Below are 72,089 nucleotides of genomic sequence, written 5' to 3'. Positions count from 1 at the left end.
CAAAGGTTTCACTTGACAGAAAAAAGGGGGACTGCATTCCCCCAATCATCCGCCCTTTTTTTTGTGATAGCCTTTATGCACATATGCATTGTCAAGTAAGAGGCAATGCAAAGAAAAGAAGCTCTACACTGTTTTCAACAAGTAACAAACGAGAGCATCTCTCCAAATGCAATCGCCGATTCTTGCATCTTGATGGCACTTCAAATGATGTTTGTGTGTGCATGACCTTTAACATTGGCGTACACGCAACATTAGTGCATATGACACATGCAAGAAATGTCTTTCTCTTCTTATAGGAAACTAAAGATAGAGTGCTAGTATCGACACACTTGGGAGCCTTAAGTTCTCTCCAATTTATTATAGTAATGGGATACGCATGCATCAATGTAAACAGTAAACCCAGATCTATTTTTGTATATACAACATCCGATGTGCACTTTTTCCACATCTTGCATGTGTCAAATTTGAGCAGCGCCAAATTTAAAAATGGCCATCCCACATAGCACTTCAAATACGAGCTTTCAATATTCTATTGTTGTTGCTATGATGGTCCATGATCAGCAAGTACCTGTGCCTTATAAAAGTAGTAATTTGAAAGGTTTTTATTGCCTGCAAGGCCGCCAACCATTGATAATTATTGACAAATATAACATTAATCCACTGCAATGCAGCCTGTTGTCAAAAAGAGCCACAATATTGCATCGTATAATGATGATCACGAGTTGCAATTATTGTTGCATGATGATGGTGATAAGGAGGGATTGCAATGATCTTGTGCTCTGAGTTTTGGGCTCCCTGGCCTCTTGATCTTAATCCTCATCCGATTGCTAAAGTGAGTCTATACTTCTCAATCACTTAGAAATTCAAGTACGTCGTAGAACTCAGCACACATGATCGTGTCTGCATGTATATTAATATGGTTTGCACGTGGTGCCCCAAGCGAAGGCGTTTCTACTAATATAAAACAAAACTAGTGCGGCCGATCGCCTTCGGCAGCCTCTCTCTCTTTTTCTCTCCCCCTCTTTATCGCGTGCACATGGGCTTCTGTCAGTTTTGGAGTTTAGCTTTCATGTTGCAGATTTCGACACTTGTAAAGGGCTCCCCCTTCCGTCATATTATGTTAGTTTAGATACTTCAGCGAACAAATGTAAAGGTTTGGGAAAAAAAAGGGGGGGGGGGGGGGGGGGGGGGGGGGGGGGGGGGGGGGGGTTGGAGCCTCCCCATCATCAGTGCGCACGACAATCCCCCTTGGAGCCTCCCCATCATCCGTGCGCACGACAATCCCCCTTGGAGCCTCCCCATCATCTGTGCGCACAACAATCCCCCCTCCCCCTTCCTTTATTGGCACTGCCGTAAGGCAGGGTCTATAGGGAGGAAATTTGATAGCATGGCCATAGGAGATTGGGCCAATGAGGAGTGGCCGTGTAAGGGTGTGTTTTTTGGGTGGAGGGCATGGATGTGATTTCTATTTTTGTTGGGTGTATTGGGTGCTATTTGGGCGTGGCAATTAAATTAGTTCCATGTCACACTAGGGCGGACGGACGAGCTCAAGGTGACATGTAGCCAATGGGGAAAGGCACCTTCCTGTCATCACAGGTTCATGCTTTTGAGGCTGAGCTGGCAGTCCAGCGCATGGGCAGTGAAGCATGAAGAACATCCAAGGGGGTAACCTGGTAATGTCGCCCAAGCCGTGCACACACCATTCAGGTTGGTATTCTGGACTGCAACAGCTGCGGAGGAGGCTTCAGTGCTACCATCTCATGTGACTGGGAAGACGGACGGACACACAAGCCTGCTTCTCATGTGCCACCTTAGACATGACCACCAGACTAGTGTGACATGGGCCTTAGCAAGGGCAGCTTTGCACTCATAAATATTTCTCGAAAAATAGGGAAAAAGATCCACTTCTACGCAGCTGCTTGCCGCTTCTCCTCTCTCCCGCTTGTGCTGAGCACATAGGGTAGAGGCGCCACTTGTGGTACGGCCCCCAGGAACAGGACAAGTAAGGCCCTTTTATATTATGTTTGATGACCAGCAAAGGCACGAAAAAGAGAAGCCCAAACGGCTAGCTGATTTGAAATAATGCCATTCCATTGGCCAGTGCATGGGCTCAAGCCTCCGTGGGTGCATTTTACCTCTTTTGGCCCTGGTTGGTGTTCTTATTCATGCCAATTTTTGATACATTGGATTCCGAAAATCGCGCCGCGACTACCAGTTCTTAAACCCGACCAATCCCAAATTATTTCTCTTGAAAGCTTATGTAAAGGCGATTAAAATGAGCTAGGGTAGAGAGAGATTCCAGGTCGGAGGAGAGAGATTCAAGCTCCCCAAGTTACCCGTCCCCCTACTGGCTCCTCTACCCTAAGCACACCCGGTGGCTGGGCAGTCACCCACACACCCTCTACAGGGGCCTCGGCTGATGTGGCCACTCCTTTTTGGGTGACGGTTGCTGCTCCAGCGACCAGAAAAATCAAGCCTGTGATTTCGCAGCCAGCCAGCCAGCCAGCAGATTTCGTCCTCTTGCTCAACACAAAGCTGCCGACTGTGTTTATGTGCTCGGCTTCTTGGGTGGCCGGAGGCAAATGTGGGAGTGACTGTGCTTATGTGCTCAAGCTTGTACGCTAACCACCTGCCATACCAATTTTCTTGAGCGACCTTATGTGCTCAAGCTAAGATCTCCCTCTCTCGTGCCATTTTCCTCCTGTTGTTTTTTTTTGGGTTGCTCTTTTGGACATCGGCTACTCTGCTTCTCATCATCATCATCATCTGCTCAAGTTTGCAAGCAGCTACCCAATATAGATTACTGCATCTCCTGGCCCCCATCATGTCCTCTTCTCATTCTTTCACACTCCATTGCGCTCGAATGCTCTGTTTTCAGATGGCTCACTATCGCCATTGAAACTCCATCAACATACTCAGTTGCTCTGTTTTTTATGCTCCGGTATCTCCATTACATTTGTACCCGTTTGAAAGCACTGTGTGTATAGTTGCCTCTTTTAGCTATTTGCATATGTAGGGTTAGCTGTGTATGTACGTGTACATCTGTTGTAGATTTAGTCGGTTTAGCTCTTGGGAGCCGTGTTTGTAAATACTGTGCCACTCATGTCTTTCTCTTTAGACCTTCACGGAGAAGCTCTGGTTTCCTCCATTGATTTACTTCTCAAGGTTTTCCTTACCCTCGCCCCGTCATTTTTTTCCATTTTTGGCATGTTTGCAAGTCTCCGATCATTTCAAGGAAGCTGTCCAATCAGGTAAACTGCCACCACACCTTTGCAAACCTTTTTTGCTTCTGTCGATCAGAAACTCAATTTCGTTTATCGTCTTTTGGCCTGGGGTTTAATATCAGCATGAGAAGCAGCAACTGTCTATTGGTTGTTCATTATTTCTGCAGATTGAGTAGTAGCAACAATTTGATTGCAAGTGCAACTCAGCTTCATCTATTTTTTTCTGTTCGGATGTATTCACATTCTCTTGACTTGTTCTGTGTTTGTGTGCCTTTTGTTTTGTTTTGTTTTTTTGGGTATCTCTGTTTTTGCAGCATCTGCAAGAGCAGGGCAGCAGATCTCAAGGTGGAGGGCTGATACTTTGCTTTGCAGGGCTGTGTTCACTATGTTTAAAGAGCTTGCACCATTAATTAGATTAATATGTAGTGGGTTTGTTTCTTTATTTCTCCCCTTCTTTATGATTTTCTCATTTTTTGGTTTCCTTTTCCTGGTAGTCCCAGCATTGGTTTTCTTTCATGGAAGAAGAATACAATGAAGAGCTAGAGAAACTGTTGGGGGAGATCCCCAGAGCAACATCGGCACCCCCTCATCTTGAAGAGCAAAGGACAGCTGTTAAAGACCATCATCAGCCCTCATCAAAGCAGGTATCTCAAGTGGATACCCCCTCTGATGAAATGGAAACAGTAAGACATCACCTTTTGCTCTGCACAGCTTATTCAGAGCCCCTACATATGTCACTGCGGATGGGAACTCCTGCATATGATGATTTGCCACCATCATCCAATTCGCTATTCCCCTTTTATGGAGGACTGTCTGCTTCTGGATACAATGCTATGGCTTTTGATAAGCATGTTAATTCCCAATCAAAGCATTCTTTCAATCTTGGTTCTACCTTTATTGGTAGTCTATCGCAGACCTCATCCGGTTATGTAAATTATCCAACTATAGCTCATGTGACGACCTCCTCCAATTTGCAGGGTGAGTCTCTAAAGTTACGCAGACCATGGTAAGGTTACGGATAGTGCTTTATCAAGTGATGAATGTGTTGATGCCACCTCTATACTAGATGCTACACCCTTACTTTCAACATCCTGCTTACCCCCCTCTGCGGTCGTTGAACCCATTTGCGCAAAATGGAGATAATTGCATTGAAAAGGAGCTCCAAAATAATTTAGATAAGTTAGTACTAGATGATTGGCGATTAAGAGATGCGCTTTGTTCACTGTGTGCAGAGCCCCTTGGAATTTCACAGTGCAAAGCAGCTGTCGTCGGAACAGAGCTTTGCCATGCCAGAACCATGTGTATCTAATTTGACAGGTGCAGCATCAATGCACCTTGGGCATCAGAGTTCTTTGGAAAATGGAGCCTTTTTGCCACTTTCTCCAGCAAGTTTTGTCCCTCCTTACTTATTAAACTTGGAAGTTTTATGCACACCGAATGCATGAGGCTGCTGCGCAGCAATAGATAGAGGAACGGGTGCTTTGCCGGCAGCAAGCAAAGGAAGAGTTTCTGCTGAGGCAGCAAAGGCTGCAAGAGCAACAAGCACGGTTTATGCTAGCTTGCAAAGTCAGTGTGGAATTGCATATTGTCGAATGCAACAGTCGTTCAGTACAAGCTCCTAATTTTGTGTTTGATGTTGTTCAACAACAGCTCACCTCAAAGGAAACTCTTGCTGATGCCATTACACCAGAGAGGAACATATTAACCGCGGGGATCTGGGCATTTTTTGTAATGCTATCAAGTGAGGTTCTTGAGAATCCAGGAGTTGTCGATATTTTCTTCAAGGATTCTGCACTAGAGGGGATCTGTGCCCATTTCCTCATTCTCCTATGCCAAACAACAGGATTCCAACAAGTCATCCATGGTTGTTGTCTGAAACTATGAAACTGCTGCGACACCTAAAGGGCCTCGAAATGGGTTGTTTACGCCTATGGGGGTAATGCCACATTGCCGCCCTTGAAGAAAACTTATGTGGCCAATAGTCATGCATCCAGTCACCCTCTTTCCAATGATGCCCATCTGTCTTCTTCAAATCACTTGAGTGATGGACCATGTAGCCTTGCAAAGTGTAAATAGTCAACATCTTGTGTAAATTTTTCAACAAGTCATGCACGGTTGTACGATGCTATTATGGAGCAATGGAACACAGGCTTACTCATCTCAAGCAGAAGTCTATGGGGGCTTGCTTTTTCCAATGTCTCTGGTGCGCGGGGATAGTTGTCAGCCATGTGTTTGAATCGTTTTCTATGTACATGGGGAAAATTTTGACAACTGGTCTTGTGTTTTCGTGAGGCTAATGAAAACATTGGCACTTAATTTTCTTGAAAGTTTGCCAACACCTTCTCTCTCACCCTTTCTATAAATAAAAGGACTGCTTTCTCTTCTCATCCTCTACATTGTGCGTTTGGGATATCATTTCTTACTTTAAAAAAGCCATTTTGACCGGATACCATGAATTACAGGAGAATGTGTAATATAGACTAATGTTTCATTGTAATGGCAAAAGCGAAGCATTCAAGTGGAGAAAAAAAGGATGCACAATGTCGTAGAGGCTTTAATGAACTAGAGAGACTTACTCAGATACATTGAGTGTTCATAAATTTTCTTGGCGGTTCCAAATGGAAGAGGGCAACGAAAGTTAACTTCATAAATGTAGGAATGTTAATGAGAACTAAAGTGGTAACGGGAACGAGCAAAGCTATGGAATATTAATGGGAGATTGGAATGGTAAGGGGGGGGGGGGGGTCTGTTTACCATTTAGAGGAGATTGGGAACATTGGGGAGCTAGTCTTCAATGCCTTGAGGACTACCCAAAAAAGCTACAAGGTTAAACCAGCAAGTCACTTGACATGGTGGTAAAAAATTTCAACTATATCACAAACTATGTGAAGACAACAAACTTGGACTGAAAGAGAACATTGGAGGCAAGCCACATTTGGGTGGAGTTTACCTCTCAAAGATAATGGCCCCTCCAATGGGTGCCCCTTGCGATACTTCTTTGTTTAATTAAACCAAGCTGTAGGTTACAATTTCTAGTGTGAGCCCGCTTACATAATCTTAGTGCTAGTGGCATCTGGCCTTATAGACACTTGGCCTTAAAAGCAGCTCATTTATTGGCTATTTTTACAAGTGCTCGGAAGCATACACAATGTCAATTGATATCAGTAATTGGTGACCAATGGGAAAGATGCCACTTTACACAATGTCGTACACTTGCCACGTTAGCTTTTATGCCAACAATTGTCACAAATAGGAGCATATACCAATAATAAAAAAAGATGAAAATCAATAGACTTTCAACCAAAAGAGAGCAGGGAGAAGGTCGACATAGTATTGTGACAAGAAGTGTTGAGAGTTCAACATCTAGTGGATTCGTCTAGTTGATCCCTCTCCTAGGGACGGGTGTTAGGGAGTGAGGGCTATTTTGTGGCTGTACCCGGCAGAGTGAGGTAGATTTCTCATGTCAGGCTGTGTCTAGCCATGTTTAGCTTGGGTTTTAACTTGGTTCCATGGTCTTTTGTGGTCCTCCAAGCTGGGAATATTATTCCCTAGCCTTATCATATTTTTCCCTCATGGGCCTCCGATGCTCCTTTCTTGACTCTCCCAACATATCATAGATAAACTACCAATAACTACATACATAAATTCACTTGACCACAGATAGATAGATTAGAAAAAAGTGAAAGACAGTTGAAACAATGACTACGACTTATAATACTATATACTATCAGTACAAAAAAAAGACCATTTTTTAATACTACTTAAAACAATATAGAACAAAAAAAATGATCCTTCTTTGCTCTAAGAGATTGTATTCTTGGATTTTTTCAAAGTGTCTTTGATTAATTTGCGAACACAATTTGCTTCCTTGACATATATATCAGTATTACGAACTTACATTATTGAAGATTACAATATATCATTTAATAAACACACAAACTATTGCTCAAGACAAAGAAAATTTGTTTTACGACCATTGAAAGTAATAATTTTAATTTATACTATATATCTCACATTTTTGCCCGATCGTGTCATAATTATTAATCTATTGTGTTCAACTTCCTCTAAAATAATATCGCACCAATACAAATTTATTTGGTATGAACATATACAAAAGTTTTTGAAAAACAATGAGCAAGTCTTTCAAATATAAGACAAATAACAACAATACTCTTTTGAGCTACTACACAATAAACTTTTTTAAGTAAATACACAATCACTATTTTAAATTTTAAAAAAAAACTTTGGAATGAACTAGAAAAAACCAAACAACTTCAAACAAAGTGCAACAAAACCATGAGGAATGCTCCGTTTCTCTAATTGTATCGATAAGCAATCTTTCCATGACAAAAAAAACTCAAAAAACGTACATATTGCCTCATTCATTGTACAATATGTATAAATACTACTCGTACCCCATCCTTACTTATAGACTTTGGGCTTTGCATGGCTCTATCCATATGAATATCATAGTTGAGAAGAATCCATCTGCAAGATTTTTAAAATAGCAAAAACATGATAGTATCATAGCATTGAGACATTTGAAATCCAAATGAAGATTCTCAAAATGTACGTGTGAATATGGTCATACAAGTGGACTCACCATTTAAATGAAGATAGGCATCTTGGTAATGTAGCAGCTATGAAGAGACAATGAAACGTAAGTATCAAAGAGAAGTCCCTCCTCTTTTATAAGCATTCTCTCATACTTAAAGATGTTTGCTACAATTCTCATGTAGAGTCTAGTAACAAAATCCATTTGTTTCGTGGTGCAAAGCTCAACTCTCAAAACATAGTTATAAACGTCTATTAAATCACTATCCAAGTAAAGACTTCATGGAATAGCCACAAGTGTTGACATTTAGCATGACACCTCCCAACAAAAATCCATCTGCCATTTGAGATTGTAAACAACCAAATATGGAGTAATAAAGATTTCACAAAGCTGCCACGACCAAAGAGTCTCCCTCAAGAGATTATTGATCTTGCCGTTGGGCCCATCCACAAAATCAAACTATCATTTGGAGATACAAAGCCTTGAAGATTGGTGCCCCAAAAAAACTTAGCTACTATAGCTCACTTTTTGTTGTACAAAAACATAGAAATCATTAGATTCATGAGTTTCAATAATGTATATGCAGAAAAGGCCCCGTACCTGAAAGATGTATCACTTTTGGTCTTTATTTCCCACTGAAGAGAACAAGCCACAAAGTGCTTATGTATACATATCTAGTTTCCAAGTTTCCTGTTGTTCTAGTGAAACTGGATTTTAAATACGCTATTTTCGTCAATGATTTGCTACAATGCTTTTTGACAATGTCCTTTTTGTTCATATCATTTGAGAAATAATTATTGGCAAGGTACAGTAATTGATTATGTAATTTGTATTTTGAACTCTTTTGATGGAAACTTTATGTAACTAGTAAGATAGTTTGATGTTACAATTTGACTATGTCGGAGGCTGTGCACGCCTAATTTTCCACAATATTGGAGGTACAAGTATCTTACGTCATATATTTTATGAAGTACAGCCTTCATATTAACCACTCCCAGATACACCAATTGATCCCCTGCTTGTAATAATATACTCAAGCCTGTAGTTGTCCTTCTCTAATATCTCCTTAGCATTCATAAATATTGGTTCATATCTTTGAATATTTTCTCTCTTAGGGCATACTTTTCAATAAGTTACTAGTGTAAATCACATTAACTGTTCAAGAATACTCATCAAAACTTTGTTCTATGCCATGCATGCTTTGAATTATCACATTGTGATGATATCTCAAAAGCAATATATCCATCATGCTATAATCGAAGATCACAGACTTGGATTACTTCTCAAACTTGACTAAATACAACGGTAACTGGTATGCATTGACAAGCATTCAATGCTATCAATAACACTTGCCTAGTGTTGTGTGCTATCTCAGAGGTTCTTTTTAATAAATATTAAGCTGTCAATTCAAGCGAGACCTATTCTTGCTTAGAATATATACCTGCCAATATTCTTGACCTGTTCACTTCATAAGAATTTAGTATTTTTCGAGACCTATTTACTTAGAATATATATCTGCCAATATTCGTGAACTATTCTCTTTCATAAACCAAAATTTAATATTTTCTTAGATCACAATTTATATCATTTGCTACTATGAGCCGTCGAGCACAGTTCAATATCATTTTGATCCAACAATTTCAAATTTTACTTTAAGGCAGTGCCCTTGTCTACAGTAGACGACCTTGTTTTTTAGATGCGCGAACGATGATGAGGGCGTGCAGGGCTGGCACTTCATTAGGGCTGGCACCCAATGAAGTGCGTCCAGCCTAGTGAAGTGCGTGATGAAGGCGCGCCGCTCCTATACGGTTAGACCGCTGATTTGCTGCTCGCGAGCTTTGACCATGGCCAGCAACAGCTTGAGTCCTTGCCCACAGCACCCTCGTTCTCTAGTAGTGCCACTAGCTCCTCTTCCTGCTGCGCCTTGAAGTCGTCTATAAGCTCCAACCAGTAGCCACTGAGTAAGAAGTCAAGCTCGACATGGAGCTTGTCAGCCCAGAGTTGGCACCCTCTGATAAGGAGGTGGACGAGGGCGGCCTAGTCATTGGTGGGGTTGGCACGGGGGCAATCTAGGAGGAAGTCAGAGAGGATGTATCGGAAGGTGACACCCATGGGAGACTTGGGCCCCATCCTTGCCCATCGTTCCAGCAGATCCAGAGACCATTGGCAGTTGAGTAGTAGGAAGCTACCCACGTTCAGTCCAAGCCAGCTGCGCTTCTCGAAGATGAGGCTCTCCCACCCATGCACCACCAAATTATAGTGCCCATAGTGCTCAAGCGGGATCTTGAACTCCATGTCCATGATGATGCCGTCTGCGTCCACCCACCATATCCACTCCACCTTGGGATGCGCCATCAGGGTGGCACTCACCACTGGCAGCTTTGCCTAGAACGAGGGCATGTGCAGATCCAGTAGCGCCATGAATTTTGTTGTAATCCACCTTATTCTTGAAGCAGCGTAGTAGCAGGTGGTCACATTCCGCGTTTGGGCAGGGCGATGGTTGTGTTCCCGTGAGGATAAACACCTGCTCTTGCTTCACCTCCAGATGCTCTGCAACCCATTTGAGGCGTTTGCAATCCCAGTGCCTAATCAATTTCTCGAGGTTGTATTCAGGGATTAGCGCCTCATCCTCCTCCTCCTCCTCCTCCTGTCAGCACCATCTCCTCTTCACGATCGGCTTGTGAATCCTTTGTGCTGCTTTCTTCTTTACTAACAACGATGTCCGTGAATGCAGAGGTTTTTTCCAATTCAGCTTATGTGTGGGGCTTTTCTATCATGGATGGATGGATTGATCTAGCCATTGGCGTAGCTACGGCACATTTTCCAAAATGCCCTGCTTCTGTTGTCTCTTAGGGACCACCAACTTGCATGTCACCCACTATCGTAAGCAGTGAAAAGAAGAACTCCGCAATCATTCCTTATAATTAGGCCTAAGAATCTTAATTTAAAGCATTATGGAGCCGATTAGGGGTTAGCAAAAATTGCCATGGAGGAGGAATTGACGATGGAGGTACTCTTGTAGCCATATTCATTCGTTGGATTAAATTGAAGCTTGCAAGTAATCATGTCCCCTACTCTCGTGTCTTAACCTAGAGTAGACATCATCCCATCAGCTCTCAAGGCAGGTGGTCATCCTAATCACCCTCCCCCTCCCCTATCAAGTGCCTAAAATCTTGCAGCTACCTGCTAACGCTTACTTCTCCAGTGAAAATTTTCCATCATCAACCTATCGACATGGCAAGCTCATTGAAGACACACACACACCTAATCATCATCCGCCTCACCTTATAACAAGTGGCTGAAAGCTTATAGCTCAAGGGCCAAGGCTTGGTTGAATGCAGTGCGTAGTTGGCAAGGTGGTGTGGATGTGGTAGCACACATTAAATCAAGGCGATCGTGGCACATAAAATGCCTTGAGACATAAATAGGTCTTCAAGCCATGGATGCTTGGAAATGCCACCACTTGGATCCTCAAGGCTTCCTTTTTCTAGAATATAATATAGTATAACATATATATTTCAAAGATAGTTGCATTGGCTGTTGGCAAGTCCAGTATGCAATCATTTTTATGTTGGATCATGCCTATGATTGCAATTTATAATGGTTTTATGGACAATTTTATAAGCTACTCCAACATTGTTATTGTGTATTCCTCTCAATAAGATTGGCAAGCATGCACTGTTTTGTTGCTTTAATGACCCATCTTTCAATGCTCATCATGTCATTGCTGCAAGATTATTAAACTCTCACCAATCTACGTGCTATAGGAAAAACCTTTTCTCTATGCAATTGACTACCCGCTTTTTGACAATACGTGGCATTAGGCAAGATGTTGATATGGACGCAATGATTCAAGATGATATAGCTAGTTGGGGGATGTCAAAGAGTGTTGTGCAATGACTCATATGCCTTGGACAATATGTGGCATTAGGCAAGATGTTGATATGGATGCAAGGATTCAAGATGATATAGTTAGTTAGGGGATATTAAAGAGTGATGTGCAAAGCCTTGGACGACTCATATGCCAAATGTGGTGTACATCAAAAAGCGCAAAAATTGGTTGATGAGGTTCATGTCTAGGATGCAGTCTCTTAACACACATTGATTGCAAGATGTCATAAAATCTAATATCTAACCAACCCAAATGATTTTGTCATATTAAACTGATCATTTATTTAATACGGGATAATAAACGGGAACAAGGATTAGAATATAGACATGTGCTTATGGATCTATCTCAACACGGGGCCAATGGTAAAGGGATCCAAATGAGAGATGGTCTGTCAAAGAGCAAGGCTAGCTAATGGACCTTACAAGACCTTAGGGTTAGCTTCATTAAAGACCTCCAATAGTTAGTGTTAAAAGTCCTCTGACCCTAGGCAAGCTAGGACTGAGCTTGAGGTGGAAACCCGACCTAAGCTTGAGATGCTTGTCGTGCTTGCTAACTAAAGTGCTTGAGGTGCTTGTCGTGCTTGATGACTAAGGTGCTTGAGGTGCTTGTCATGCTTGATGAGGAAGGTGCTTGAGAAGCTTCCCATGCATGGGGGGTAAGGTGCTTGAGTTAAAAAGAGACCCTACAAAGGAGGGGGAATGCCCTGAAGTTAGGGGAATCTTTGACTAGCCAACCTCCCACTAACCCAAAGGGCACCCCCTTTTTCTCAAGGGGCACATGGACACATGTCAGACTCTCTCTATGCTTAGTCACATGGTGTGATTGAATGCTATTGGCTAAGCTAAAGAGGGGTCCAATGAGCTTCTAGTTCCATTCACAAAATATCTAGATATTTGCAGGCTCTCTCTCTCAAAGGGGTTAAGAGGACACTTGTCCAAATACTACCCATGTACTTGAAATGCAAGGTGCATACGATTGGCTAGGGGGAGAGGTGTCCAATGAGCTTGAGGCATGAGCAAAAAGGAGGGCTCGCCCAAAGCAAGCAAGGGGTAAGCTTGGGGGGGAGGGAGGGTATACACCTCGTGAAAGTAGAGGAACTCCACCTCCTTTTCCAAGCTTGTTGTGAAGTGAGAGCCTACACCAACACTCTTGGCTATGGAATGCAAATCCAACCAAGAGCCATGCTTCAATGCTTAAGCTTGCCATCTTCTCCATCTTCATTACTATGCTATTATGTATGCTAGCAAAAAGAGTGATGATAAGTGAGGAACTATTTCTTTCTCCTATGGAATGTTTTCTTCTTCCTCTTCCCTACCCTCATTCCCCGCTAGCTCTCTCTACCTTCGAAGGTGTTTGAAGCCTTGGGACTGAGGCTTGGGATAGTTAATGCTTTCTACAAATTTTATGTTATGCTTGTGATGCATGAAGCTTTCCATCTTCATTGCATCACCTAGGTCACAAGGAACACAAAGATTGTATTGTACCAAGTCTCTCTTGATGGGAGAAACTATAATACAAATGCCTATTGGAGGAGGGACCGACTCCGTATGAATCCAGTCCTCAACTGTTGTCATGTTCTCTAAACTCTCTCTCTTGCAAAAGTAATGTTCATGCCGAGTTAACCAAGTACCTATGTATGCAGATGTAGAGCATATGAGGAGATTAGAGGCAGAATCCAGATATCAAACCTTGTTCGAAGAGCAGCTCACTCTACATCAAATTCTTGAGTCCAGAGACCCAACGACAGCTGGGCCGTTTCCTTTTAGTGACACAACAACACTGGGACACTCCTTTATACACTATCTACTACGAGAGATGAGTGACAGACACAACTCACAAACTTCTTTCAACGGACCACCACACCATCACCCCCGACCACACAAAGAGGGGTCACTCTACAGCAGGCTGAGGAGATCCGAGCTCACAGACGCCATGGACGAATGACACCACGACTACATCAGAGAGAGAGAGAGAGAGAGAGAGAGAGAGAGAGAGAGAGAGAGAGAGATCCAGGAGCGCTACTACAGATCCCTGGAGGAGAGGCGCATCCGGGCCTTTGCAATTTTGACCGCCATCTTGCACGGATTGTTCACACCGGCTCATTCTAAATATCGGACTCTCAAGGATGTGGCATCCTTGAGAGCTTGCCATGTGGCCGCAGGGACAACCTGCTTAGTAGGTGAACCGGTCAAGAGTTGGTTCATTCGCGGTGAGGTTCATTCACCAAAAGTGTTTAAACACAGATTGTGAATGAGCACGGTATGAGTGAGCACGGGGCTGGTCTACACAGCCTGAAGTTTGAACCCGGGTGGGCTCGCCCGCAAGCACAGTTCATTCCAGCAGGGTATAACACGCAGCACTGAACAACATCCACGAGATATCATACTTACTCAACTGATTTCGGGGGGGGGGGGCTTTTACTGGGTGCACTCGGTTGCCAGTTTTGCCACGTCCGCTCAGAGTCCGAGATTTAGGCTGGGCCGTTCACACCTTAACCACCCATGCATCAGCATTGGATGGCACTAGAGTTATGATGACATTCTTTTTCATGATTTCACTTCCCTCAGCATATAGGATTACATCTTCCCCCTAGACTAGAGCTCCACACACCCTCCCCCCCCCCAACTCCATGTATCACTCCCCTCATCCCCCAGCCATTTGCGGTTAAATTTCGAGCGCTAGTGCCCTACGTGGCACTAGCAGGCGCCGTTGATCTTAAAAATGCAGAGCTTTTTAATGGCAATGGTTGCTGCCACATAGGTAGCAGCGCTCGAAATTTATCATCGCTCCCCCCCCCCCCCCCCCCCCCCCCCGCCATCACATGAGATACTCTCTTTACTTTTGTATCTTTTATCCTTCCTCGTGTACTTTGATTCGTCTCATAGGCCGATTTCGACATCTAGTAGACGTTAAAAAATCTCTCTCTCTCTCTCTCTCTCTCTCTCTCTCTCTCTCTCACACACACACACACACACACACAGATTATGCCCTGAGTACTCGACAAGAAAGGACAGCCTCACAAAGTGAAAAATATACAAAGACGTATATTAAGCTATATACCTTGTACTGATTCACATGAAAGGAAGAGTTCTATATGTACATCAAGAACAGCAAGCCACCTAGCTGTATTAGAATCAGGCCCTAATCTTTGAGCCTGGGTATGTGAAAAGCTGCTTGGCATTTCTGTAAGCAGCTGAAGCCACTGTGTCCTCCTCTATGCCCTTCATTGATGCGACATAAGTCAAAACCTGCACGAAAGAAAAAAACAGGCCAAACATAAGCATTTTATGGTGAGCCAGAGCATTTCAGTACACAAAACCAATTGAGCAAGACACTACTTTGCTAGCAGCTTCAATAGGATGAGTTGCAAAAGAGATTGCCAAAGTCGTCAAAGATTGGCAGTGGCCTAGGTGCTTGTTACTTGAGGGTGGTGAACCGTTGGATGGTGTTTACAACCCCTCTCTGATCGATTATTTGCCCCTCTCATAAAGAGTCCTCAATTCATCTCTCCCTACCATACATGGAGGTGACATACAACAGAGTATTTTTCATTAGCTTAACATGACACTGTTTTGTATGTGGCAGAGCAGGGCATATGACAGCTGGATGCACCAGGCGGACAGCGCATTGAGAGCCAAGACGACACACAGTGGATCAAGAGAGACAAGAGGTATCATCAGGATCAAGGACAGAGGCAGAGAAATCTAGGAGGGGAGAAGCAAAGAAGAGGAAAAGAAGGCAATAGAGACAGATATAGGTGGCTCCGGCCAGACAGCTTTATAGACCCAAGGATCCACATCTACGACATTAAAATTCTCTTCTTCTCGGGTGTGTGTGTGGGTGTGTGTGTGTGCGCTAATAAAAAGAGGAAAATGGTATAACCTTTCTATCACCCAAGAGTGGTAGATTGGTTATGCCATTTCCCTCTTGAATAACAGGTCTTGAGTTCAACTCTTGTAACAGACTTGGACACTCCAAGTCAAGAATCAACCGCGACAGCACCAAATAACCACTTCAAAACAAGTCACAGATCACAATAGATGCACACTGGCCCGGCGGAATTCCGTGCCTAGAGATATTGGCCCCAAAGATTGGCGCCCCTTTCGGTATTTCTTTTTATATTAATCAGATCAAAGTACAAGAGAGTGGCTAGGGTTTCACTCTCAGACTCTGCGTCCAGATGCTGTGAGAAGTGAAGCCCTCACCACTAATTTAAAGGTTACAAGGGATGCCCAAAAGCAGAGCCCCAAAAGCTTCAAATCAAAAGCAATTGCTCTCTCTCTCCCACAAAGAGTCAAAACTTGAAAGCAAAAGCGTTCTCTCTCTCTTTCTCATATTGTAGAGAAAAAGCAAAATTTGAGTCGCTCATCGTTTTCCAAAAAAAAAAAAAAAAAAATTAACAACCTCCGCGATTTTCGGAAATTAGGGTTTTTGGCAAAAATTAGGGTTTGCATGAATTTTAGGGCTTCTGGCAAAAATTAGGGTTTTTGTTGTCCGTAGCCACGTCATCACTTTGTGACATACCCCCCTCTTGAAAGCATTGTAATCGACCGCAATTACGCCTGCAAAACCGACAAAAGCCATAAACCGTCTTAGCAGACACTGACTATTAGTACCTACGTACTAGGAACACACATCTAGCACATGTACAAAATCGACAGTCACATCACACGACATCACAGGACATCACCAGACATCACAAGACATCACATGACATTCAACATTCATTCAGATCTTAGACCATGATTTATCGGCAATGTAGCTAGCAATCACATCTAGGTCCAATCGGGACCTCAACGATGTCCGATTGACTAACCCCTATTGCAACCATATCAATCAGACCAAAATGCTGCAGTCATTTCGTCTATCAGTTCGTGCACTCACAAGAAGTCAAGAACAAATCAGTATCATTATCAGGAATTCCATTTCATGAAGTCATCCAGCAGAAAACTGTCAGCTCTCAGTATCCCTGAAGCTCAAAGAGACATCAGTGACTTTAGTATCAAAATCGAGGCATCTGTTGACAAGGGAGCGGAGCGACTCCCCTCTTGTGCATCCCACTGCACCAGATCTCCGGCCAAGCTGAATTATGGGTTCAGTTTGGAGTAGACTATGCTAAACCAAAACATCGAGGTAAAGTTTCACAATCCGAGGGGTATCTACTATGTCCTCCTCCTCCATCCACTTCGCATCAAGTGCAGGAAAGTTCTTGAACTTAACCAAGAACCGCCTTCGGACTTCACCTTTCTTCGTATTCTATGTGCCAAAATCTGTTCAAGAACAAGGGTCTCCTCGTTTTCTTCCACTGCGGGTTGCTCATCAGGCTCCCCATCATCAGGCACATCACCCTTAACAGGTTTCAAGAGACTCACATGCAATGCATTGTGAATCCTCCAAGTATCTGACAGTTTCAATCGGAAGGAGACATCATTTATCTTGTCAGTGATCTGGAAAGGTCCATAGTATCGCATAAAAAGCTTTGGAAAAAGCCTCTCCTTTCCCTTTTTCTTTCGTAGGCATGCCTTCTCAAAACGTAAGAGCACCCAATCATCCTCCTTCAATTTCAAGTCGCAACGATGGCGATCCGCTGCCTTTTTCTGTCATCTTCGTGCTCCGGAAGGATGGAACCTTCGCAGCACTTTCAACAATCTCACATGGCGTCTTCCCCGTCGAAGAGTGTATCGTGTTATTGTAGGCAAATTCCACCAAAGGTAAGTTCTTTTTCCATTGAGTCTTCTGATCCGAGATACAAGACTTCAATAAATCTAAAATCACTGAATTGGCAATCTCAAATTTCCCGTCAGTCTGCAAGTGGAACGATGACGAGAACTGCAACTGCGTGACAATGTTCTCCCAAATTGCCTTCCAAAACAAACTCGTAAATCTGGGGTCTCTGTCGGAGACAATCGTCTTAGACGCGCCATGTAATTGGAAAATCATCGTGATCATTCTGTGTTCTCGCGAGATCAAAAATGAAATCCATTTCAATACTTTTCCAAGGGTGGGTGGGTATCGGTAAAGGCTTTAACAATCCCTGTGCCTTATGCCTGTCAAAATTGACCTTCTGGCATACTAAGCAACTGCGCACAAACTCTTCCACATCCTTTTTGAGTCTCGGCCCAAAGAAGTATCTCTCTACCCCCTTCATGGTGGTAGCAACGCCGCGGTGACTCGTAAAAGGTGGACAGTGGCATTCAGGTATAACCTTTTCCCTCAACGGTTGTGTAACGCACAACAGTCTTTTTCATCAAGTAGCCTTCCCGATGGGAGTATCCAGCTACTGTCTCCCCATCCCGTATCCGTGTGAAAATATCTGCGAAATCTGTATCTGTGGCATACTGATCGACCATATGAGGTATCGCGGAAATAGCCAAATCCAACAGCTTCCGAGACAAAGCATCTGCCACCACATTCTTCTGTCCCTGCTCATGGACAATCTGGAAGTGAAACTGTGACAAGATGTTCGCCCACCACATCTGCTTTTCCGAAAGCTGCTTCTGTGACAAGAAGTAGCGCAAACTCTGATGGTCTGTAAAGACAGTAAAATCCGTTCCGAGTAGGTAGTACCGCCACTGAGTAAGAGCATGGATCACTGCCAAAAGCTCTTTCTCATATATCTGTGCTGTCATCTCCGCCCTAGAGAACAATCGGCTCTCATAAGCAATGACATGGCCTTCTTGCATCAAGACCGCACCCAGACTCCGACCACAAGCATCACAAAATACTTCAAATGACTTCTGCAAGTCCGGCAAAGTCAAATCTGGTCCTGTAGTCAATTTCTCTTTCAATGTCCGAAAGGCAGTCACCTCTGTGGGTCCCCACGAGAAAGGTACTCCTTTTTGTGTCAAGATATGCAAAGGGGAAGCAACCTCTGCAAACTTTCGTATGAACCGCCTGTAGTACGAACACAATCCCAAGAAGCTTCTAACTTCATGCACATTCCTCAAATCGGGCCAATCACGGATAGTCTCTATCTTGGCCGGGTCCATTTGCACTCCTGCTGCTGACACACTGTGTCCCAAAAAGTGTATCTCTGGTAGAAAAAATTCACTTTTCTTTGCATTAATCACTGACTTGTGATCTCGTAATGCCTAAAAGACTTGAAGCAGATGATCTCTGTGTTATGCCTCATTCTTGAAGAAAACAATGATGTCGTCAAAGAAAGTGCCAACAAATAGCCTGTACTCTCAAAAAATCATGTCCAACATCCGGTTAAATGTCGCAGGAGCATTGGTTAATCCAAAAGGCATCACCAAAAAACTCAAATAACCCAAAAGTAGTCCGAAAAGCTGTCTTGTAGACATCTCCCGGCGCTATCCTGATCTGATGATATCCACTCTTCAAGTCAATCCTGCTAAAGCACGAGGATCCCTGTAACCTGTCGAGTATATCATCGATCCTAGGAGTCGGAAATCTGTTCTTGATGGTGATTTCGTTGAGTGTGCTATAATCGATGCACATTCTCCAAGATCCGTCTTTCTTCAAAACCAACAACACTGGAGAGCAATACGATGAAGTACTAGGCTCGACAAGACCCTTTTCCAAGAGGTCTTTCACTGGGTTCATAATCTTTTCATTCTGTACTCGGCTCACACGGTAAGGTGGCCGATTCGGTGGCGTGCTTCCAAGTATCAGATCAATGGTTTGATCTTCAAGCCCTCTGAAAAGCAATCGGCATGAGTGTGGAGAAAAATCTTGGCGTTCTTTTGATCAAGTCAAAACATATTCAACCTTTATCCATCGTTCAGTTCTCTCCCAAAAGAATGAGTAAGAAACTGAAGTTCATCGAGTACAATCTCTAAGCCCTTCATTTATCAAAGTCGCTTTCTCGGCTCGGTAGTCAACCACGGCGTAGTTCTTGTGGTACCAAGGGATCCTGAGTAGAACGTCACTCGCGTGCCTTGAACACCCTTGTCATTGCAAACGAAGTTTGCAATGCTCGGTGTAATGGCAACATCCCATCCGGGTGCTAGTCGAACTACCTCCGTCTGTGGCGTCAGTCTGTCGGGCGTAATTCCAAATCGAGCCGCCAATTCCAAGTGAAAAGAAGTTGGCCTTGGCTCCTTCAAAAGAGCTTCCTCATCCTTCACTTTGCCCCAAAAAGCGGCAAAGTTTGTACCTTCATTCATTTGATTCGGTGCAAGTCCCACGCCATGTGGTACCAGTTCTGCTTTTCTATCTGCCTTTTCTGCCACGTTCCTCAGCTGCTCTCGAACTCTCAAGCATGTCGTCGTCTTTATCATTCTGTTCTTTCTGTGCCTTTCTAGGACACTTCGCGGAGATATGTCCATGTTCCCCGCATCCAAAGCACTTCCCCTCTCTGATGAAGCGAGCTCTCTCCTCAGGAGTAAGCTTGGGTCGTGTATCTTTTTTCTCTGGGTTGCTCTTTTTCTTTCTACTGTCATTCTTGGAGTCTGTTCGGCTCGTTGTGTCATGTCCTCATCTGTGGGGTAGGTCAGACTGCCAAAGTGAATAGCAAAGCCGCAATTCGCATGACTCATCAACTCCTGAATAGAAGCTGACTTCTGTTCCAAGCAGTCATCTCGGATCTCTGTAGGTAGACCCAAGGTAAACCGCTCAATCTGTTCTCTGAATGAGATCTTCTTGAATGAAGAGGCGGGTAGAAAAGAGCTCCAGAATCTTTCACAATAAGCATTGATTGTATCTTTCTTGGTCATCCAAAGATGGTTCCAAGCAGCTCGTATATCTCGTTCATATTCTTGCGTCAACCAAGAAGAAATAAAAAGCTTCTTAAATTTCATCCATTTAACTGGTGCAGTCTTGTTTAAAAGAAGCGTGGACCACCAAGTACGAGCATTCCTCTTAAAGTAAGAGGCAGCTCTCCGAATCTTGGAGTGCTCTGAATAGCGTCCTCCCGCGAAAGCGATGTCAAACTGCTGTATAAAAGACAAAGCCTTCGAAGCATCTGAGTATCCTGAAAAAGTATCAAACTTGATCGAGTGGCCACCTTCCTTAAACTCTCGGACTTTCTTGCTTTTATCTTCGAGAAAGTCATACTGGTTAGCTTTATAAAAATTCTTCTTGTTCGCATAAAACTTTCCGTCATCGGAATCTGAGCTGTCTGTAGACGATTCCTCAGTAGAACTGTCGGTCTCTGCGCGAGATGTAGCCTTCTTTGCCTTTTTCTTGCCCTTTCCGAAGCTTTGTGTCTTGCTTCGCTTTTTGCTTTTTCTGTCTTCTTCGCTGGAGTCTGAAGAGCTAGAAGAACTGGAAAGTCAGTGCTTTTCTTCTACTTTTTGCCGTGCTTTTTGGCTTTCTTTTGCGCGTCAAAAAGCTGAGCAATCCGTGCATCAACCACGTTCTCCAGTTCGTTCTCCGTATATTTTCTTGGAGGCAGAAGGTTTCTTGAGAGCGGGTTTCGGGAGTGGTGTTGTGGTTTTCTGCCACTCTGTCTGTACCTCTTCCAAAGAGGTCTGGGTCATATATTTTGCCATCTTCGGGTCCTTGGCAAAATTGAGCATCATCTTTGTTGCATCGCCGATCAACTGGCGACGCTCCATCTCTCGCCGCTCCGCCTGAGTAGGCCAAGGCGGGCCATACTCTCTGCCGGAATCTTCGTTGTGATCCCTACCCGCATCTTCAGATGCAGAGGGAGTCGACTGATCCTTGCGTGAAGCCATAGGTGCCGCGGAAAAAAAAATTGGGGATCGGATTTCCCGTAGAAGAGAAATCGGCTGTGCTCTAATACCACTGTAACAGACTTGGACACTCCAAGTCAAGAATCAACCGCGACAGCACCAAATAACCACTTCAAAACAAGTCACGGATCACAATAGATGTACACTGGCCTGGCGGAGTTCCGTGCCTAGAGATATTGGCCCCAAAGATTGGCGCCCCTTTCGGTATTTCTTTTTATATTAATCAGATCAAAGTACAAGAGAGTGACTAGGGTTTCACTCTCAGACTCTGCGTCCAGATGCTGTGAGAAGTGAAGCCCTCACCACTAATTTAAAGGTTACAAGGGATGCCCAAAAGCAGAGCCCCAAAAGCTTCAAATCAAAAGCAATTGCTCTCTCTCTCTCTCACAGAGAGTCAAAACTTGAAAGCAAAAGCATTCTCTCTCTCTCTTTCTCATATTGTAGAGAAAAAGCAAAATTTGCGTCGCTCATCATTTTCAAAAAAAAAAAAAAAATTTAGTCTCCGCGATTTTCGGAAATTAGGGTTTTTGGCAAAAAATTAGGGTTTGCAGGAATTTTAGGGTTTCTGGCAGAAATTAGGGTTTCTGCTGTCCGTAGCCACGTCATCACTTTGTGACAACTCTCCTCGTGGGCTAGATCTTTAAGGTCTGTTGGGATAGTTTCCTACAATGTTAAAACTCTCTTCTTCTTCTTCTTCTTCTACAGGCTTACTCTTCTTCGGTAGAGATTCCCCAAGACCCATCTCTACAGCCTTGTTCTTCTTCGGCAAAGATACCAATGTTTCTCCTAAACCCATTAGAGTTTCTGGGGATTCATCCATACCTTAACGCAGTGATGATGTTCCTCTTCTTGTGCCTGTCATATTATGAGGAGAATTTTCCCCTTCTTGGACCGCAGAACAATGTACATGTAAGAACATCCAAGAGACGTTTTTTGAAAACCAAGATATAGCCTTGGGTCATTTATTGTAAAATTTATGGACATTTTTGGATCACATCTCTGTAGTGATAGGCTTTGTACATTTTTATTGAGGGGCTTTGTGTTGTAGCTCTCACATGGGGAGAGGGAAGGAAACACAATGTCACTTGCTTTTTTCTAGAAACAAATTGATATTATGACATTCTAACCCAACAACCCACAGTTTTTTAATATAACCTTACATAATCGTTTCATCACCCTAATTCGTCGTCGTTAGAAACGTCTGGTGTTTTGATTTTCGTGTCGTTTTGACAGGTTATCATGTGACACATAGGATGTCATACATCAGATCAGGCGCTAAGTAGCTCCCAAGCTGTCATGATCAATCTGCAGCCTGCTACCTCAATGGTGCCTCTGCAAGCTTTAGAGTCTACTAAAGACGGTGGGTGTGGTCATCTAGCTGAATGCCCGCTGGCTTCTGGTGGTAGTAGATGTAACCATCATAGTTACAGGGAATGGCCATTTTCAGGTCCCCGATCCCCGTTCCCATCCCAATTTCCCGTTTCGGCTCCCCGTTCCGTGTTTCAAACGTGAGTATCCGAAACAAGGAATGGCATTTCATGCATGTTGTCGTTCCCCGTTCCCCGATCCGATTTCCCGTTCCGGGTAACCATGGTAACCATAATGCGATGCCAAGTTCTCCAGCTTCTTCCAACCAGCTGGTGATTCATACTAAGATGCAGAGTCTCTAGGTCATTTTGGCCTTTTGAAGAAGTTTAATATGACATTTCATTTCATTTCTCTATGGCCGACTGAAGTGCTCCTCTGCCATGACAACCGGGTGACACAGTGAGACTGACAGTGCTCAAATAGCAGGCCGAGATGCTCTCTACAAATCCTTCGTCTATGTCTGGTCCTATACAGTTTGTTTTTTGAGAAAAGCTCATTCTATGTATGCTCTACCTATCTCAGCCTCAACTACTTGATTCATCTCTACATGTGGAAATCATCTTGTCAGTGCTGCTCATCATACTGGGAGGGATCCTGTCCATGCTTAGATAACTGTGACAGCCACTGTAACACCTCGTCATACCATGACCAACAGCCAGAGACATTGAAATAATTCCTAGCCTACAGTCAATGCATGGGCCCTCAAGGAAAACATGGTGTTGAAATGTACCAGTGACTGAATTGGTCAATGAACCTGATCACTGAATGACACTTCAAACCAAAACCCCAGTTCAATACACTTGTATAATCCAAACAAAGTCAGTTAGGTTCAAACAAATAATAGTATGAAGTTCATTTGTCCTCTGCTAACATATTTGAAACTTGATTTGTAGTTTGCAGCAAAACATTAACAAACTTTTTGTTTTGAAAATCTGTTTTGATTAATTTACAAGTGAGAAACCTCGAAAACCCAACGAAAAGATCAGATACAAAGGGAGGAACACAGAAGTGTTCCATGATGTGAAAGCTCTAAAAGCAAACATAGAAGAGTTGTAAGATGTCCAGGGATATGTTCCCAATATCAAAGGCAAAATGTAAAGATTGCCTACGCGAAATCTTGAATGAAGGAAAAGGATTTGCCTCTTGCTAATGGAGCATGCGAAAATTGTGTTTGCACCACAAAGACCATAGTGACCAAAATCTAACCCATGTGAAGAAGATCGCAAATTGTCGAAGGTAAGTTGGGAGAATGCAAAAAACCGAAAATCGTTTGTGGAAAACTGTTGAGGGAAATTGGAGGCGCATACATGTAGAAATGCGGTTAAGGAAAGTCTTGGTGCTGCAAAAATCCCAAAGCAGATGTGTGACACTCTTATCACCAGCTAAACATCTAACACAACGAGTGTCACAAACTGTTGACGCGTCAAAGCCTAAAGAATGGAGCCAACTTGCACATGCTGGCCTAGGGGCCTAAACCCTAAGAAGAACAAGTAACAGAAGAAGTCCTACCAACTTATGGGGACCCCGTCCGACGGGGCCCCAAGTGACATAAAGGAAATAAAGCAGGACCCACACACACACAAATTGCGTAGCTGCTGATGACGTGACAGATTTTTGAAAAATACGCTGGCAAACTGTATGGATTTTCGCGTTTTGCGCTGGCTAACGTGGCATGCTGTACGGATTTTCGTAAATTACGCTGGCAGCTTTTTGGCATTGCTTTTGGACGAGAAGCTTTTGAGTTTGAAGGCTTTTCATGTAAACTGTTTTTCATAGGCCAAGGGCCTTTAAATATGTGCTAAGGGCTCATTCTCTGGCATGCTTTCTAGAGAAGGTGCAGAGTCTGGAGTACCGGCTTGTACTGTGTTGATGCAATATAAAGAACTATTGAAAGGGGCGCCAAGGTTTGGGGCCAATACTCTCTGGGGTGGAATTCTGCCACTCCGTGTCGCGTGTTGTCTCTCTCTTTCAGTTCAGTTGTTATTGAAGTGCTAAAAGTATGTTCCGTCTGTTCTTTTCTATTGGCACGTGGTGCCCGTCTTGTGACAACGAGAAGAGCTGCTGGGATGCGCTACAAGGAGAGTTACAACAAGAACTCCCAGCAAACAGCGCCAAAGAAACAGACGCTCGTTAAGAGGCAAGTGGCACTTCCAAATTGCAATAAGAGCCTTTTTCTCCACCATTGATCGGATTTATGCATTACAATGATCAGCCAACCAAGACTCCTGCAGAAAAGAAGCATAAATGTAGGTTATCGCAGGCACAAATGGCATCAAGAGGAGTGTCCCACAAAGTCCAATCCGGTATACGGCATCCCTTGGCCATTGGCGGAATGGGGAAGAAAACAGCCACCATATGCTCCAACGCACTCCAAATAATAATGCACCCCCAGCCCAAAGCGTGCAGCTACGTGAGAAAAAGGAAGCATATTCCCAGATCCAACACATCATCCACTGTACGTATGCCTCAAAAAGAAAGGAAGTATGCCTGGCGAGGCGACCGGTCAACAAGACTAAGAGAGAATGCCCTACTCTAGTGAATGCTTTCCAAGCACAGCGAGTTCCCATCTGGTTGTTGTCTTCCATGCCATGAAAGATGATCCGTAACGGCTTTGCAAGCAAAGAGCAAACTAGAGGTGACCGAGCAACCAGGAATGTGGCTGACCATCTTGCCAAACACAATCTCCCAAAGGGAAGTCTGCCAGTGACCAAAGGCAAAAGTGGTGGCATGTTGACATAGTGCAACAATCATAATTGTCCATGGTTGATATTGTTGTGCAAGAGTAGGCAATAACATGGCCTTCCTTGCTGAAGCGTGGCGGCGAAGGTCCAAAATATTCAACCCCCCATAACGCTTCAGAGTGCAAAGTTTCTCCATTGATAACAAACGGAGGCCTTTCTTGTGAGAACTAGCACGCCACAAATGAGATACAATATCAAATATAAGCGACGAGAGGCAAGAACTAGGCCAATGCAATAGCGGCAAGTAAAACTAAACATAAGCGATCATGATGCTCTGCACAATACGGAGTCGAACATGTAACGGCCATGTAGACAGTTTCCAATAACGCAATCGGACATTGAAGCGTTGCATGGCCCAATCCACTTGCTGAGTATTGGTTACCTACCAGCCAATAGGTACCCCACGTCTCTGGCAACCACATGCGGATCAAGAATATCCTCGGGCCACAAAAGATGATTCCAGTCACATGCATAAAGAGGCATGAGTTTGGATTTTCAGAAATTAACCTTAAGGCCTAGTGCTAGACCGAATGTATCCAATGCCTGCATAATCACTCGCACATCATCCTGCTTATTGTGGGGCATGAAAAACGACTCATCGGCATGAGCTTGCCCGATAAAGTCATCCCCAGAGGGTAATTTCAACCCATGAAGACGACCGAGCGAAGTCAAGCGGTCCAAATGCACCAATGGGTGAATGGCAATGGCATACAACAAGGGCACTGAGTGGGCAACCCTGCCTAATAGAGCATCTGAGAGACCAAGGTTCAATCATCTCACCATCAAGAAGGTCCGAAGACGTACTGTGAGCATACAGGAAATATACATCATTGGCTAACTTAGGACCGAATCCAAGGGCCGCATTGTAACGGCAATGAAATCCCACTGTACCGTATCAAAGGCCTTTTTGATGTCTACCTACATTACAAGTACATCCTCTTGGGTATATTTGGCATATTCCATTCCAATCAATACATTAGTCAACTTATCCAAAATTTGGTGACAAAAAATGCAGCCGTACTCCGCCAAATGGATACCCGCAATAAGAGGTTCCTTGATACGATATACAATCATTTTAGCACAAAGTGCTTGTTTAGGCAACAATTTCAGCAAATCCTCTCTTCACGATAACTGCAAATTCTGTTTAGACCAGGCAGCATTCATCATGTAGAGCAAAGGATTTTTTAATGGCTCTCAAAAGGAGATGAAAAATTCCACAGTGAGCCCATCCCAACCAAGGGAACGCCATCAGCCAAGAGCAAGTAATGATAAGTGCAATTCATTTTCTATAAAATCCGCCTCCATTGCTAGAGCATGTTGAGGCGAGATAATCAAATGCTTCATAGATAACAAAAGTTGGCGTGCATGAAGAACTTCAGCAGATGCCAGAGGAGGAGCAGCAAAGACATTCCCAAAATATGAAAACAAAAAAAAAAAAGACAAAACAAAACGTTAATAAACAGTAGAGCGTACAGTCTTAATGTTTGCAGGATGGTTTAAAGCTTGAGAGGAGATGTCCTCGACTTTGCCTGCATCACTTAATTGAGCTGGTGCATTTGCATCTCCAGGAACCCACATCAAAGAAGAAGGCTCCACTTTTGGAACTGCATCAGGAGCATCTGTTTCAATCAAAATTCGATCCAAAGGAACCTGAAGTAAGAGATTGACTAGGATCAGAAATGGATTACATCATTTTAAACAATTGGAAACCAAATGGAGGTTGATGTGAATGATCACCTCTTGCAACATCTTCTTAGCCTTCTTTGCACTCAAAGCTGTAAGAAAACCTGAAAATGAAAAGAAAGCTCCTTGCTTTGCCAAAGGTTGCACCATCTCTGCAGAACCTAAGAAAGAGTGCAATATTGCGCCATGTGGAAATGGCCCCAGTTCTCTGAAATTCCCCAAAAAGAAGCTCAGATATGTTCACTTCAGACGCTGAGTTGCCATAGTCCACAATGCCTAACTCTACAGTAATGCACATTCCAAACAAAGATTCTCACTTAAGGGTCTCTTGAAGCTCCCCAAAGGCCCGAACACAATGAAGAGAGATGGGCCGTTGAAGCTCCTTTGCAAGCATTAATTGCTGCTTCAAGACATCCACCTACATCGGAGACTCAAAATTTAATTATGAATTTAGTAAAGAGTACAAAATAATTAAATGCACAAAAGCCATAATAAAGAGGCTTCAACCAAGTTACTAAATACCTGCACTGCAATGCTGATTTCCTTTCCACGTGCACCCTTGTCCAAACCAGCCTACCAACAAATAAGATGGCAAAGAATCAAATCAACGACATCTAATTGGATAGCAAAAGAAAATTTTGACAAACATAACACAATTTTCTATCTGAAGACGAGTTGGATAAAGTGCAGAAACTGCTTGCTTGAAGCACTGCCCCAAAGTGTTAAATGCCTACACCTGTAACTGTTATCACTCATCCACGTACACCACATAAGACCATAGTTGTTTCTTTCCATCTAAGGTGGAATCACTGCTCATTGTCAACCTCTAGGAGTCACAGGAAAAGTATAAACAAGCTTTATTTGCAGGGGGTCAAGTTTGGCAATTTTCGTGGTCCTCAGAACAAGTACAAGGATTTTTTACCTTCAGAAAGCAGTTTGATAAAGCTTTTTCAAAGAGTGATTTTACAGAAGCTTCCAAGGTCAAAAAGGCACTGCATCTAGTATGAATGACCCTAGACTCACTCTGGAGCACAAAATTCCACACCACATTCTTTGGGTAAAACACAAAATTGTCATCATGAAAAATGTGACTCAACCCGTTGTGATTCGAGGCACTGAGATTGTGCCATACTTTGCATGTAATCTTTTGTTTGCAGGTTAAATGGATGTTCACAACCATACCCCCCCTTAACGCACTGGGTTAGATATTGGGCCTTTTGGTCTGTTTGGACTCCAAGGAAATCAATCTTCTTGCAAACCAGGAGTTTCCAGCTGCATACCCACATTAGGCACTCGCTGCTGCAACCAATATTCAGTAATTGCAAGCTCTTGATCTGGATGTGGCTCAATTGGAAGTCTTGTAGCGGTGTTTTTGAGCTTCTAAAATTGAATCTCTCTATTAAGTTTTATCACTTTCGTGCACAATTATTAACTTTCGTGCACCAGCAATAAAATAAATAGAGCTAACGTAGAACCAATTTTGAAGAAAATTGCAAGCCTGCTATTCAAAGCTGAAGATGCATGCATATAACAGATAATGGTAAAAATTTCAGCCCTTTATAAAAGATGTAAACTAGGTGCCATTGATTGCCAATAAATAGCTACAAACTTTCAACGCACCTCTCCTACAGCAGCAGTGGGCACCCCTTCAAGCATGGACCGCAACCTTTCAAACCACTGATTTGATCGTCTTTCCACATACCTACACAAACAATTTGATTTGTAATGCATAATCAATGAAAGAGTCATATGGACAATATGTAGCGGGAGGGCACCACGTGCCAACCGAAAAGAACAGACTGGACCAGACTTTTAGCACTTCAAAACAATTGAATTGAAAGAGAGAGAATCCCCCAGACTGCAATGGCCCCAAACTGTGGCGCTCCTTCGGTATTTCTTTGTATTGCTCCAACAAGGTACAACACTGGCTTTCCTTTGCTTCTCCGCGAGTAGAATGCCAAAGAGAGAGCATACAAGGCTTATTTGAAGGCCCTAGGCCCATCCAAAAGAAACTACATGAAAAACATGACTTCTAAAAGCTCTAGGTCCAAAAGCTGCCGCCCATGGGGCTGTCCATACAGCCCTGCCACATCAGCATGCGATTCCACAAAATGAGGGCTGGTGTGTACAGTGCCGCCACGTCGTCATCTCCACGCGATTTCGATTGCTGGCTGATTTTAATGGTTTTAGGCCCCTCAGCCGGCGCATGTTAAGTTGGGCAAGGTTAGGATTTTAATCCTAACCCTTTACACCCCTCGGCCATCTTCGATGAGTTGTTAGATCTTCTTCTACTTCTTCTTCAGTTAGGATGTAGGCCCCTCATCCAGGATCTCCAGGTTGGCTAGGGTTAGGATTAGGGAGTCCTAACCACCCTTGGTCTTCAGTGGTTGACAGATCAACAGTTTGTGGCATACTCCCCTCTTGAGAGAAGAGTAATCATCCGCAATTGTAACATGAGAGGCACCAGGTGCCAACGAAAAAGAACAAATTGAACAGACTTTAGACGCTTCAAAATAACTGAGCTGAAAGAGATGCATGACACACGAGACGCGGAGTGGTGGAGTTCCACCCCGAGAGAGCACTGGCCCCAAACCCTGGTGCCCCTTTCGATATTTCTTTATACTTCTTCAACTCACTACATGCCGGTACTCTGTCCTCTATGTCACAACCTTGGACAGCCCAAAACAAGAATACGACACACAAGAGAATCACTTAAAATACTTCACAACTTTAGAACTTAAGTCGACACGGTCCGGCGTAGGTATTGGCCCCAAAACCTAGCGCCCCTTTCGGTATTTCTTTATTATATTAATGCTTGAGAAAAGTACAACTCCCAAAGGGGTCCTCTGCTCTCAAACTCTACGTCCAGTTGCTCTGAAGAGTGAGGCCCCTTGGGTCCTTTTTATTCTTACAAGGGATGGCCCAAAAGCAAAGCCCCAAAAGCAAAGCCCCAAAAGCAGTCAAACTCAAAAGCAAGGAGTCCCAAAAGCAACTGGTCAAAAATCTACCAACCAAAAGCAGCCAGCATAATATGCGAAAAAATCCGTACACTCTGCTACATCATCACGCTATCAACGCTTTTTGCGGAGGGCCGTACAGGCTGCCACGTCAGCATGTTGTCAACGCGAATTGCGGAAGGCCACGTCAGTATCTGTATTGCCACGTTAGCCCCTCTATCCGCAGGTGGTCATGCCACATCATCATTTTGTGAAATACCCCCCACTTGAAAGAATTGAAATTGCCCTAATTACGCCTGCAAAATTAGACATGAGCCATAAACCAGTTCAGTAGACACTAACTCTAAGTACCGACCCACTAGACGACACAAATGCAGCACTTGTACAAACAGATTCATATCACATTTAGATCACATCACATAAAATCTAGGACCATGATTACTGGCAATATATTTAGCAATCGCATCTAGATCCGCACCAAGACCTCACTGACATCGATTTAACTAATCCTATATTTCAATCACGTCCATGGATTCCGTTTTGATCTAGGACCATGATTCTTGGCATCGTATTTAGCAATCGCATCTAGATCTATCCTAGATCTCACTGATGTCGGATTGATCTCTGATACCACTGTCACAATCTTGGACACCCAAAGACAAGAATACGACCCACGAGAGAATCACTTAAGATACTTCACAACGTTAAAACTTGAGTCGACACGCCCGGCGTAGTTCCATGCCCAGAGGTATTGGCCCCAAAACCTGGCGTCCCTTTCGATATTTTCTTTGTTATATTAATGCTTGAGCAAAGTACAACTCTCGAAGGGGTCCTCTGCTCTCAGACTCTACGTCCAGATGCTCTGAAGAGTGAGGCCCCTTAACTCCCTTTTATTCTTACAAGGGATGCCCCAAAAGTAGAGCCCCAAAAGCAGTCAAACTCAAAAGCAAGGGGTCTCAAAAGCAACAAGTCAAAAATCTGCCAGCCAAAAGCAGCCAGCATAATATGCGAAAAAGTCCATACGATCTGCCACGTCATCATGTTGTCAGTGCTTTTTACGAAGGGCCGTACAGGCTGCCACATCAGCATGTTGTCAGTGCGAATTGCGGAAGGCCACGTCAGCCCCTTTGTCCGCAAGTCATGCCACGTCATCATTTTGTGACACACTGCACTCCCACGCGGAGACGTGCCAAAGACTAAGCCCATGGCACATAATTAAAGGCCCTCGGCCTATTCAAAAGAATTACATGAAAAGCATCCAGTTCTAAAAGCGCCTGGCCTCCCAAAAGCAGCAAGCACAATTTCAAGGAATTCCATACAGCCTGCCACATCAACAACCAGCAGCATAAATCACGAAAGTCCGTACATATTGCCACGTGGCATGTCAGAGCAAAATGCGGGTGTCCGTATAGCTGCCACGTCAGCACTTTTTACGCACCTTCTTCTGTGTGTTAGTGAGTGAGTCCTTTATTTTATTATGGGCCCCATCGACGGACGGGAACCTCATAAGTTGGTTAGGGGTTAGGATTTTTAATCCTAAACTATCTTTAACAGTTGGGTCACTTGGCCAATCTTTATAATTGGAAAAGACTTCTTCTGTTGTTGCTTCATAGGGTTTAGGCGCCTTCGCCAGAATCTCCACGTCCGCTTAGGTCTTCAGTGGCTTGACACATCGACAGTTTGTGACATCCCCCCCCCTTCTTGAAAGAAGAGTAATCATCCACGATTACCATATATCTGCAAAACAACTCAAGTTACCTCAAAAGTTTCCGAGGGTCATTCCAAGGGACATTCCGAGGGACAATCAGTATCACACCCAGACCGCACTGATCTATAACGGGTGACTCATTCCATATTGGAGCGCTTGATATTCGGACGTAGCAAATATAGCCATCACACCTACACCGCACTATTCTGTAACGAGTGTCTTGATGCACTAAAATTACATACCTAAGGAATCTCACTAAATTAGGAATATCTAGTGGTTGGCACATCCCAATGCAGCACGAATGCTCACATATGCATGTTACAAGACATAGAAACATATAGTCGCCGACGAACACTCCCCTGCAAATAACCTAAAGAGGTCCGGGCCATGAGATATAGAGGCCTTTTACAACCAAACACTCCCTAGCCTTTTACAACCAAACACTCCCTAGATAGCAACATGTGTCGTTTGGAGGTGCTAAGAGTAACCACTGCTCAGACTTCTTAATACTGCCCTTGTAAATAACCATCCCGGTTCGGGCCATGAGCTATTTAACGACTCCCTCATCACTCCTCCTGCAAATAACCTAAAGAGGTCCGGGCCATGAGATATAGAGGCCTTTCACAACCAAACACTCCCCAGAGAGCAACTTGTGTCGCTTGGAGGTGCTGAGAGTAACCACTGCTCAAACTTCTTAATACTCCCCCTGTAAATAACCATCCAGGTCCGGTCAATAAGTAGCAACAGCAATACTTCCCCCCCCCCCCCCCTCAAATAACCAGAAGGGTCCGGGCGATGAATAACAACAGCACAAACAATACACCAACGTAACCACAAAACACGTTTCAACAGGCTTGAAACACAAAACGGGTGAAACGGCCGAAACATTTCACCCTGCAAGTGAAACGCCTAGAGTAAAACGCCTGAAAAAAAAATCCTCCTTAGAGAATTTTGCCATTAAAAAGTTATTTATTTATTATGTATATGCTATTTCAAGGTTAGCATAGCATGTGTCTCTACTTAGCTACTATTCTTGGTCCTTTTCATCCTCGCTCGCTCTCTTTCGTGCACACATCACATGCATTCATGTATACACTTGTCATATAGAAGGTAATTGGTGAACAAAATGGAACTCTCTCTCTCTCTCTCTCTCTCTCTCTCTCTCTCTCTCTCTAACAGGTCTTGAAGTCAACTCTCCTCGTTGGCTAGATCTTTAAGGTCTCTTGGGATAGTTTCATATGACGTTAAAACTCTCTTCTTCTTCTTCTTCTTCTTCTCTCATCACAGTGACAAGAGACTCAAAGAGCTGTGTTGAATTGTAATTGACATTCATGTACGATTATATCATATATCATTATTAAGATTGATCATTGGGAAAAAATGTGTGCACATATACACTGCACTGTGAACACCTATTCTATCTATACATAACTATATACACAAAACTTGCATTTCGATCAAACGTTTCAGTGAGGCCTTAGCCTAATGTGAAACGTTTCAGGGTGAAACACCCACGCTTCGGGGTGAAACGTTTCGCAATTACGCTGCAATACTCCCCCCATAAATAACCACAAGGGTTTGGGCCATGAGTAAAAACAACACTTTTCAAACATTCCCCCACAAATAACCACGAGGGTCCAAGCCATAAGTATGGGCAAGCATTTTCAAACATTAATTTTCTTCAGTACTCCTCCTGGGAGTAAATCACCAATCAATGAAACCACTATTAAAACCAGAGCAAACAATTCAAATTGGCGCCAACACAAGTTTAAAACAAATTCCATCCATTTCAAACAATATCAAAGCTCAAAAGTATCTAACTACAAAAGAAAAATCATTCGGGTTTTTGCTTGGACAGTCGAACTTTCGAGGATGATTGGCTTGTCCTTCTACATCAAGGTAATCGTACGGTTCCGAATCTAGAGTGTCGCTTCATTCTTGTCATGACAAGGCATCCCCAAGAGAACGTCACAATTGCCCAACTTCATAATGTGGAAATCGGCTTTTCCGTGATATCCTTGGATGGTCACTAGAGGAGCACCAATGAACAGTACCACTTTCGAAGTTCACCCTATGGCTAGCTTGGCTTCGAGTTCGCCACCCTATGGATCATATCAAAGTCCATCTGCTTCAGGAATTCTGGATGGAAAAAGTTTTCCATAGCTCCTGGGTCGAAGAAAATTAGGGCTTTGAAGCCGTTGACTTTACCATATGCTCGACACAATTCAATTGTACTTCAAGGCTTATGCCATAGATATCAGGTAATGTTACAGGCTTGGACACTCCAAGCGAGAAATCAATAGCAACAAACAGACAGAAACTGCAAAATTATTGAACTTTATGAGAGAGATAGAGTCAACACGGCACAGCAGAATTCGACCCCCAGATGCACTGGCCCCAAAGACTAGCCCCCCTTTCAATATTTCTTTATTATTACGAGTCACAACAGTACAATTCCCAAGAGTCCTTTGCTCTCAGATTCTGCGTCCAAATGCTCTGCAAAGTGAGGCCCCAAGGGTTCTTTTGAACTTACAAGGGATGCCTAAAAGCAGAGCCCCAAATGCACTAAACCCCAAAAGCTAGCGCCCAAAAATTGCCCAAAACTGTGAACGTAATTTACAAAAATCAGTACAACCTGCCCCGTCAACATTGCACCACCGATTGCAAAATTCTGTACAATATTGCCACGTCCACAGTCCGTACAATATGCCGCGTCCGCACGTCACCGCGTTTTACGAAAGTCCTCAGACAAGATTTGGGATTTTTAGAGTTCGGCCCCTCTGTCGGTGCTCAAAAGTTCTTTAAGTTGGTTGGTTCCGGCTTCTCTGGTCCACTCTTACATTTCTCTTTTAGTTAGGTATGCCATGTCATCACTTTGTGACATTCCCCCCTCTTGAAAGAATTGTAAATGCCTTTGATTACGCCTGCAAAAACAACCAAAAGACAGAAACTTTCTTCAGTAGACACTCACTCTATGTACTCATGCACTAGATTCAACCAATCCAACACTTCTACGAAGACAACAGACATTGATTAATCACAATTATGTCAAAGGTCTCAGATACAAATCGTGATCATTGTAACCATTTAGCAATCACATCCATACCGCATTCATCTTTCCACGGATGTCTTGATCTACTAAATCTTGTTACTATCAGATTCATATCCTTTTATTTCACATTTTAGCCAAGCAAACCATGGCCATGACCATCTCCACAAGACTGTACATTCACATAGCATGCAATTCACAAAATCAGACACTTAGTTCACACGGAACACTTGTGTTTCAATTATTCAATCTAGCGATCTCATTCCGTCCAGAACTCTTGATGCACCTAGATGACTGTGCGACCATCTAATCCTTCAGGAACTCTTGATACACTCACAACAATATCCAGTCATCTCATCCAGATAGACATCTTAATGCACTAGAATCTCATTCAGTTCACATTCACTTCACTTAGCCATCACACTAAATCTTGCTGATCTTTAAAAAATGTCTAGATGCACTAAGTTCAATTCATTCATCAGACAAAATGCTGCACTTTCTCCACATGTCTCTAACAATACACACATGAAAAAGCACATGTTTTCAATTCAATCAAGGAAATTTCCAATTCAGTTCATAAAGTCATTCCACAATATATTGTCAGCCCGTCAGTACCCTAAAATCTCAAAGAGAAATTAGTGACTTTATTAAATCTAGGTAATCTATGACAAGGGAATGGAGTGGCTCCCCTCTTGTGCAGTCCGCACTGCACCTAATTCAACCTGCTCGTAGCCCAAAAGCTTCAAGGTACAGCTCTCTCTGAAGAGAATTTGCGAGGTTCTCCTCCTCCATCCACTTTGCATCGAGGGCGAAAGAGTACCCTTGACCAAATTATCCAATGGACCTAACTTACCCTTTTGTTCTTTTCTTGTGCCTTGTGACCTGTTGGTAGCCCTGCTGGCCTCCGAGTTCTTGGCACCTCAATCTCGATCTGCGGAATTTTCTGATCTACCAACTGATTCCCTTTCCTTTCTTTCCTTGTGCCTTGAGACCTATGGGTAGCCTCGCTAGCCTCCCCTGTCCTCTGGCACGTCAGTCTCAATCGTAGAAACCCTGAGATGCACTATCATCTAATCCCTAGTCTTCTTTGGAATCCTCTGATGAGCTTGCACCCCGTTCCCTTAGTTCGTCGAAACCCTCGGATGCGCTACCATCTGATTCTCTTACTGCTCTAGAATCCTGTGATGTGCTATCATCGAGTTCCCCTAATTCATTTTCTTCACTAGAAGACTTTTGCCCTGCTACGATCGATACTATCCTATCCGTAGGATAAGTCAAAGAGTCGGCATGCATTCCAAATCCTTGCTTAGCATGTCCCATAGGTTTTTGAATAGAGTCAGACTTCTGTTCCAGACAAAACTCTCGAATCTCTTTTAGCAAACCACAGCAAGACTGCTCAATTTGGTCCCTCAAAGTAATCTTCCGAAACGAAGACACTGGCAGGTAAGTATCCCAAAACCTCTGGCAGTAGTCATCCAATGTATCTTTCTTAAAATTCTTAAATGATGCCAAGCCATGATAACATCTCTTTTATATTCATCTGATATCCAAGTTGACATGAAAATTTTCTTAAATTTTACCCACATCGCAGGTGCTTCTCTGCATAGCAGCAAGAGTAGACCAATAGCATGTGATTCCGCAAAACACAAGCTGGTCCGTACAGTGCAGCCACCTCATCATCTCCACACAATTTGGGGTTGCTGTCACAAAGTGATGACATGTCTGCCCGAGAGGAAAGCCTGACTGCTGCTGGAAACCCTAACCCTAAACCTGCAAACCCTAATTTCTGCCAAAAACTCTAACCCTAAAATCTGCCCTAACCCTAAAAAGCAGCAGCTGAATTTCTGTGAAACGCGCTAGCATGCTGACGTGGCAGTACGGCAGTCCCGTAAGTTGCGGAATTCTAGGATTTGTGGCAGCTTTGCTTTTCTCAACGCAAGAGAGAGAAAGAGAATAGTTTTTGCTTTATTTTAAAAACTCATGAGAGTTTGAGAGAGAGAGAAGAGCCTTTGCTTTATGGTTGTCAAGGCTTTTGATCTGAAGCTTTTGGGGATCTACTTTTGGCATCCCTTGTAAACATTTAAATAAGTGGTGAGGGCTTACACTCTGCAGAGCATCTGGACGCAGAGTCTGAGAGTGAAACCCTAACCGCTTTGTTGTACTTTGAACATTGATTAATACATAAAGAAATACCAATAGGGGCGCCAGTCTTTGGGGCCAATATCTCTAGGCACGGAACTCTGTCGGGCCAGTGCAAATCTATTGTGAATTGTGAACTATGTTGAAGTGGTTATTTGGTGTTGTCGTGATTGAATCTTGACTTGGAGTGTCCAAGTCTGTTACAGTGGTATCAAAGCACGGTCGATTTCTCTTCTACGGGAAATCCGATCCCCAATTTTTTTTCCGCGACACCTTTGGCTTCACGCAAGGATCAGTCGACTCCCTCTGCATCCGGAGATGCGGGCACAACGAAGATTCCGGCAGAGTATGGCCCGCCTCAGCCTACTCAAGCAAAGCAACGAGAGATGAAGCGTCGTCAATTGATCGGCGATGCAACAAAGATGATGCTGAGTTTTGCGAAGGACCCGAAATTGGCAAAATATATGAGCGAGACTTCTTTTCAGGAAGTGCATGCGCAGTGGCAGAAAACCACAACACCACCCCCAAAACCGGCTCTCAAGAAACCTTCTAATCACAAGCAATATTCAAAGAAGGAATTAAAAGAGGTGGTTGATGCACGGATTGCTCAGCTTTTTGACGCGCAGAAGAAAGCCAAAAAGCACGGCAAAAATCAAAAGAAAGGCACTGACTTCCCGGGTTATTTGGGTCGTCAGTCGACTTTTGACAAAGCAAAGAAACAGAAGAAGCGTGTTCGATTTGAAGAAGTACCCAGTTCTTCTTCTTCTTCTTCTGACAATTCTTCTAGCTCTTCAGATTCGAGCCAAGAAGACAGTGTCACAAAACAGGAGCGTACACGAGCACTTAGAAATCTGATAAAATAAAATACTTTGCAAAAGGTGAGAGAAGGGAGAAGATTGACACAGTATTGGGGACCAAAAGATGGGCTGGTCCCCCCCCCCCCCCCGTTAAGAGTATTCTTTTATTCAGGGAGAATTCTTATACAAGCACGAGAACCCGAGGAAACCCCTCCGTTCTGTAATCTTAGACCCGAAGGTCGTGCTTTCCCGTAAAGGGCTTGGGCACAAGGCCGTTCCTTCCCGTAAGGGACTTAGGTGCGAGGCCGTACTTTCCTGTAAGGGACTTAGGCGTAAAGCCGTACTTTCCCGTAAGACAGGAGGTTCCTGCAAAACAAACCACACAAAGCAACAATTCTCAATGCGTATCAACACTGTATACCTGTCGCTCCTTACTCGGAAAAGCGACCTCCGTACTCAGTCGTCACACGAACACTTGCAGTTTCCGTCGCCAGTCTCTGCTCCAGAATCCCAGCGCTAGTGCTTTCTGCTGCTTCCGGCCTCTTCAGAAACTGAACGCTGGCTGTCCTTTTATAGGCCCTGGCATCCGACGGGAATAGGGGCCCAAAAAGCAGAGCCTGGCGCTCCTAGAGAGAGGAGAGAGAGAAATCGTTGTAGCTGGCGCTTTCTAGAGAGAGGAGAGAGAAATCGCAGATTTCAGCCCCCTGCGTAGATTTTAGCGCTGGCTTTTTTTTAATAAGAGCCTTGCTTGCTTTATTTTATTAATAAAGGCCTGGTCACTTATAAGTGACCGGCCACTTTAATAAAATAAAGTGTGAACCTGTTCAAACTTTAAAAACTCGCTTAGTTAATGAAAACAATGCTACACAAACACATTCCAGGCGTCCCCGGGTGCAGGACACAACACATATGCAATGCAGACATAGACTCCTCGCGGGAAAACATCTGTCCTCCCGCGACTGTTCCTGCTTTTCTTAAAAAGTTTCATTGAACCCATCTTTATTCTTATGCTTGCGTTCTTACGCGTATTTTTCTTACTCAGTTTGGATTTCCTCCTTAGCCTACAGGATGCCCCCTTACTGATGCACACGTCACCCATCATGTGACGCATCAGGGGCACTCGTAACCCGGCCCTTTCCACCGAACTTACGGAAACTCCTTGGCGATGTTTACCATCACCCATCAAATGACACATCAGAGTTTGTCCGTTCTTGATGGCAGTTCCTGTAGCTACAATCTTTTAACAGTTCTTAGTGCACATAATAAAATATCCTAAAAAAGAGATTAATCATTAAAAATAAGAAAATAGTCCAATTAGCAACAGACAGAAAAGACAAAAAGCGAAGCAAGAAACAACGCTTCGGAAAGGGCAAGAAAAAGGCAAAGAAGTCTAAATCTCGCCCACTGAGTGACAGTTCTTCAGAGGACTCGTCTACAAAGAGTTCAGACTCCGATGATGGAAAATTTTATGCGAACAAGAAGAATTTTTATAAAGCCAACCAGTATGACTTTCTGGAAGATAAAAGCAAGAAAGTCGAGAGTTTAAGGAAGGTGGACAGTCGATCAAATTTGACAATTTTTCAGGATACAAAGATGCTTCGAAGGCTTTGTCTTTTATACATCAGTTTGACATCGCTTTCGCGGGAGGACGCTACTCAGAGCACTCCAAGATTCGGAGAGCTGCCTCTTACTTTAAGGGGAATGCTCGAACTTAGTGGTCCACGCTTCTTTTAAACAAGACTGCGCCAGTTAAATGGCTAAGATTTAAGAAGCTTTTTATTTCTTCTTGGTTGACGCAAGTGTAGGAACGCGATATACGAGCTACTTGGAACCATCTTCGGATGACCAAGAGAGATACAGTGGATGCTTACTGTGAGAGATTCTCGAGCTCTTTTCTACCCGCCTCTTCATTCAAGAAGATCTCGTTCAGAGAACAGATTGAACGGTTCACCTTGGGTCTACATACAGAGATCCGAGATCACTGCTTAGAACAGAAGTCAGCTTCTATTCAGGAGTTGATGAGTCATGCGAAGCGGGGCTTTGCCATTCACTCTAGCAGTCTGACCTACCCCACCAATGAGGTCATGACACAACGAGCCGAACAGACTTCAGGGAATGAAAGTAGAAAGAGAAAGAGCAACCCAGAGAAGAAGGATGCACGACCCAAGCTTACTCCTCAGGAGCGAGCTCGCTTCATCAGGGAGGGGAAGTGTTTTAAATGCGGAGAACATGGACATATCTCCGTGAAGTGCCCTAAAAAGGCACAGAAAGAACAGAATGATAAGGACGACGACAGGCCTGAGAATTCGAGAGCAGCTGAGGAACGTGGAAGAAAAGGCAGGATGAAAACAGGACTGGTTCCAAATTATGTGGGTACCGATCCCAACACCATGGACAAGAGTACAGAACTTTGCCGAGCTTGGGGCAAAGTGAAAGATCAAGAGGCCCTGATCTTCTTTGATGGAGGAGCCAAGGCCAACTTCATTTCACCGGAATTGGCGGCGCGGCTCGAGATCACTCTCGATCGGATGGGACCACTTGCGGAGGTAGTTCTAGCGGCACCCGGCAGGGACGTAGCCATTACACCTGTCATTGGCAAACTTCGGTTGCATTGTCAGGGGTATTTGGGGCATGAGGACTTTTTCATAATGCCTTTGGAGGGTTGTGATGTTCTCTTAGGGATTCCCTCGTACCACAAGAACAACGCCGTGGTCGATTATCGGGCGAGGAAAGCGACATTGACTACAGAGAAGGGCAGAACCATTGTACTTATATTAAACAGAAGGGCGAGTCTATCCCTATTGTATCGTATTGTATCGGCTTCGGCCATTTCTAAATTAATGAAATCCAGTCTGTTTGTTTCCTCGATCTTTATGAAAGAATTGAGCGATAAGGATAGGACAAATATGTCTAAACTTGATAAAGAACACCAAGATTTTCTCCACTCTCACGTCGATTGCTTCTCAAAGGGCCTACCAGGCGAGTTACCACCTGCTCGTCCTGAAGATAATACCATTGATCTGATACCTAGAAGCACACCACAGAACCGGCCACCTTATCGTGTGAGCCGAGCACAGAATGAAGAGATTATGAACCAAGTGAAAGACCTCTTCGAAAAGGGTCTTGTCCAGCCTAGTACTTCACCGTATTGCCCTCCAGTGTTGTTGGTTTTGAAGAAAGACGGATCTTGGAGAATGTGCATCGATTATAGAGCTCTCAACAAAATCACCATCAAGAACAGATTTCCGATTCCTAGGATCGATAATATACTCGACAGATTACAGGGATCCTCGTGCTTTAGCAGGATTGATCTGAAGAGTGGATATCATCAGATCAGACTCGCGCCGGGAGACGTCTACAAGACAGCTTTTCGGACTACTTTTGGGTTATTTGAGTTTTTGGTGATGCCTTTTGGCTTAACCAATGCTCCTGCGACATTTAACCGGATGATGGACAGGATTTTTTGAGAGTACACGCTATTTGTTGGCACTTTCTTTGATGATATCATTGTTTTCTTCAAGTATGAGGCAGAACACAAAGATCATCTGCTTCAGGTCTTTCAGGCATTACGAGATCACAAGTTAGGGATTAATGCAAAGAAAAGTGAATTTTCCTACCAGAGATACACTTTTTAGGACACATTGTCTCAGCAAGCAGCAATGCAAATGGATCCGGCCAAGATAGAGACTATCCGTGATTGGCCCGATTTGAAGAATGTCCATGAAGTTAGAAGCTTCTTGGGACTATGTTCGTACTACAGGCGGTTCATTCGAAAGTTTGCAGAGGTTGCTTCCCCTTTGCATATCTTGACACAAAAAGGAGTCCCTTTCTCGTGGGGACCCACAGAGGTGACTGCCTTTCAGACATTGAAAGAGAAATTGACTACGGGACCAGTTTTGACTTTGCCGGACTTGCAGAAGTCATTTGAAGTATATTGCGATGCTTGTGGTCGTAGTCTGCGTTCGGTCTTAATGCAAGAAGGCCATCTCATTGCTTACGAGAGCCAATTGTTCTCAAGGCCGGAGATGAGAGCACAGATTTATGAGAAAGAGCTTTTGTCGGTTATCCATGCTCTTACTCAGTGGCGACATTATCTACTCGGAGCGGATTTTTGTCTTTACAGACCATCAGAGTTTGTGCTACTTCTTGTCACATAAGCAGCTATCGGAAAAGCAGATGCGGTGGACGAACATCTTGTCACAGTTTCACTTCCAGATTGTCCATGTTCAGGGACAGAAGAATGTGGTGGCAGATGCTTTGTCCCGAAACCCGTTGGTTCTGGCTATGTCCACGATACATCATAGGAGCTTCGAGGATATGGTCGACCAGTATGCCACAGATACAGATTTTGCAGACGTTTTCACACAGATACAGGATGGGGAGACAGTAGCGGGATATTCCATTCGGGATGGCTACTTGATGAGAAAAACCATGTTGTGCGTTACACAGCCGTTGAGGGAAAAGGTTATGACTGAATGCCACTGTCCACCTTTTATGGGTCACCGCGGCATTGCTACCACCATGAAAGAGGTAGAGAGATACTTCTCAAAAAGGATGTGGAAGAGTTTGTGTGCAGTTGCTTAGTGTGCCAGAAGGTCAAGTTTGACAGGCATAAAGCACAGGGATTGTTACAGCCTTTACCCATACCCACCCGCCGCTGGGAAAGTATTGCAATGGATTTCATTTTTGATCTCCCGAGAACACAGAGTGGTCACGATGGTATCTGGACTGTTATTGACAGATTTAGCAAGCATGCTCATTTCATTCCAGTGAAGAAAACAGTCGAGCCGGATCACTTAGCGAGACTATTTGTTGCCCAGATCTTCAAATTACATGGCATGCCTGAGACGATTGTCTCCGACAGGGACCCTAGATTTACGAGTTTGTTTTGAAAGGCAATTTGGGAGAACATTGGCACGCAGTTGCAGTTCTCGTCATCGTTCCACCCGCAGACTGATGGGCAATCTGAGATTGCAAATTCAATGGTTCTAGATTTATTGAAGGCTTATATATCAAATCAAAAGACTCAATGGGAAAAGTACTTACCTTTGGTGAAATTTGCCTACAATAACACGATACACTCTTCAACAGGGAAGGCGCCATTTGAGATTGTTGAAGGTGCTGCGAAGGTTCCACCCTTCCTAAGCACAAAAGATAAGATTTTTGAAGCGGATGAATACACGCAAGACTTAGATACGGCTTTTGCCAAGGTTCGCGAGACTTTGCAAAAGTCTCAAGAACGACAGAAAAAGGCAACGGATCGCCATCGTCGCGACTTGAAATTGAAGGAGGATGATTGGGTGCTCTTACATTTTGAGAAGGCATGCCTGAGAAAGAAAAAGGGAAAGGAGAGGCTTTTTCCAAAGCTTAGTATGCAATACTACGGCCCTTTCCAGATCACTGAAAAGATAAATGATGTCTCCTTCCGACTGAAACTACCAGATACTTGGAGGATTCACATGTGAATCTTTTGAAACCTTTTAAAGGTGATGTGCCTGATGATGGGGAGCCTAATGAGCAACCCAAAGTGGAAGAAAACGAGGAGATCCTTGTTCCTGAACAGATTTTGGCACGTAAGGATACGAAGAATAAAGGTAAAGCCCGAAGGCAGTTCTTGGTTAAGTTCAAGAACTATCCTGTATTGGATGCGAAGTCGATGGAGGAGGACCTGGCAGATACTCCTCAAATTGTGAAACTTTACCTCGATGCTTTTGGTTTAGCATATATGGTCTACTCCAAATGGAACCCAGAATTCAGCTTGGCCGGAGATATGGTGCAGTGGGATGCACAAGAGGGGAGTCACTCCGCTCCTTTGTCAACAAATGCCTTGATTTAGCTACTAGAGTCACTGATGTCTCTTTGAGCTTCAGGGATACTAAAAGCTGACGGTATTCTGCTGTATGACTTTATGAAATGGAATTCTTGATTATGGTACTGATTTGTTCTTGACTTCTCTTAAGTGCAGGAACTGATAGACGAAATGACTGCAGCATTTTGGTCTAATTGATCTCAAATAGGCATGGTTGCAATAGGGGCTAGTCAATCGGACATCGATGAGGTCCCGATCGGATCTAGATGCGATTGCTAGCTACATTGCCGATAGATCATGGTCTAAGATCCAAATGAATGTTGAATGTCATGTGATGTCCTGTGATGTCTAGTGATGTCTTGTGATGTCGTGTGATGTGACTGTCGATTTGGTACATGTGCTAGATGTGTGTTCCTAGTACGTAGGTACTAACAGTCAGTGTCTGCTAAGACGGTTTATGGCCTCTGTCTGTTTTGCAGGCATAATCAAGGGCGATTACAATGCTTTCAAGAGGGGGGTATGTCACAAAGTGATGACATGTCTGCTCGAGAGGAAAGCTTGACTGCTGCTGGAAACCCTAACCCTAAAACCTGCAAACCCTAATTTCTGCCAAAAACCTTAACCCTAAAATCTCCCTAACCCTAACCCCAAAAAGCAGCAGCTAAATTTCCGTGAAACGCGCTGGCATGCTGACGTGGCAGTACGGCAGTCCCGTAAGTTGCGGAATTCCAGGATTGCGGCAGCTTTGCTTTTCTCAACGCAGGAGAGAGAAAGAGAATAGTTTTTGCTTTATTTTAAAAACTCATGAGAGTTTGAGAGAGAGAGAGAGAAGAGCCTTTGCTTTATGGTTGTCAAGGCTTTTGATCTGAAGCTTTTGGGGCTCTACTTTTGGCATCTCTTGTAAACATTTAAATAAGTGGTGAGGGCTTACACTCTGCAGAGCATCTGGACGCAGAGTCTGAGAGTGAAACCCTAACCGCTCTCTTGTACTTTGACATTGATTAATACATAAAGAAATACCGAAAGGGGCGCAAATCTTTGGGGCCAATATCTCTAGGCACGGAACTCTGCCGGGCCAGTGCAAATCTATTGTGAACTGTGAACTGTTTTGAAGTGGTTATTTGGTGCTGTTGTGATTGATTCTTGACTTGGAGTGTCCAAGTCTGTTACAGTTGCCGGCTGATTTTAATGGTTTTCGGCCATCTTCGATAAGTTGGTAGGTCTTCTTTTGCTTCTTCTTTGAATAGGGTTTAGGCCCTTGGTCGGGATTTGCAAGTTGGCAAGGGTTAGGATCAGGGAGTTCTAAACCCCCTTGGTCTTCAGTGGTTTACACGTCAGCAATTTATGACACAACATGTCTCATATATATGCATATATACACATTATTTTTCTCCCTTCCCTTAGGGTAAGATTAACCTCAATAATGTAACTTACTTGCAAATTAGAGTGGACTTTAACCAAAATTACCACAAGCATATCAGGGTTTCAATACATTCACTTAACCTATGCTGTTTGCTTTGCTTGAGTCTACATGGATCATTTTCCTGGTTCACACATGTGACTATCACTCTTTATTTCACAAACAAAGTATAGCCCTTTAAGCAAAAGAGCTCTCAGCTTTTAACCAAAAAAACCCCCCTTTCATGCAGTCTTTTTCTGGCAATAAACATACATGGGCCACAACACACTGCACAAACGCATTCAAGCCCTTTTCATTTGACGAGGGCTAGTCAAACGCACAAACATAAACATACAAATTGCCTTCAAAAGCAGGAATGTTGTAAGAGTACATCAAAATATACCAGAAGGTATGTAGAAAAATAATGAAAATCATACCTACAAAAATCCAACATAATGTGAAAACCAAGGACGTGTGCTGCCTATCAGTCACCAGGATTTTGGCTAGAGGTGCATTTTGTAGCCAACCAAGTCCTCCGAGGAGGCACTTCAATGAGCCCAACGAGTAGCCGCATTAGTTGTCAGACCAGTCCAAGGACAATTCCAGTCATAAATCTATCCTTAGGCATTCTTCTCCTTCAGGCCAAGAGGTGCCTACATCTAGGAGAGCAGAAACGTTCTAAAAGAGCAACGGTCGGCTGGTCTGCAAGTACATCACACAGTCGAAATTAACATTGAAGGTACATCCTTGCATGATCATCAAACTATCTCTTGAGCAATTCGTTCAAGCAATGAAGCCGCAAATACCACATGGGTGCAGTGTGCACATAGGCCTTCTACTATCGTGGAGAGGGGAACGTGAAATGAAAAAGACCTTTTAAGATGCTAATGGATTACATTTTTGTAGCCACTCACTATAGTAAATTGCTTGAGACAAATTTAGGTGCATACGACTAATACTTCAAAACAACTTCAGCTCATGCACTTGCATCCTCATTGACTACAAAGTTAGCAGTTTGAACACATGCAATAAGATATTTTCTAAAAACCATAGATGAAATGTACCTTGTGTGAACTCAGATGTGCACATTTCAACATGTATGGCGACATCACATAAGAATTCAGACTACTATGTACTTCTGAAATCGCCCGCAATGTTGTAAACAACTGACATATCACTAAAATTTTCACAAAATGTGCTCCAAAAGTAAAAATGAAGGCTTACCATGGATGAAGTCCAAAGCAAGGGATTATTTCATTGTGTTGTTCACTCAGTTTCTTCACTTCCTCCCAGTCATCCTACAGCAATGTGAGGAGAAAAAAAAAGTAATCATTCAGCATTTTCACTTCTTCCCAACCATCCTAGCACAATACAAGCAAAAAAGATGTTCTCAATGTAGTCAACAAGTGAAAAATAGAAAAGGTCATCATAATAACCACATCACTAAAACTGGAAGGGATCTATATAGACCCTTCATGTAATTAGGACAAGATACCGGCCTTTAAATCACAGCCACTTTGTAAATCTGAGAATGTTCAAGCATAGATACATGATCATTTTAAGAAAAGACTGTTTTTTTCCCAAGAAACATTGAGGCTAGACTGTAGGAGACCATACCGGGATTTTGTTGTAACCACTTTGCGAATCTTAGAATAAATTCGAGGGAGAGGGGGGGGAAGAGAGAGAGAGATGTCATGCCATGTTGAGGGGGCGCAGGAGTCTACGGTCGACTACTGGCACTCACGTCGCCTGCTTGCCTCCTTCGCAAACTGTTCGCAAACTGCCTAAGCTGGATAGCCTGCGCGCGCTGCTGCCTTGGCCCGCCCTCCTCGTGCCCTGCCCTTACCTTCTGCACCTGCCCTACCATCAGCCTCGCCCTTCTCATGCCCTGCCCTTGCCATCTGCCCTGCCATGCGGCCTAGTTCCTCACCTCTTCCGAGACCTGGCTTTCCCCTTTCCCTTGCGGATGCCCCCTCAACTGTCCCAGAAAGAATCCTTCGCAGAGCCTGGCTTTGCGACGTCCTCGACCTGCAGCGCTGCCACTGGCCTCTCCACAAATTCGCCTTCCGTCTTCATGCCTGATTCTCAAGCTACCGCCCAGCCTCCTTCAACACGGCGCCAATCAACACAATTGTTTCTGCCTAGAGAAGGCTCCTTCCGTTCTCTTGCTCCCACGCCAGCTTCCACTCCTGGTGCTGCAGACTCTTTAGCACTTGTTCGGGTGTTTCTCCATATGTTAGTTACGCTGGTTCGTCGGTACCCTGCCAGTTTCTGGTTTGGTCTTGCTTTTTATTTCTTGTTTGTTTTTACTTTTGTGTTTGTGTTGGCGTGTGTATGTTTGTCCCTCTCATGGTTTGCTTCTGGGTGTGAGTGGGTTTGCGTGTGTGCGGGTGCGCATGGAAGCTTGCCTTTAAAGTTTAAAGTCTCTGTGTATGTGTGTTTGTCCTTACGGTTTGCTTTCAAGTGTGCACGCGTGCACGCGCGCACGAGTGTGTGTGTGGAAGCTTGTCCTTAAGGTTCAAGATTTCGCTTAGGCAATCTTTACATTTTGCCTTTGATATTGAGGACATATCCCTGGATATCGTACAGCTCTTCTATGTTTCCTTTTAGAGCTTTCACATCTCGAAACACGAAAGTGTTTCCCTTAGTATCTGATCTTTCTAGTGGGTTTTCCTCATTTTGAGGTTTCACACTTGTAAATTAATCAAAGCTGATTTACAAAAAAAAAGGTATGTGTGAGAGTGTGTGCATGGAAGCTTGTCCTTAGGTTTGTTTTCGGTTTTTTGTTTCTGTCGTTTTTGCTTGTTTTGTTTTGCTTTCTTTCCCTTCTTATGGTTGGCTTGGGTTGTTTGTTTGGGGTTTTGGATTTGGTTCTTGCTTGTTAGCGGTTTGTTTGATCAGGGTTGGCCAGCTGCGCTCCTCTCAGCTCTCTCTACCAAGCTTCTTCAGCTTGGTCTGATGTTGTGTCAAAGCCTCCTACACTGCCTCCAAGAAGTTCCCTCTCCAACTATGGTCTTCAGGAGCCACCTTAAGCAAGTGAATTGCTCGCTCTTCTGGATAAATCTCCTTGTTAGCTCATGTGGAGCGCTTTGTTACCCACATGTCATAGCGCTATCAAAACAAAGCTCCAAGTCTTCATGACCGTAAATAAACAAAGACCGCTCCACAAGAATGGTCCCCGGGTGACAAGATCTTCGCCTAAAGAGGTAATGACCGATACGACCATTGACCAGCCTGTGCCACCATAACTCTCAATTGGCCGATATGTGCCTTCGTTAAGCTCTCCGACCAATTGAGTTAGAAAAGCATCTTTGACCTACTAAACGCCACATTGTATACATATCCAAATTGGACTTGTTGAACACTTCATCCAGTATAGCTTCAATCACCCAACCATCTGCTTCCAACTCTCCATGCACCAGCTTCTAACATGTCCATGGGCGGACCAAGTTTGGCTGCACCAACGTGCGAATAGAAAAGAGCAGACTGGACAGACTTTTAGCACTTCAATAACAACGAAAACTGAAAGAGAGAGACATCACGCGACACGGAGTGGCAGAATTACACCCCAAAGAGTATTGGCCCCAAACCTTGGCACCCCTTTCGGTATTTCTTTATTTTGCATCATCAAAGTACAAGCCGATACTCCATCCTCTGCACCTTCGTCCAGAAGCATGCCAGAGAATGAGCCCATAGCCTCATATTTAAAGGCCTTAGGCCCCAAAAGCAGTTTACATGAAAAGCCTTCAAACTCAAAAGCATCTGGTCCAAAAGCAATGCCCAAAAGCTATCAGCGTGATTTACGAAAATCTGTACAACTGCCATGTCAGCAGTGGAAATCCGTACAACTGCCACGTAAGCATGTCAGCGCAAAACACGGCATTTCGTACAGTTATCTGTTGACTCTACTTCTTCACTAGCACGTCAACAGTTTGTAACAGGGAGAGAGCTTGAAAGTTGAGAGAGGGAGAGAGCTTGAGAGAGAGGGAGAGCTTTTAGCCTTGTAGAGTATAGACTTGAAAGCTTGAAAGTCGAGATTGGAGAGGGTAGAGGGGTAGAGCTTGAGCTTTGGCCCTTGAAAGCTTGTGTGCATTGTGAAGGTAAGCGGTGGGGGAAGGGACATTTAATAAGGGGAAGGCCCACAAGATAGATCACCCAAATCTGAAAATCTGCCCATTCCCAGCCATTCCGGGCCGTTCCGGTATCAAATGCCTCTGCGGAATGTCTGGCCGTTCCGGGCCATGTATTCCCCACTCCGGAACGCTGATGAAACGATGGCTGAAATCTGAAAACGCTGAAGAGGATGATCGCTGAAATCTAAAAATGCTGAAGAGGTTGATGGCTGAAATCTGAAAACGGTGAGATGGTGCTGAATCTGAAACTGGAAACATTGATGCTGGTGCTGAATCAAAATCTGAAAACGTTGATGCTGGTGTTGAATCTGAATCTGAAAACGCTGGTGCTGAAGTTGAATCTGAAAACGCTACTGGCGCTTGAATCTGAACGCTACCGATCCTCGAATCTAAAAACACTATTGGTGCTGGTCCTGCTGGTGCTGGTCCTACTGGTGCTTCTTAAGCGGCTCTGCTACTACTCCTCTGCCTTCTACTGGCGCCCAAGGGGCTTCATTTATAGGTCATTTAGCCATCTGCCCTACCTACTTTTAATAAATCTCATGTCAAAGTCACTTAATAATAAAATGCCATGCTAGAGGTGGTTCACACGTAATAAATGCCTATATGCTAAAACGTTGTACTGTGCAAGAGAGGGTATGCAACTATGACCTGCCTCGGCATGCACGTCCTGCTAGAGGCTCACAAAGTGCCAAGCTAGGTCCTACACTAGACTAAGACTGACGCTAGACTGTAGCAAAAGCATATCCACATGGTGCAACCACTAGCAAACCTCCTCTCGAGACTTGGCAACCAATGGATCTCGGATCTATCGCGACAGACCTCCTCGTACACAAGCTCCTAGCGTGTACCGCCCACCGCATGGGCATGGGCATGGGCAACCAAGCACGCGTACAACCACGCGTGTAGGGGCTCAAGACGAGGGGAAGGTAAGTGCTAGAGAGAGATGGAGAGATCGCAATGCAAAAACGCCATAGAGAGAGAGAGAGAAATGAAATGAAATGATATATTAACGTCTTCAAAAGGCCAAAATGACCTATGAGACCATCAGATACAAAGTGGTGAATCTAATACAATGTCTGAAGTACAAGTACAAACAGTACTAAATGTAAAATGAAAATTGAGAGAGCAAGCAGGTGATGGAAAAACGCTAGAGAGAGAGAGAGGCTACACACTGTAAAACACTAGCAGATGGAAAACGCTAGAGAGAGAGAGAGAGAGAGTGCCCAAACGCTAGAACTTTGCAATGATCACAACACATTACTACCTATATAGGACAATTGGTCAACTCACTGAAAGTGACCTAGTACACATATTTAGTAGTAGGACTGCAAAGAACTGGAGACTCTGACTCGAGGAAACCCTAGGACCAAGGGTCCCGCCTCATGCCAGCCTACTGGGTGGGCAACACCGTGGAGTGCATCACCCGAGAAAGGTACGACTTCCTCAAATATGGTCGGGCATAGCCACAAAATAAACTCGCTTGATACTGGAGAGACCACCGGATAGGAATCTGAACTTTTAACAATAATAACACTGTACATTTCTCTACAAGAAAAGCTCCTTTTGAGGTTATTTACGGCAAAGCACACCTTCACCCAATCCTTCTCACCAAGGATAAGATATTTGATGTCACATAGTGATGACGCGGCATGACCTAAAGAACAGACTCCGGACAAATAAGAGTTGGAGCTCTACTCAAAGATGCAGAAGAAGTTGTTCAACTTGAAGAATCAACCCGAGAGGCCAAAAATGAAAGGACACTATTTTTTATGAGTTGTACCAACTTATGGGGTCCTGTCCGATGGGGCCCCTGGGACAAAAGGCTAAATGAAGCATGGAAGGGCTGATGATGTGGCAAGTGTACGGAACCCGCGATTTGAGTTGCCGACGTGGCAGACCATACGGACCTCCGCGATTTGCATTGCTGACGTGCACCTGTACGAATTTCTGCAAAACGCATTGGTAGCCCTAGCATCAGGTTTGGGACCAAGATGCTTTTAGACTTGAAGCTTTTCATGTATACTACTTGCAACAGATAAGGAGGGTGAGCTGAAAACGCAGCCCAAATCAGTTGGCACATGCCGCCAAGAGTTAGGCTCATAAGCGGCAACAAGAGGTTCAGTTTCTTATGCAGCTTCTTCTCAATCAGTCTCGGCATCCTTGCTATGCAAAGCACATGAAGGTGTCACCAATGGATACAATTTATCGCAATGGAGAAGCACTATCAACCCGAAGTCCAAGACACCAATGAAGACCAAAGCAAAACCATCCAATACAAAGAAGGGATCCACTTTTATAGACATTCAATGTCTGATTCATCTTTCAACAAGTATAGAAGCAAGTACAGTAGCAGCTACTGAGCTTGGGACACTTGCCAAGCAAGCATCGAGAAGCATCACTTTTCCTTGACTTTTTGGGCAGGAAATCTGCCATGGCAGCCAGATGAGTGTGAGTCACCCTAGCATTGACCTCACGCTCAAACAAAAAGTCATCCTTTGGATAATTGTCACGACGTCTACGGATACATCCCAATCTATTTTGTAACTCGAGTCTCACATCAGATACATGTCTACAGGCCTCACCCATTACTTTTAAATGCTGGCTAAGTGTCACTTATTAATAAGTTAAAACTCATAATAAGAGGTGCTTCATATGCAGATGAACTATCTAGGCTGGGTACTATTGCTTTTGTATGGGAACACTCCCCAGTGTCTACACCTAGCATACATTGGAAGGCTCATGTGCAATCAGAGGGTATGCAACTAATTTAAAGTGCATGGGCATGCACATCTTGTGTCAAGGCTCACAAGGGTGCTAGAACACTTCCTAGGCTGTAGCCTCTCCTAAACACTAGAAGTAGGAGTTAGCTTGTCCACATGCACATAGGGTTAGACAGTTCAGTTCCCTTCTCTTTCGGCTCTTATTTCTGATATGTAGTAGCTTCAAGAGGTGCCTTCTCTATGTGGCAAGGTGATCACTTCAGAGGATATGGCTACTCCACTTTTGGCCAAGCTTTCCTTGGAGTATGACTCTCTCCTTGTTTCCTCTCTCCTTGTTTCCTTTGTTCATGCTACCACTTGCGAGTTGAAATAGATTTCTCAATATCTTCGGGATTGAGACTCCCTTGACCTTGTTGCGGGTGACATTGCTTTAGTAGCTTGTGGTGGTGGAGTTACTACTCAGCAAGGACAGCCCGCCACTGCAGCCTAGCCAAATCAACCTGATTTTGTAGGGCCAGATTCTTTGTAGAGGGACTTTTTCAATCCAGCATCGTCGCCCTAAACCTTGGTTAGCAATACAATTTACAAATGATGAAACAACCTGCATTATCCCTTCTTAACTAAGTTTAACAGATTGGCATCCTCTGAGAACCTCCGATAACCGTGTCCCGACCATGCATGGTATAAACCGGGGAAATTGAAATATCAAGCAAGGGCACACATGACAATATCCAGTAGCTTACACGTTCAATAAGCCAAATAATACAAATGTTATTAAAAAAAAGGGCCCAAATGATGATGGAACGAACATTAACCTCTACAACAAGAGGTTTAACACATTGACATCCTCTCAGAACTATTTTTTGAGCTTGTGCCCTCCATTTTGAATCAATCAATGAAGCTTACCTCGCTGGTGCCATTGACAGCAAACCACTTAACGCCCGTGCGTGTTGCAGCTTCGAGGAGGGAGGGCAACGCATTCACGATGCGGGGATCTTGAAGATGACAGTGCGCGTCGAAAATTGGCAGACCTGCTCTAGCATGCATCCTAGCCTGCTGAAGGAACGACCACGTGGAGGAGTTAAAATTTTTGGCCTCTTCAGAATGAGAATCATGATGCAAAACAATGATAAAATCAACTATGAAATTTATTCTCATTTCAGTTTCTCTTATTTCTCTAGAAGAAAGCATCCTGGAACTTTTTTTCTCAACTAATTAAGCTTATGATATGTATTTTTGTGGTATAAGGTAATTGTTTTCTCTTGTTTCCCTAACAGAAAACAAGATGAGGTTTTTTTAAGATTTTTCATATCACCCAAGAATTATAGAAGCTCATGATGAAAACATTTTGCTCCATTTTTCTGAAGGTTTAATTTATTTTCTTTCACTAGATATTCATGTACTTTTTAATGCATAAATTGCTTGATTGAAGTGAACCATAGTCAGGTTCTACCAAATTTTATCGAGGCTTATCTTGCTTTTCTTCTTCTTTGGGTCCAAATTCTTGCTCTAGAATGTGGACTACTATGGTGCACTCATCTCCCACTCATCTATGAAATGTGTATAATTCTCATAGAGAGAGGTGATGATTATTCCTAAAGCTTGCTCATCTTTGGCTTGAGTGTGTGCACTCATGGACTAGTTTGGGTGCCTTTGCTAGTTGATGATTGAAGGGGTGGAATGGGTTAAAAGTGAACCACAAGCCCTTTTTCATTAATTGACCTTGTAACTTAGTATGCCAAGTATGGAACCCCTCACCATTGAACTTTTCCACTCTCTTTTCTCCCATAGTGCTAATGGAGAGGTCTTATCACTTGGAGGTTATCCAAGGACATTGTCTAACTCTTTACAGCAGTACAACCATTATGTCATCCCCAAAGATAAATATCAAAGCATATTTTGCAAGATATGGTGTGCTTGGTTGATTTTTTTTTTAATGTAAGTGTATGGAGAAAGAGAAAAAGAGAGAAAAAAAAATCCTTGTTTAACTTGTTGAGGCCCTTTGCTGCCCTCTGTGATGCCCGTGGAAACAATCTCTTCATTGAGTTAAACAGCTGCTCTACTACTACTTGTGGAACAACTCTCTAGGTAGAGATAGCAATAAATGCCCTATGGGATTGATCCCTTGTCTAAGCTTGATTGTAGGGAATTTGAAATCCACCCAAAAAGGTAAAGAGGTTGGCCCTCCATGTGGCCGATTCACCAATGGACCCACCCTCAAAAATAGGCCCAATTTCATAAGCCTTCAAATTCGCACAGATTCCTCACTCAAAATAGTGAGTGGACCTTCAACCCCACTACCCAAGTCTTCCCAAATTAGGGTCAATGAGCTATCCAAGCAACCCCTTGTGGGGTTGTGTTCCTTGGTTTAAACCATCCTTTTATTATCTGTAGCTTTGATGGATCCATACGGATACCATCTTGAGAGATAATGTGACCTAAGTGCTAAATCTCTTGAAGGAAAATTTTAGTCTTCTTTTGATTAATGAAAAGTTCAAAGCTTGAAAGATTACCTGGAGATGCTGCTTATGCTCCTCGAGAGAACTGGAGTAGATGATGATATCAACAAATAAAACTCCAGTAAACTTGCGGTAGGGCCTAAAATTTATCTCCATTAGGCAATTGAAAGTGGCCAGAGCATTTGTCAAGCCAAAAGGCATGACAAGATATTCATAAAGACCAAACGTTGTGGGAAAAGCATTCTTTGTAATATCTTCATTCACTATCTTTATTGGATGATAGCCACTTTTTAGGTCAATCCTACTGAAGTAGAGAGAGCCTTGTAGCTTATCAAACAGATCTTTTGTCCGTGGTACAGGAAATTTGTTTTTGATAGTGATTTGGTTTAGTGTTCTATAGTCAACACACATACGATATGTGTCGTCTTTCTTTTGGACTAGTAGGACTGGTGAACAAAAGGGAGATGAGCTAGGCCTCACCATCCCCTTGTCTACCAGCTCATGCACTTGCCTCATAATCTCCTCTTGTTGAGCTTGAGAAACTCTATAAGGAAGTTTATTAGGCAGGTGAGCTTCTAGGTAGAAGCACTATCTTATGGTCATCATCCCCTCGTTTTGGAGGTAACTCCATAGAGATGTCATCAATAAATACATCTATCTATAAAATTAGACAAGTCTAATTCTTCTTGATTCCTACCACTTTATTTTGTTAAAACATTAGCATTATTTAGAGACTCTTTGACAAAAATCATGTACAAGGAAACCGAGCTTGTCATTGACTTATCAAAAGCAGGTGAATTTACAAGAGGTATAGTATGACCCGACTCATTGGCATCTATATACATGTTATTTTTCCTATAGGTGAAATAAATTCTCCTGTCAAGGAACTTCATGTTGGCAGCCATGCGGTTGAACCATGGTGCCCCTAGGATAACATCCTCATGTTGGAGAGGGGAGATGAAAAAGTCTTCTTTGTCGACGTAGCTTTGGACATGAAGCCTCAACTTCCCAATCAAGGGAGTAACGGAGGCTTGCTATCCCTTGAAAGCTCCATCAGCAATTACAGTATCTCCCATCTCAAAAGCTTGAATGCCCAGCTTGGTGGCCAACTCCGTTGATGTGAAGTTGTGAGTAGATCTTGGGTCAAAAAGGATGACGGCATCATGCTCCCTCACCTTTCCCCAAGATAGGAAAGGGATGACCCTTTGCAATGAGCATCCTCTATTGGAGCTTCATCCGTGGAAGCTCTAGGAGTCTCATTACGTGCATTTCTTTTGGGACAAGAATGATAACCATTCCCTTGCTCCCCACACTTGAAACATTTATGATCCTTTCAAAAAGCCTCTAGCTCTTCAAGAGAGAGTTTATTTCTACCTTCATAAACTCCCTTCTCCTTGGTTTTGTTGTTGTTATTGTTGTTGTTGTTGTTGTTGTTGTTGTTGTTGTTGTTGTTGTTGTTGGAGCTACCTTGGGAAGAGTTTTGAGCATTGTTCTTCCCCCTTGAATCATTTTGGTCTTTGTTTTCCATGGGCTTGGCATTCCTTTTAGCCCCTTGTTGGAAATTATTGCAAGAAGCAACCATAGTGTGGTGGATGACTTCAGTGATCGTACTAGGCCATTGTGAGTTGACATACTCAGCCATTTCTTCAGATAGTCCCACACAAAATTGTTGCTTTTGCTCGGCAAAGTCTATCTTTTGAAAGACTCTAGCTTTGAGATGTAAACTCCAAAACCTGTCCACATATTGGTGGTGATAGCCGTTTTTCGGCTCTTTGTCATTGCCACAGTGAGTTACCTCACCCTACCAAAATCACCTAAACACTGTGGCTATCCCTACCATTTCACTGTACATAGGCGTGCGTGAGTCACGGGACTTTTCCCATATCTTCTTAGAAAAACCCTCAATTAGCTAGTCATTGGGCTAGTTGAGCCAAAATAAAAAATAAAAAAAATAAGTATATTATGACCCATGCGTATGTAAATATTTCTTTGTATATAGGGCCTAAATAAAAGATTTTTTCATAATTATTTTGATATTTATTTAAATATTTCTACCTAGGTGTGTGTTATTTATGCTCTGTACATTGCCTCACCATTACCACAATTTTTCTTACCATTTTTCATACTCTTTATTCCATATAGAAATATTTTCATGTAAGCTTCTCTTATATTTGGTGTAACTCCACCCCAACAAAAATCCAAAAAAACTAGTTTTATTTATGTGTATATTTTTTCACTATTGTGATTTTTCCCTTCTTACATCTATTTTGTTTTTTTTTTTCTAAAAAATTAGAACACCAAAAATATTTATCTTTTTATGGTAGCCTCATAATGAGAGAGATTTCTTTTGATCCCTTTATATTTTTTCCACTTATATTATTTATATTTGACATGTACATATTTTTTAGACCCCTCAATATTTGATTTTCTTAGTTGTACTATTCACTTATATCATGATCTCAACAATATCTTCAATTATAGACCTACCAAATAACGTCAAGGGTAGGTGGCATGCATACATGCACTATGGAGGGCTCACTCTTGGAGGTATTCAAAAGAATCATCCAAAGAAGGACCCCACAAGGACCTTGTGCAGTGGAAAAAAACGGTCGGTTTTGCTGAATTTTTAAAGTTCACTTGCTCTCCGAATTTGAAAAGGTGATACAAACAAAAGTTGTAGCTCGTGGGCTGAACTTTTGCCTCAAATTTTTTTATATTTTTTTGAGCTACGAGCTGTGATCTATGATTTTATTAGTGGACCCCAGTTTTCCCATGCTATGCAGCCACACTCTCTCTTCCACTTTATCATTTTCCTCTTTCACACACACTTCTCCACTCATCATCCCCACCTCTCTCACCACTCCTCTCTGCACCCTACTCACCTTCTCCTCAACCTTGAAGAATAAGAGAAACCATGGTGAACTCATACCTCCCACACACAATTCCATTCCAAAATTGACCACCTAGTCTCATTTTTCCTCTTCCAAATTACCCATATCTATAAAAAAACCACAAAAAGCAGCCTCTTCTCTTAAAAGACAGCATCATGGTGGTTGATTACTCAGCTTCAACTACCTTGTCTCTCAAGGAAGGTCAAGAGTGGAGAAAAAATGTACCGTCAAAGCTAGTGGACCGTCAACAAGCGTCAAAATTGGCCCTACTCAAGACACTTGGAGCATCAACCTTGTAAGAAATCCACCTTTTCTTACCTCTTAAGAGTTTTTCTTCCTTATTTGTATCCTACATGGATACTCCCATTGTAAATATCCAATTCCATTTGTAAATTAATACTAACTCTACTAACACTAACCCACTATGAAAAGTCCTATCACCTCCATTTCTCTCCTCTCTCTTTCCCCACCAACTTCTTGATAATTCCAAGCAAAAGAAATTAGATAAATTGCTGAAAATCTAACCCAACCATGGTTAGAGGAGTAACCCTAGCCTTCAAAATTGCTATAAAAGGAGGGTGTAGCTAGCACAAAAAGGGGGAGCCATAAGCAAGAGCACTATGTTATAGCTTGAGAAGCCAAGCTCAACCTCTCTAGAAGGAGCTCTTGAGTGGATGCTCATTGTCTTATGCATGTGCATGTGTTGTAATAGGGGATTAGCAAGGGAACTCTATGCCATTGTAAGAGAGAGAGTGATCATTCAATTGAGAGTAGGAAATCTATCATTTCTCCTACTAGTGTAAGCCCAACATTCGCTGAATCAAGGAGGGTGGATTTGGATTAAGCTTGGATACTTTGTCTCCCTTCCAACGTGAAGTAATGGACAACAATGATGCGTAAGTGTCTTGGTGTTTTTTGTTAAGTTCTTGATAGCTTGTCTCTTGTGTTGTCGTCAATCTAGCCATAAATCCCACATACTGTAAGAGGGCGACAGGGTGGAGAGGACTCCCCTGGCCTTAAGACAGTGATTGGGGTGGCTTTTCTTGTGATGTGTTGTGGTGAAATTACGCAAGCTATGTTGAACAAATACTAATCTCACTTTGATTTGTCATGACAGATTTGTAAGAAGGTATTAATGCAACAAGCACCCCCTCCCCCTTTCTCTCTCTTTCTTAAATATATAGTTGTGTTTTCTTGATCATTGCCGATACGTTTCAAAGCAGCCCGAGCACTATCTCTCTCTCTCTCTCTCTCTCTCTCTCTCTCTCTCTCTCTCTCTCTCTCTCTCTCTCTCTCTCTCTGTACGCGTCCTAGTTCACATCCAAAACTAGGTGGTGCCCCAAATTTGTGTAGGGTTAGGTTGCGGGTTTGTGTGTGTGTTTGTTGTTTTTTTCCAACCCCGACCCAATTGAGCAGCACGGGAGCCTTGAAGGGTGTCTAGAGGTTGCTCTTCTTGTTGCCCGCCTCGGACCGCCTCAAATTGGTGCCCCCACTGAGGACAGGCTTGTGTATGTTTTGTGAAGGCTCAACCTTTAGCATAATCAAGTAGCTTGCATGAATCACGAGAATTTGTATGATCCCTTCATTCCCATTGCAAGGCAAAAGGTACACATAATTGTTACTACTAAGTTGCAATTTCAGCGAGTAATTCGTAGAATTTTAGGTCCTCTTAGGTTAGCCGAGATAAACACTTCGGTAAATCCTTTTATTTTGCCTCTCATTAGGTACGATATTAGCTTGGACGTCTATATTTTTGTGTTATTTTAAGCATTAGGACATGCATAGACCATGGATAATGGCCCAGGAATAGAGGTTTTTCCCTTTCATTTTACTCCACACATTAGAATAAACGTTGCATTTAGTAGAAAGATCCATTTTCAACAACGAATGGTGTTCATGTTTGGTGCCCAAAGAGCAAGAGAAATTCTTGCATCACCAAACTCTGTCATTCTACCTCTCATCAACTACCACACTTCTTTTGATGTACATGTGTTCATTTTATTTTAAAATGAAGTGCGGCCCGGCAAAATAGTGTGTGTTTGTTTTTTCTTTGTCCAAGTTGTTACAAGAAACAAAAAAACGATCATTTGTTCTAACTGGGAATGTGTGTGCAGTGAAAGTTCAATCCTTAGAGATCTAGCTCTATTACCAATTGAGTTGCAGGAGCAAGTAGTAAGGCGTCTCCCTCATAACAAGAGGGTGGTGAAGTTAAGACGGAAGGTCCTACGCGTGGATTCCATTTTCCTCTTGTTGTTGGGCACTAAGGAAGACCGCGCATTCATCCAACTAGTGTGTGCCCTAAGATTGGTAAATAGAGTGAAATTTGGCGTTTGGCGAGTGCATTTCACCATTGAGGAAGACTCTTCAGGAAACTTGTGGACAGAGTTCATGCTTCATAGACTCACATTTGGTGAATTTTTCCCTCATTTGCGTCTTATTAATAGTCTTCCTTTCGCTTTCAACAAAGGAGATAGGGAGCTATTCAGAGCTTGTCCTAATAAAGAGAGCATAGAGAAGATTGCAAATTTGTATAAATTCTCATCCTTCTCTACCTTCTATGACACTTTGTTCATAGAGACATTGTAAATCTCTTTATGCTTTTGAATGATTTAACCATAATCCTAAGGAGTTTTTGCCCAGGAATTTTGTAGCACAAGTGGAGTCTTTAAATCTTGCAAACTTGATTGGACTTGATGAGGATGTTCTTTATGAAATTGTGAGAAGGTTGCCTCACTCTGACTGTGTGAAACTCGAAGGAAAGGATCTCCTAGTCAATTGCTACTTTCTCACGGCCTTCGACGAGCATGAAGATCTAGTTTTTATACAAACCGCTTGTGCGTTGGGAATTGTAGAGCAAGTGCAATTTATCACTTGGGACGTGGTTGCTCTTTTGGATCCAGAAAATGAAGTTCTAGAGATTTCTGTTTATCGCCTTAGCTTTGAACAATTTCAACCCTTCTTAGAGCTCATCAATAGTCTACCTTTTTGTTTTGATCAAACAAATCGAGACCTTATTGAAGCTTGGATAGCTGAAGAAGAAAACCTAGAGTGGTATTTTCTTACTTCTTCATTTGCGGGCGAGTGGTTCTAAATCTCTATTGTATCCCTTATCGTAACTCGTGTTGTAATCTTTCATAATAATGGAGAGCCAACGCCAAATGTCTGGATATCCTCTTTTCTTTGGAGAGCCTGGAGAGGATGTAGAATTATTTTTAGCAAATTTCAAGATGTCTTGCCGTATCAAGAGGATAGTAACCGATCAAGAACGTGTAGAAATGTTTGAGGTGGTCCTTAGGAAAGATGCTAGTACTTGGTTTGACTCTTTGCCTGAGGAAGTTAAGGGGAATTACACAGAAGTTTTGAATCGTTTTAAGAGATACTTCTTTGATCCCCAAAACACTCAAAAACTATGGCAAGACATTGTTTCTCATAAGCAAAAAGACTTAGATGACTACTACTTGTACAAGCAAGAGTTTCTACGTCTTTGGGCTCTATGGATACGAAATGTTGCTAACCCTGGTGATGGTGCAGAATTTTTAAAGAAGGAGAGGTTCATAGCCGGACTCTTTCCTGACCTTAAGGTAAAAGTTGAGGCGGGTGCACCTGCTACTTTTGATGCAGCGGAAACTAGGGCTGCTGAGAAATATAGGAAACTCAAGTGCTTAAAGGGAGAGGTTCCAATAGAAGGTCTTAGACCCAAAGGTAAGTCACAAGCATCAACATCGAGGGAGCTTCCTGAGGTAACGGCGGAAGTAATTGAGAAGTTAAACGAATCTTTAAGCAGCCTGTCAATTCACCTTGCAAAAGCTGTAGGTCCAAAGGGACAAGCAAAGAAGTCTGAAGAGCGAGATCCACGACTTAGGAGAGTCTTGCAATGTTGGAATTGCGGAGAGTCTGGACATGGGATGTATAATTGTCCTTGGCCCCGTGGAGAGCCAGGGAGACCTAACTTGAATTACCCAGTGATGAATGCAGGAGAAGGAGCTGGTCAACAACCAAGGCTTCTACAAAGGCCAAATGGACCAAGACCACTTCCACAAGGGGTAGAAGGAGTTCCACCTTTACCAGATCCAAATGTGCATGTGGTAGAGGTGAAAAATTCAAATGAGGTTGACATGGAAGCCAATGGCATTAAGCGTGGCAGAGGGAAAGGTAAAGAGAAAGAAGGAGTCACATCACAGAGTGACCATGGACAAGGCAAAAAGGCAAAGGAGACCAAGGAAACCAAGAGGACTCGACGTCGTATCAACCTCCAAGACTTCCCTCTTGGACATGGTATGGCTCCGTACAACTTGTTGGAAGACATGAGAGGTAAGGGTCCTGATATTTCATGGCCTCAATTTCTTGCATTATGTCCACAAGTAAGGAGGGATTTAACAAGGGCAGTTAGCACTAGGAGAAAGGTAAAAGAGAGTGTGCCTGTTGTAAAAATTGCACAAGCTGAAATGAATGAGGACATTACACCGGTGCTAGACTGTTACATCAAAGGAAGATTGGTTAGGAAAGGTCTAGTGGATGGGGGTGCACAAATTTGCATCATGACAGAGGGACTCATGCAAAGACTAGGCATGCACATCCATGAGACACCTGAAATCAAAGTCAAGATGGCAAACAATAGCAAGGCTAGGTGTGTAGGGATTTGTAAAAATGTCTTTGTAGAGGCCTTTGGCATTAAGAAAGCGGTGGATTTTTATGTTATGTCGACCAAGGAAAGTGGTTATCCATTTATCCTAGGAAGACCATGGCTAATGAAAATGCGAGCTTTGCAGGATTGGGAGAGTGGAAAGCTAATTTGCAGGAATGACAATCACAAGAAGGTTGTCTTTGACATGAAGGAGCAACGCCAAGAGGAGCTCCATGAAGAATCATCTCGAAGTGAGACGGAAGAAGATTGGACTGAAAACACTTCAGAAGAAGAAAGTAGCGGCAGCATTACTGAAGAGGAGTCCTCCATTGAAGTCATGGGGGTAAGGTTTAAGCCAAACAACCAGGAGACCTCTTCTCGAGGTTTGGAAGAGGTAGGTTCCCAAGAGAACCAAAAGGTGAAAGATAAAGGAATGTTAGAAGGTATGTTGTCTACAACACTTACAAAGAATGAAAGAGAGGAGTTCAAATGTGTGCTAAGGAAATTTCCGAAGCTTTTTGCTAAAGACTACACCGATGTGCGTGGAGTAGATGTTGTTCAACACAAGATTGAGTTGAAGCCAGAGGCCACACCTAAGGCTCAAAAGCTACGAAGGCTAGGAGTCATTAAGGAGCAGGCTCTACTCAAGGAGGTAAGAAAGCTTCTAGCAGCAGGTTTCATTTATCCAGTGGAGAATTCAGAGTGGGTCTCTCCCGTTGTTGTCACTCCTAAGAAAAACGGCAAGTGGAGGGTGTGTGTGGATTATCGTCCACTTAATGAGGCAACAAAAAGAGATCACTTTCCCCTCCCATTTCAGGATGAGATACTAAATGAAGTAGCTGGTCATGAGAAGTACACTGTGTGTGATGGCTACTCGGGTTACTTTCAAATAGGTATCGCATTGGAGGATCAATTGAAAACAAACTTTATCACTCCTTGGGGTTGTTATGCTTTTAGAGTCATGCCATTTGGCCTGACAAATGCTCCTGCAACTTTCCAACGCTTCATGAACATGGTGTTTCAAGCATTCTTTGGAAAGTCCATTAGGGTTTTTATTGATGATTTTTGCATTTATAGCTCAAAATCATTGCATCTACAAAGGGTAGAAGAAGGTTTAAAGAAGCTCTATGACATGGGAGGTCAACTCAACCCCGACAAGTGTCACATAGCTGAGGATGAAGTGATCTTGCTTGGTCACAAGGTTTCCTATAAAGGCATTGAGGTGGATCCTTCAAAGGCAAAGGCTCTTATTGAGCTCCCCTCACCCAAGAATCTCAAAGAGGTCATATCATTCATTCAAAAAGTGAAGTATATGTCACGCTTTATTCACTTAGCTTCGGAGTTGCTTCATCCTTTGCAAAAGTTGACACAACAAGTAGAATTTGCATGGTCTGATGAGCTTGAAGAGTATTTTTGTAACATTAAAGTCATTTTGTCAGAGCTACCAACACTCATGCCTCCTTGTTGGGAGTACACATTCTTTGTTAGCTCTAGTTTTGGAAGGGAAACAATTGGTGCTGTGTTGCTACAACAAGATCCCCACAGTACAAGGATGCGACCCATCTACTTTGCTAGTAGGGTCATGAATGCTTTGGAGAGAGACTACACAGAAGCAGAACTCATGATGCTTTCTCTCATGTTTGCGGTGAGAAAGTTTAGATCCTACCTGCTACCAAAACCTTTTGTACTTCTCACTGCAGAGAATTTGTTCCCTTGGGTGTCATCTCAAATGAATCTTAGTACTAGGATCTCAAAGTGGATTATGGAGTTGCAAGAGTTTCAATACTCTTTCAAGGTAGAAGATAGTGTGCGTGCACAATTGGCAGGGATTCTCACTTATAGGGTGCATGAAAAGGAGATTAAGGTGCTTGAAGTAAAGACCCTACCATTACCACCACCAAAAAGTATTCCTAATGCTTTTACCTTGTTCTTTGATGGAGCTTTTCGTCGAGCCACAGGAAAAGCAGGGGGAGGGGTAGTGTTGCTCAACCCAAGTGGAGAGGTGGTCATTAAAGAGAAGTTCAATCTACCAAGTTCAGCTAGCAACAATGAAGCAGAATACGACACACTAATTCATGGTTTGAAGATGTGCATTGGCCAAGGGATACAACGCCTCATGGTAAAGGGAGATGCACTTCTCATTGTTAAACAGATTTTAGGCATTTGGGCATGCAAGAATGAAAGCTTACGGACAAAAGTTCACGCCATTCGTAGATTGTTTAATCAATTTGAAGAAGTGCAACTATATCATATTCCTAGGAAACAAAATGAAGATGCCGATTTACTTGCACAGCAAGTAGTTACATGCGTTGAGAAAGAAGTGCAGGTCATCATGGTGGCAGCAACTGTCAAGCAACCGAGATACCAGGGATTGGAGTCATTGACTCCCATTATTAGCTACATTTTGGAGGGCGAGTTTCCACAAGACTTCACGAAGGCTCAGAAGAGGAGACTCATGAAGAAGGCAAGCGCATATCTCTTCCTAGAAGGCTCCCTCTATCAAAGAGGGAAGGATCAAGTGTGCAGAAGAGTACCAACTATTGCGGAGATTCCAGCCATTCTAAAAGGTTTGCATGAAGAGGCATGTGGTGGTCATTTTTCCCAAGAATTAACTATGAAGAAGATTTTGCTTGCGGGGTATGTTTGGCCAAGTCTACATGTGGATGTCCAACATTGGTGTAAAAGTTGTCACAATTGTCAGATGAATGGAAATAGAAGGTTGGTGCATGGCCCGAGGCAAATAGTGCTTGCAAATGGACCCTTTGAAAAGTGGGGCATTGATGCTATGGGTCCTCTGCCTAGGACAAAGAATGGTAAACTCTACATTCTAGTGGCTGTAGACTACATGACTAGGTGGGTGGAAGCACAAAGTGTGGCAAAGGTAAATGAGAGGACAGTGAGCAAATTCGTCTACACTCACATTTGTTGTAGATTTGGTACACCTTTGGAGATTGTTTCTGATAATGGTCCAGGGTTTAGAAAAGGATTGCTCACAGAAGTTTGTGAAGAGCTTCACATTCTACATCGTCATAGCACACCATACTACCCACAGTCAAATGGTTTGGTGAAGAAGGCTAATGGTGTCATTGCAGGAATCATTAGAAAGATGGTGCAAAACAAGACAAAATTATGGGATGACTTCTTGGATGGTGCCTTGTGGGCATATCGAACCACATATAGGGAAGCCACGGAGTTCACACCATTTCACTTGGTCTATGGTCAAGAGGCTTTGCAGCCTATCGAGATCAACATTCCAACAATGCGACTTCATGGCAAAGGAGCACAAGATGATCAAGAGGTATGGATGGATCGACTTCTTACGTTAGTGGAGCTTGAGTGGAAAAGAGAAGCAGCATATGAGTGCTACAAGAGGAAAGCCACACAAGCGAAGAAACGCACGACAAGAAACTGAAGGACAAAGGCATCAAGGAAGGAGAGCTTGTGCTAAGGTATGACAATCGACTTGACAATCGTTTTGATGCCAAGTTTGAAACAAGATGGCAAGGGCCATACATAGTCAAGAAGGCTTTCAATTCAAGTTACTATCAGCTTATGGACTTGAATGGTAAAGATCACTCCAGGAAAGTAAACGGGTATCGCTTGAAGCCCTATTTGAGTCGCCTTCTACCAAAGGATCTACCAAAGATCTGTCCAAAGGCCGCTGTCTCATGTAAGTATTGTTACATGAAGCATGAGTGTAACTCCAGCCAAAATTCTAAGGGGCCAAACAATAAAGATCTCGTCAAGGACTCTAAAGCACTCTCTTTGGAAAAGATGCTCTATGATGGTACATGAATATACCATCATCCAGGAGGAGGGCTAATGATAGCCGTTTTTCGGCTCTTTGTCATTGCCACAGTGACTTACCTCACCCTACCAAAATCACCCAAACACTGTGGCTATCCCTACCATTTCACTGTACATAGGCGTGCGTGAGTCACGGGACTTTTCCCATATCTTCTTTAAAAAACCCTCAATTAGCTAGTCATTGGGCTAGTTGAGCCAAAATAAAAAATAAAAAAAATAAGTATATTATGGCCCATGCGTATGTAAATATTTCTTTGTATATAGGGCCTAAATAAAAGATTTTTTCATAATTATTTTGATATTTATTTAAATATTTCTACCTAGGTGTGTGTTATTTATGCTCTGTACATTGCCTCACCATTACCACAATTTTTCTTACCATTTTTCATACTCTTTATTCCATATAGAAATATTTTCATGTAAGCTTCTCTTATATTTGGTGTAACTCCACCCCAACAAAAATCCAAAAAAACTAGTTTTATTTATGTGTATATTTTTTCACTATTGTGATTTTTCCCTTCCTACATCTATTTTGTTTTTTTTTTTCTAAAAAATTAGAACACCAAAAATATTTATCTTTTTATGGTAGCCTCATAATGAGAGAGATTTCTTTTGATCCCTTTATATTTTTTCCACTTATATTATTTATATTTGACATGTACATATTTTTTAGACCCCTCAATATTTGATTTTCTTAGTTGTACTATTCACTTATATCATGATCTCAACAATATCTTCAATTATAGACCTACCAAATAACGTCAAGGGTAGGTGGCATGCATACATGCACTATGGAGGGCTCACTCTTGGAGGTATTCAAAAGAATCATCCAAAGAAGGACCCCACAAGGACCTTGTGCAGTGGAAAAAAACGGTCGGTTTTGCTGAATTTTTAAAGTTCACTTGCTCTCCGAATTTGAAAAGGTGATACAAACAAAAGTTGTAGCTCGTGGGCTGAACTTTTGCCTCAAATTTTTTTATATTTTTTTGAGCTACGAGCTGTGATCTATGATTTTATTAGTGGACCCCAGTTTTCCCATGCTATGCAGCCACACTCTCTCTTCCACTTTATCATTTTCCTCTCTCACACACACTTCTCCACTCATCATCCCCACCCCTGGCCTTAAGACAGTGATTGGGGTGGCTTTTCTTGTGATGTGTTGTGGTGAAATTTACGCAAGCTATGTTGAACAAATACTAATCTCACTTTGATTTGTCATGACAGATTTGTAAGAAGGTATTAATGCAACAAGCACCCCCTCCCCCTTTCTCTCTCTTTCTTAAATATATAGTTGTGTTTTCTTGATCATTGCCGATACGTTTCAAAGCAGCCCGAGCACTCTCTCTCTCTCTCTCTCTCTCTCTCTCTCTCTCTCTCTCTCTCTCTCTCTCTCTGTACGCGTCCTAGTTCGCATCCAAAACTAGGTGGTGCCCCAAATTTGTGTAGGGTTAGGTTGCGGGTTTGTGTGTGTGTTTGTTGTTTTTTTCCAACCCCGACCCAATTGAGCAGCACGGGAGCCTTGAAGGGTGTCTAGAGGTTGCTCTTCTTGTTGCCCGCCTCAAACCGCCTCAGTGGATAGACTCGTTGGAGAGTAGCTTTAAACTCCGCCATTTGGTGAGCACTTTATCTTTGGTGTCGCTTGCTAGGAATTGTTTCATGATGGAAACTCGTAGAGTTTTCCATGTCTTTGCAGATTTTCCATTGCCACAAGAATAGCCCACCATCGTCGAGGATATTTTTGAAAGTGCATAGCTACATGACATGGCTTGGAAGACTTTGTGAAGCCCTCGTCTCCAAAGGCCGCATCAAATTGTTGGATGAAGGCCAAAACTTTGTCGGTAGCACCAAAGGTGCCATCATAGGTGAGAAAAGAGATACTCTTTCCTCCCTCTTTGAACTTATTAAGTTTATAGGACCTTTTCCAAGCAGCATAGGATTTGTGATGTCCTCTCCTCTTGTATTCTCTAGGAGAATAGTTGTTGCTTTCATCGAAAGAGGAGGAAGGTGATGAAGAAGGAGAAGAGAGTGACCTCTTTCTCACCTTTTTCTTCCTTTGTTTCCTGTCTTTCCTTTCAGAGTGACGAGGAGAAGGACTATAGGATGATCTTTTCCTCTTGGGAGGAGTTGGGGATCGTCAAGACCACCGTCTTTGTGGAGCCACATCTTCAGAGGAATTTGGAGATTCACTTCTTTCTCCTTCATTAGATTCCTCCTCCTCTCTTATCGGAGAGAGTCTTCTTTTTTTTAAAGTCTCAACAAGAGGCTTCCTAAGCTCTCTTTCTTCTTAGAGAGGTAGGGAAATCCCATAAGCACAAAGTTATTGGGTAACTTCGGCTTGCAAGGCAGGGTTTCCCATAGCTTGTTGCAACCTAGTAACAAGATAGTTCACAAACATTGGGGCATCATCATTAGCACCTTCATGTGCAAAATCAAAGTTGTCAATATTCATTCTAAGCTCTTTATTATTGTCAACCATGCTAACTAAACCTATGTATATGCTACTTTGTGCTTTGGTACCCTCAAAAACCTTAGTTGCCACTCTTCTTTACCTTTGAAAATTAGCTCTCAAGTAGCCACGCCTATGGTTTAGAGAGTGTTGATTGCAAATAGTAGTGGAGAGGGGCTAGCATTGCTCGGTTGATATGGTTCCTCTTGAGCTTGCTAGTAGCTCAATAATGGTTAAGCCAAAGGCAAGCCCCAAAAGACTCCGGCATTAAGTCTATAGGTCCCAACGGTGTACCTCAAACTAAGTCTTTTTCAACCAAGATAATAGATCCATGTCCCACTTACCCTCTTGCAATGAACAGGTCCAACCTTTCATAGACAACTTAAGGATCTCTCTTCTTAAGCAAGAAAAGAGAAACCAATAGCTTTGATACCAATTAATGGAATATGGCTATAACATTAATTGTAGCGAAAATTGACATATTAATAATGAGCATTTCCTTTAAGAGAATTCTTAAAGAGCACAAGAAGAGTAATTGATCAAAGGTAGCAAAATGAACCTTACACCTAATTAGCTTGGCATGATCAATACTTGTGAAAGAGAGAGAGAATGGGTTAGAGGAATTGACAACATTTGAGGACCGGATTTATGTAGATCTGGTCCCCCCTCCAAAAGCCTTTTGTATTATAGATTCCCCCATAAAGAGAGACTTAGTACAATACAAGATTGTGTTCCTTGAGACCTCGTTGGTGCAATGAAGATGGTAGACTTCATACACCAGAATTATGTCCTTAATTAACTTGCAAAAGCATTAACATATCCGCGGCCTAAATCCCAAGACCTCAAATACCTTCAAAGGTGGAGAGAGCTAGCAGGGAGTGAGGGAAGGGAAGAGTAAGAAGAATTATCATACGAGAAAGAAATAGACTCCTCTCTTGTATTACTCTTGTAGCTTAGCATAGCATAGCAATGGAAATGAAGAAGATGGTAAGCTTGCACTTTGGAGCATGGCTCTTGGTTGGATTTGCATTCCATACCCAAGATTTATTGGTGTAGGCTCTCAAATTCTTAAGCTTGGAGAAGGAGATGGAGTTCTTGCACAACACACCATAGAATGAGAGTGTGTGTGAGTGAGGGAGACAGAGTATATGGTCGAGCTACCCCCCCCCCCCCCACCCCCCACCCCCCACCCCACCCCCCCCCTTGCTTGAGTCAACCCCCTCTTCTAGCTCTTCCTTGAATATGATTGGACCTCCTCAAGCTTAGCCAATCACATGCTTTTTGCATATCAAGCAACAAGGGTAGCATTAGGAAAAGTGTCCTTCTTACCCCTTTGAGAGAGAGAGCTTGAATAATTCTTGAAAAATAATTAAACAAAGTAAATTCTCATTGGACCCTTTAGAGGCCAACCAATAGGTTTTAGGCACTACATGAGGGCAGCATGTGTCCTTATTACCTCTTGAGTCTTAGGCTTGCCTTGAGAGAGAGAGAGAGAGAGAGAGAGAGAGAGAGAGAGAGAGAGAGAGAGAGAGAGAGAGAGAGAGAGAGAGAGAGTGTGTGTGTGTGTGTGTGTGTGTGCTCTCTCATGCCCCTAGCTTTAGGGCTCACCCCCTCCTTTGTAGGGATCATGTTGACTTTGGAACACCACAAGCCCCTCAAGCACCTTAGTCATCAAGCACACTTGTCAGCTCAAGCACGACAAGCACCTCAAGCACATGCTTAGCTTGTCTAAGGTCTAAAATACCCTAAGGTACTAGGTCTACGGACTTTTAACACTAACCTTTGGAGGTATTTAATGAAGCTAACCCTAAGGTCTTTTAAGCTCCATTATCTGGTCATTACTCTTTGATAGACCATCTCCCTTTTGAACCCGTTGCCTTATCTCCCTTTGGTCCCGTGCTAAGATAGACTTAAAAGCACATGTATATATTCGAACTCTTGTTCCCCTTTATTTCCCCACATTAAATGACCAATTCAATATGAGAAAATCATTTGAGCTAGTTAGATATTAGATTTTATGACAAAATGGATTCACAATTTACTAACCCTCTTGTGGTTGTGATACCACTTGTTAGGCTAGGGAGGGTTGAATAGAGTAGCATCCATGATAACTAAGAAATCACTTAATGACAAAAGAGGTAACAAAATGAACACACTAGAAATGTGTACAAGAGATTGTTCCTTGGTACGAGTAGCAAAAGCATATAGTGGGTAGTACAAAATAGTAGTACAACGTATGTGAGTCCAAAGTACTCCCAAATTAGTGCATGAATCTTGGATCGACCCCTCTTCCTAGGGATGCATGGATGGTCTTACCTCCAAATCATTTGTTTCCTAGTAAAACAAGGAGCAAGCACATGATGACCACATGATTAGCTACCATTGGATTTAGTCCATGAAGGGCACCCTTTTCTTGCTCTTGATTGATCTTGATTGAAATTGAGTGACTTTTAGCTCTCCTATGTACCTCTTAATCTTTATAATGGGGGGCCATCTTGCTACTGACCCTCATAACCTAGTCAAGTTTTCCATTCTTAAAGCATGCCTCAACATCTTAGGACTTTAGCTCAAATCAAGGTCACAAATACTTCACATGTAGTTCTCAACTTCTGCATAGTTCACATTTTGTTTACACATAGTTCACATAATGTGGTCGCATCTAAGTTCATAAACTTCACTGGATGCCAAAGATTATGCCTAATTTGAGGGGATCATTTTGATCCATTATCCCTACTTACGCATGAGGCTCTAACTACCATGGGCATTTCGGTCTTTTCTTTTGGTTTTGTGGGTTGGTGGGGGGGGGGGGGGGGGGGGGGGGGGGGGGGGGGGGTGCTTTTCAATGCTTACACTAATTGACAACAATTGGGTTTTATAGATCTTGTTAGTAAAAGAAATTTATATTATTTAGAGCACTCAGGATTACTCTTTTGCCCAAATTAACCTTGTTCTCTTGGCATTACTTTGTTGCAACATGGTAAAAGCATGTCTCTTGAAGATCCAGGTGATTGGTCAATCCTCAATGTTACGAGGAAGTAGAGGAACTTGAGATTACATTTAAAGAACCACCAATGGTAAAGGCATTGTAAAATGTGGAGGGTCATTTCAAGTTTCAATTCCGTGCCCATGTGCCACATATTACCTTACAAATGAAATTAGAACACACATTCCACCTTTTTAACGTGTTGAGCCCCTACATCCTATTAAAAAGAAATTCTTCTTTTTAGAGGTGGTTGAAACACCCCCACAAAGCTCATGGCTAGAACTTTTTTTGATTCAAATGCGAGAGTACATAAATCACAAGCGCTCAGATGTCCGTCAAGACTAGGCAAAGGGATTTCGCAATCTACTTTGCCTTGATAGAGAGGATTGGAGGAAATTCAACGAAAAGGACGATGACTCCCTTGATAAATGGAGCTAGCAAAAATATTCCACAAGGATGTGAATGGAGGCATTGCATCATTGTGGCGGTGGGCAACATTTGAGGAGGATTTTGTAAGTGCTACTTGATAGCTTTAAAATTATATGAGTTGTAAATATATTATTGTTTTTTCTAATGTTTTGGGTTGATTACTTAATGCTTTTAATAGTACACAATTTTTGGGAAACAACCCTCAAACTCAAGCAAGCCTATGGCAGATGAATGGTCTCCATCCATTATTCAAGAAACTAACCTTCTAGAGTGGAATACGAGATAAAGAAACTTATAACTTACCAATCTATATTAATTGCCATCCACAGTATGACTTCAAACTATAAACATGCCCAAATTACATGATACTACCTTGCAAAAATAAATGAAAATTTGTCCAACTTGGTATAGGTTTTAATCTTGTTGCATTGTTCAACCTGCCCTTGGCTTATTATTTCTATATGTTGGGGATTGGCATTTGTTAGCAATACTTGTGAAGGTAAGCATCTCTCCCTCTTGATTTTAGTGCTAGTTTGTGGTGGGTGCATCTAAAAGTGCCTCTGGAGTATAGGATCTAACAACATTGGTAGCAACAAATGTCCTATGGCTTTGAA

At 43.0% G+C, this 72,089-nt stretch overlaps 2 protein-coding genes across 4 annotated transcripts; one reads left to right on the top strand and one right to left on the bottom strand.

Moving 5' to 3' along the window:
- The first annotated feature begins 2,321 nt into the window (after positions 1-2,321).
- On the top strand, positions 2,322-5,545 carry LOC147463385 (uncharacterized). Of its 2 annotated transcripts, XM_086488619.1 has the most exons (4): positions 2,322-3,868; positions 4,457-4,525; positions 4,716-4,790; positions 4,875-5,545. In XM_086488619.1, the coding sequence occupies exons 1-4, from the start codon at positions 3,740-3,742 to the stop codon at positions 5,106-5,108; spliced, it is 507 nt and encodes a 168-aa protein (XP_086344745.1). In that variant the 5' UTR covers positions 2,322-3,739; the 3' UTR covers positions 5,109-5,545. The 2 variants fall into 2 exon arrangements, with proteins under 2 accessions (XP_086344745.1, XP_086344737.1); XM_086488611.1 differs by lacking the exons at positions 4,716-4,790; positions 4,875-5,545 and having other exon boundaries at positions 2,322-3,251; positions 3,719-4,202; positions 4,457-4,667.
- Positions 5,546-14,692: 9,147 nt separating this feature from the next.
- On the bottom strand, positions 14,693-53,009 carry LOC147463384 (TatD related DNase). Of its 2 annotated transcripts, XM_086488599.1 has the most exons (9): positions 52,743-52,761; positions 46,205-46,278; positions 45,418-45,682; positions 28,743-28,824; positions 27,645-27,695; positions 27,440-27,540; positions 27,177-27,330; positions 26,913-27,089; positions 14,693-14,919 (listed from the first exon to the last, which is right to left on the bottom strand). In XM_086488599.1, exons 3-9 carry the CDS (start codon positions 45,432-45,434, stop codon positions 14,806-14,808), a joined length of 696 nt encoding a protein of 231 aa, XP_086344725.1. In that variant the 5' UTR covers positions 45,435-45,682; positions 46,205-46,278; positions 52,743-52,761; the 3' UTR covers positions 14,693-14,805. The 2 variants fall into 2 exon arrangements, with proteins under 2 accessions (XP_086344725.1, XP_086344716.1); XM_086488590.1 differs by lacking the exon at positions 45,418-45,682 and having other exon boundaries at positions 52,743-53,009.
- Between the last annotated feature and the right edge of the window lie 19,080 nt (positions 53,010-72,089).

This window comes from Adiantum capillus-veneris, chromosome 2 (genome assembly GCF_014529385.1).
Source record: "Adiantum capillus-veneris isolate H3 chromosome 2, ASM1452938v2, whole genome shotgun sequence".
NCBI classification, from domain to species: domain Eukaryota; kingdom Viridiplantae; phylum Streptophyta; class Polypodiopsida; order Polypodiales; family Pteridaceae; genus Adiantum; species Adiantum capillus-veneris.
The sequence above is the reverse complement of the archived record's forward strand: the minus strand, read 5'-3'. Positions and strand labels throughout refer to the sequence as shown.

Excerpts from the sequence above, each read along its gene's own strand:
- LOC147463385 (XM_086488611.1), top strand. The coding sequence starts at position 3,740 with ATGGAAGAAGAATACAATGAAGAGCTAGAGAAACTGTTGGGGGAGATC. Across the intron at positions 4,203-4,456 it reads GACCTCCTCCAATTTGCAGG|AGCCCCTTGGAATTTCACAG; the intron begins GTGAGTCTCTAA and ends CACTGTGTGCAG.
- LOC147463384 (XM_086488590.1), bottom strand. The coding sequence starts at position 52,994 with ATGAGAATAAATTTCATAGTTGATTTTATCATTGTTTTGCATCATGAT. Across the intron at positions 28,825-46,204 it reads TGCTTTGGACTTCATCCATG|GTATGTGGAAAGACGATCAA; the intron begins GTAAGCCTTCAT and ends TTGTTTGTGTAG. Across the intron at positions 27,090-27,176 it reads CTAAGAAGATGTTGCAAGAG|GTTCCTTTGGATCGAATTTT; the intron begins GTGATCATTCAC and ends CTCTTACTTCAG.